At 42.5% G+C, this 72,089-nt stretch overlaps 1 protein-coding gene across 1 annotated transcript; it reads left to right on the top strand.

Moving 5' to 3' along the window:
* Positions 1-33,919: 33,919 nt before the first annotated feature.
* Positions 33,920-34,616, top strand: LOC111977534 (uncharacterized; the record flags this gene model as incomplete). Its single annotated transcript, XM_024006986.1, has 2 exons — positions 33,920-34,374; positions 34,448-34,616. Coding segments are annotated over exons 1-2 (624 nt in total), but the record flags the coding sequence as incomplete, so codon positions are not given.
* Between the last annotated feature and the right edge of the window lie 37,473 nt (positions 34,617-72,089).

Raw genomic sequence — 72,089 nt, 5'->3', positions numbered from 1 at the left:
GCGTCACTGCACAGCTATTTTATGGTCTCTCCAGAGATGTTCYATCCGGTTCAAGTCTGGGCTATGGCTGGGCCACTCAAGGACATTCAGAGACTAGTCCCGAAGCCACTCCTGCAGTGTCTTGGCTATGTAGCCAGCAGCATACCACCCTGCATACCACTGCTGGCTTGCTTCTGAAGCTAAGCAGGGTTGGTCCTGGTCAGTCCCTGGATGGGAGACCAGGTGCTGCTGGAAGTGGTGTTGGAGGGCCAGTAGGAGGCACTCTTTCCTCTGGTCTAAACAAAAGATCCCAATGCCCCAGGGCAGTGATTGGGGACACTGCTCTGTGTAGGGTGCTGTCTTTCGGATGGGACGATAAACGGGTGTCCTGACTCTCTGAAGTCATTAAAGATCCCATGGCACTTATCGTAAGAGTAGGGGTGTTAACCCCAGTGTCCTGGCTAAATTCCCAATCTGACCATCATGGTCACCTAATAATCCCCAGTTTACAATTGGCTCTTGGCTCATTCATCCCCCTCCTTTCCCCTGTAACTATTCCCCAGGTCGTTGCTGCAAATGAGAATGTGTTCTCAGTCAACTTACCTGGTAAAATAATGGTAAAATAAAAATAAATAAATAAAAATGTGCTTAGTGTCATTGTCCTGTTGGAAATTGAACCTCCACCCCAGTCTGTGCCTCTACACAATCCTGTCTTGGAGCTCTATGGACAATTCCTTTGACCTCATGGCTTGGCTTTTGCTCTGACATGCATTGTCAACTGTGGGACTTCATGTAGACTGGTGTGTGCCTTTCCAGATCATGTCCAATCKATTGAATTTACCACAGGTGGACACCAATCAAGTTGTAGAAGCATCTCCAGGATGATCAATGGAAACAGGATGCACCTGAGCTCAATTTTGAGTCTCACAGCAAAATGTCTGATTACGAAAGTTTTTTACATTTTTAATACATTTGCAAAAATTTCAAAGAAAACTGTTTTTGCTTTGTCATTATGGTGTATTGTGTGTAGATTGATGACAGGAAAAACATATTCTATCCATTTTAGAGTCAGGCTGTAAGGTAACAAAATGTGGAAAAAGTCAAAGGGTCTGAATACTTTCCGAATGCTCTGTATATTGTGAATAACATATACCATTAGACATTTCACCAAATAATAATTCAAGGAATATTACTCAGAAATGTGAGGGRTACGGTTCGTTTCCATTTAAAAGTAATCAGATTCATTACAGGTACGCAATAAGAAGACAATTCACAAATGGTGCATACCAGAAATCTTCACAATAAAAATAACACAAAATATCCTAAGTCTTAACAGCATAGAAAGCTCACCACTATAACATACTAATGTACATCAGGAGATCCCAGTATCTCCTATCATCTATTTAAAACAAATTTGCATGGCCTAAAACATTAAAACAAAAAGCATAAAACTTCATTTTGTAATCTAATATCCACACATCAACACTGTATGATAAGAGCACACCCCTGTGTTGCTCCTCTTTGAACTATCCGCCGTCCAATGAACAGAATAACACAGTTTCTCTGTAACAATAAACCCATAGCACTTACAGTACAATGAAACAAAAATGCACAGCTTTCATGAACCCTTGAAACAATCCAAACACGACAATTGAATGCACTCAGTAACATTAATTTTGTCAATTCAAGTTTCATCAGTCGTCACACCTCTCCTGGCGTCATTGACCCCAGGACTTCTGTTCACTCTTTCTATTCTTCCACTACAGTATTGCCATGCATGGGTTGCAACACACTATCACAGATTATCATGAAATAGAATTCCAATTTGTTGTGGCTAAAGTAAGCTAGGTTAGCTAGGTGGTTAACATTAGCTAAGGGTTAAGGTTAGGGTTAAAGGTTAGGGTTAGGGGTTCAGGTTTGGGGTAGAGGGTAAGGTAACGTTCAAAGTAGTTACAAAATAGTAAGTAGTTGCAAAGTTGCTAATTATGTAAAGTTATCCATCGTGTGATTCGAACTTGCAGCGTTTGGGTTGTTAGACCTTCGCGTTATACGCCAACCCATCCTCCCTCATATTGTTTCTGTCTCAGTAACCTACTGCCTTTATCTGTGATTGAAATGCACGGTATACAAAATTGTGTGGTGGACATAAAAATGATTTGTGATAGTGGGTTGTGCCATTTCAAATTAACATAATACAAATCTAATGGCCAGTAATGAGAAGCAGTTTCTCCATTATGGAGAGTGGCCCTGTGTGCGTGCAGTTGTATGTGTGTGATGTGATGCTAATAAAGCCTGCTTTCTGCTCCAGGGAGCAAGCACTGACCAGGATTCAGATTAGGCCTTAATGGCTCTTAGGCCTGGAGCCAAATTGAAACGTAAAACCCCAACCCAAACATAATTTAGCCCTATACGTCTGCCCTCTTGATGTGGCCCTGAATGTGGATATTGGAGATGTTAAGTTGTTGGACTGTAATTTACTTCTAAAGATCCACTCAACTCATTGGTCATCTCACCATGTGACATACTGCACTAGCTTTGAATAGTCCCTGCAATATGCAACTTTTCAGGGAAGCCAGGAACCAATACACACAGTCAGTTAGGAAAGCAAAGGCTAGCTTTTTCAAACAGAAATTTGCATCCTGCAGCACTAATTCCAAAAGGTTTTGGGACACTGCAAAGTCCATGGAGAATAAAAGTACCTCCTCCCAGCTGCCCATTGCACTGTGACTAGGAAACACTGTCACCACTGATAAATCCACAATAATTGAGAATTTCAATAAGCATTTCACTATGCCTGGTCATGCTTTCCACCTGGCTACCCCAACCCCGGCCAACAGCTCTGCACCCCCCGCAGAAACTGGCCCAAGCCCCCCCCCCCCCCCGCTTCTCCTTCAGCTGGGCAAGACAATCTGGACCCTCTCTTCCTAAAAATATCCACTGCCATTGTTGCAAACCATATTACTAGTCTGTTCAACCTCTCTGTCGTATTGTCTGAGATTTCAAAAAGATTGGCTGCGGTCATCCCCCTCTTCAAAGGGGCAGACACTCTAGAGCCAAACTGTTACAGACCTATATCCATCCTGCCCTGCCTTTCTAAAGTCTTCGAAAGCCAAGTGAACAAACAGATCACCAACCATTTCGAATCCCACCGTACCCTCTCCGCTATGCAATCTGGTTTCCGAGCTGGTCACGGGTGCACTTCAGCCACGATCAAGGTCCTAATTGATATCATAACCACAATCGATAAAAGACAGTACTGTGCAGCCATCTTCATCGACCTGGCCAAGGCTTTCGACTCTGTCAATCACTGTATTCTTATCGACAGACTCAAAAGCCTTGGTTTCTCTAATGACTGCCTCGCCTGCTTCACTAACTACTTTTCAGATAGAGTTTAGTGTGTCAAATCGGAGGGCCTGTTGTCTGGACCTCTGGCAGTTTCTTAGGGGGTGCCACAGGGTTCAATTCTTGGGCCGACTCTTTTCTCTGTATATATCCATGATGTCGCTCTTGCAGCGGGTGATTCTTTGATCCACCTCTACGCAGACAACACCATTCTATATTGAACTGGCCCTTCTTTGGACACTGTGTTAACAAACCTCCAAACGAGCTTCAACGCCGTACAACACTCCTTCCGTGGCCTCCAACTGCTCTTAAATGCTATTAAAACTAAATGCATGCTCTTCAACCGATCGCTGCCCGCACCTTCCCGCCCGACTAGCATCACTACTCTAAACGGTTCTGACTTGTGGACAAGAACATGTGGACAACTATAAATACCTAGGTGTCTGGCTAGACTGTAAACTCTCCTTCCAGACTGACATTAAGCATCTCCAATCCAAAGTTAAATCTAGAATTGGCGTCCTATTTCGCAACAAAGCCTCCTTCACTCGTACTGCCAAACTTACCCTCGTAAAACTGACTATCCTACCGATCCTTGACTTCGGCGATGTCATTTACAAAATAGCCTCCAATACTCTACTCAGCCAATTGGATGCGGTCTATCACAGTGCCATCCATTTTGTCACCAAAGCCCCATATACTACCCAGCACTGCGACCTGTATGCTCTCGTTGGCTGGTCCTCACTACATATTCGTCGCCAAACCCACTGGCTCCAGGTCATCTATAAGTCTTTGCTATGTAAAACTCTGCTTTATCTCAACGCACTGGTCACCATAGCAACACCCACCCATAGCACGTGCTCCAGCAGGTATATTTCACTGGTCATCCCCAAAGCCAACACCCCCTTTGGCCGCCTTTCCTTTCAGTTCTCTGCTGCCAATGACTGGAATGAATTGCAAAATTCACTGAAGTTGGAGAGTTATATCTCCCTCACTAACTTTAAGTATCAGCTTACTGATCGCTGCAGCTGTACACAGCCCATCTGTAAATAGCCCATCCAACCAACTACCTACCTCATCCCATATTTGTTTTTTGTTTTTCTGCTCTTTTGCACACCAGTATTTCTACCTGCACATCCTCATCTGTACATATATCAGTCCAGTGTAAATTGCTAAATTGTAATTACTTCGCCACTATTGGCCGATTCATTGCCTTACCTCCTTACTTCATTTCCACACACTGTATACAGATTTTTCTATTGTATTATTGACTGTACGATTGTTTATCCCATGTGTAACTCTGTGTTGTTGTTTTTGTCGCACTGCTTTGCTTTATCTTGGCCAGGTCGCAGTTGTAAATGAGAACTTGTTCTCAACTGGCCTACCTGGTTAAATAAAGGTGAAATAAAATGTTTTAAAAATGTAATCTCCAGGAGAATAATGAGACTGAAGTTAGTTAGCTAGGTCTATATGGGAAAGTATGTTCAGGTGATGCCATATCATTTGATAGGCATGATTGTGCAACTTTACTTAACATTGTTAATGATTGAAAGAGAGGACAAAAGGAGTGCTGCTACCTGTCAGACCGTGGTGTATAAAATCAAATAAAGTACTCATGTATTTTGTAATTATCATTAAATGTCAGTTTCCTTTGTCAAACACTGATCAATATAATACCATTGAAATCGTTTCAATTAAACATGGCACGAGCAAGTAAGAAATGCGTGATTGAGAAGTTGCGCGGAGACTAAGAAATTCATGTCTTTGAGAAGTTTGACAAAGGGAAAATCAACTGTCTAGTTGGCGATGCAGAGAAGGTCATGGGTTTAGTTTGTCTCTTTCCTTGAGTATCTCTGCCGCTCACACACACACACACACACACACACAACACACACACACACACACACACACACACACACACACACACACACACACACACACACACACACACAAAACACACACACACAACACACACACACACACACACCACACACCACACACACACACACACACACACACACACAAACCTTGGCCAATTCATGCTCTGGCCCTACGGAAGACAAGAGGAACAGAAGAGAGGAAGAGAACTTAAATGAAGTCCTAAAAGACCAAATGTCCTTGGTAGTTTGCAGTGGTCAGTCTCCTATCGATTTTCCACTCTATTTGTTTTTTTTCAATTCAATCCTCTTGCTGTTCACCATTGCATATTATATATGTTTATGTCTGTGGTTTTAATGTTCATGTCTGTCTTGATGTTGACATTGTTGATTCCAGGGTCAGTGCCGGGGGGGGGGGGGGGGGGCACTTGAACAGACCCATGCACTGAGGAGTCTGTGGAGATGTGCTCTATATCCTGACAAGCACAGACACAGCCACACAGCCTCAGTGTGATTGGTTCACTCTCCACACACACAAACATGCACACACTCACACATGCACACACACACCACAGACAGGGACACACACACAGTGGCACTTTACCTGGTCCCATAGGACAACCAATTAGAGACCAGCACAGCATGGGAGATGAGATACACCAGGACAAGTATTCCCAGTACTCCCAGTGCCATCCAGTACTCTCATAAAGACTCACCTGGACAGCCTGATCAGAGAGCACTACACACAAACAAGCCAGGCCAACCTTGGAGGTCTGACCCTGACTTTGACCTTTAAAAAAAAAAAAAAAAGTAATTTTATTTAACCAGGCCAGTTGAGAACAAGTTCTCATTTACAACTGCGACCTGGCCAAGATAAAGCAAAGCAGTGCAACACAAACAACAACACAGAGTTACASATGGAATAAACAAACGTACAGTCAATAACATGTTGTAGCATAACATGAGGAAAGTGAGTGGTCTGCCCTGTAACTGAAGGATGGACTACTTTCCCTATGATCTGCAAGGTATACAAGCGATACTTTGAGATTTTGGCAATGGAGCCCTTTATATACTTCCACAGAGTCAGATGAACTCATGGATACCATTTGTATGCCTCTGCATCCAGTATGAAGAAAGATAGAGGTAGTTTTGCGAACCAATATGCTAACTAGCGTTAGTGCAATGATTGGAAGTTCAGTCATTGTGCTAATGCTATTTAGCAAATGCGCTAACGCTAGTTAGCAACTTGCTTCAAACTGTACACAGAGACATAAAACTGGTATCCAAGAGTCCATCTGACTTTGGGGAAGTAGATAAAGGGCTTCATTGTCAAAATCCRGAAGTATCCCTTTAAGGGCTACAATGGCTGGGGGATGTACTTTTTGAAGGCATTCTGACAACTATGGAACAACTTGTAGTCTAACCTTGCAGAGGTCATGTACAGACTAGAGCAGAGGAGAGACGGGCGAGGGGAGAGAAATGGAGACAGAGAGAGGAGGAYGAGAGTGAAAGGCATAGAATAATTTATGGTCTGGCTGTCAGATTTGAGCAATGAAACAGTCCTAACACCTGGTGGATCTCACTGCTCTCCATGAGGCTCTGTTTGTTCCAACAGGCCACTACCTGAAGGGAGAGGACAGGAGAGAGGGTGGAGAGGGCCAGGAAATACGATAGGTAGTGTCAATAATTAGGAAATCGATGGAGGAAGAGTGCTCAGAGAATGAGAGTTAAAGTTAAAATGAGAGAGGTAGTGGACATAAGGGGAGAGTGGAGACATTAGATTAAACAGAGAGAGGAGAAGGAGGAGAGGAGGATGCTACTGCTGATGATAAAGAGTAGTAGTTTATTGGGTTAAAGTTGATTGACAAGGCTGTGTAGGTTAACGGTTGTGTTTGACGTCTAACAGAAACAAGCTGCAAACACAACTAAGCGCGATGCTTTTCGTTTCATCCCAAATCCTTTCCCAAATCACTCTGACCTCGATAAACAATGGAGACTTTTGAAAGACAAAAGCAATTCAGATGTTGATTTTGGAAGTTTCAATCTAATTTGTGTGTTTGTCTGTACTTGTGCTTGTTTAATGTGGCGTGAGGGGAGTCTGGGGGATGCAGGGGATCCAACCCCACTGTTCTCTTCTCTGGTCTCACCTGGGGCTTCTAACTAGCTCAGAGAATATCTCCACAATACTCCCAGGTATGGCAATTACAGGCCGATCATTTGCTAAAAATTTCCTTTTCCTTTCATGTTGTTCCTAAACAACAATAGATTAATATTCTTATCCCCGAGGTGCCCACTCTGGTATTGTTCATTACAGGGGGTATTATCATCTTCACCTACTGTAAATAATAACACAAATGGACATACAGGCACAGAGACCAGAACACACTTGCACAAATCAAAACGTCTAACACATCATCGTGATCTCTACAGCGCTGTTGGCTGGTCGTCATTGACCTTGCGTAGGCTTAAACATTGGTATACACTGATTTATAAGGCCATATTGGGTAAAATGCCATTTTATCTCTGTTCTTTTTTAGTCTGGTCGGTAAATAAATATAAATTACGGTCCCATTCTCATTTGCTTCTAACAGTACCAAAAATTAGAACAGGACATGGTAGAAATAGTTTTAGTTACTTAGGTCCGTGGTCCTGGAATTCTCTCCTGAACATTTTAAAATGTGATGATCTAGTTTCGTTGGTGGAGTTTAAACACTTGAACGATGTATATATCATAGAAGAGTGTAATTGTTTTTAGGCCAGCTAACCCTAACCCTAACCCTAACCCTAACCCTAACCCTAAGCCTTTAGGCTAGAAAAGCACACTCTCTTTCAGATGAGAATACAGTGCCTTGCAAAAGTAGTCATCCCTATCATCCCGTTTTTCCTATTTTGTTGCATTTCAACTTTAAATAGATTTTTATATGGACTTCATGTAATGGACATACACAAAATAGTCCAAATTGGTTGAGTGAAATGAAAAACACGTATTTCAAAATAAGAAAATGTGAAAAGTGCGTGCATATGTATTCACCCCCTTTGCTATGAAGCCCCTAAATAAGATCTGGTGCAACCAATTACCTTCAGAAGTCACATAATTAGTTAAATAAAGTCCACCTGTGTGCAATATAAGTGTCACATGATCCGTCACATGATCTCAGTATATATACACCTGTTCTGAAAGTCCCCAGAGTCTGCAACACCACTAAGCAAGGGGCACCACCAAGCAAACGGCACCATGAAGACCAAGGAGCTCTCCAAACAGGTCAGGGACAAAGTTGTGGAGAAGTACAGATCAGGGTTGGGTTATAAAAAATTATCTTTGAACATCCCACAGAGCACCATTAAATCCATTTTTTTTAAATGAAAAGATTATGGAACTGCAACAAACCTACCAGGAGAGGGCCACCCACCAAAACTCACGGACCAGGCAAGGGAGGCATTAATCAGAGAGGCAACAAAGAGACCAAAGATAACCCTGAAGGAGCTACAAAGCTCCACAGCATAGATTGGAGTATCTGTCCATGGGACAACTTTAAGACGTACCCTCCACAGAGCTGGGCTTTACAGAAAAGGGGTCAGACAAAAAATAAGCAAACACGTTTGGTGTTTGCCAAAATGCATGTGGGAGACTCCCCAAACATATGGAAGAAGGTACTCTGGTCAGAAGGTACTCTGGTCAACTAAAATTGAATTTTTAGGCCATAAAGGAAAAGGCTATGTCTGGCGCAAACCCAACACCTCTCATCACCCCGAGAACACCATCCCCATGGTGAAACATGGTGGTGGCAGCATCATGCTGTGGGGAAGTTTTTKATCTGCAGGGACTGGGAAACTGGTCATAATTGGAGGAATGATGGATGGCTCTAAATACAGGGAAATTGTTGAGTGGTGAATAGTTTTGCACCCTCAACTTTTCAAATGTTTTGTATTTTTTCTTGTTTGTTTCKCAATAAAAAAATATTTTGCATCTTCAAAATGGTAGGCATGTTGTGTAAATCAAATGATACAAACCCCCCAAAAATCTAATTTAATTCCAGGTTGTAAGGCAACAAAATAGGAAAAATGCCAAGGGGGTGAATACTTCGCAAACCACTGTATATTATGCATAACAATCTACAGTATTGTATTAGTGTATTATTCTTCTCAGATGATTGTGGCACAATCATCCATGAAATAAGTTAGATGTAAAAAATGTTGTATTTCTTCCAGGTCTTTCAGGTGCATCTTTGTATTCATGACGGTTTCCCTGCACCAAAAATCAATCTCAATCAAAGGTGCTGTGAGTTTATCATAAATTATCATGAAAAGGGTTCCCACTCAGTAGATCCTTAATTACAATCTCATTTGAATAAGTTTGCATATTAATGAGTTTGGAATGAAAATGGTTTGTGCAGATTCTGATGGGGGACGGGGTAACCAACAGCGATAATGGCAGCTCTTTAAAATGTATGTGATCTTACTACCAGCAGAGGCTCACCCATCACACTCACACACACACACAAAGACGCAACTGCAGCAAGCACACCACCACACACACACACACACACACACACACACACACACACACACACACACAGGGGTGTTATAACGTGATTAATCACAGAGTGTCTCTGACATTAATAATCTATAACCAAATTAAAGACTTCATTAGTTTCAACTTGGCGGCATGTTTGGTCGAATTGTGATTCAGCGCTGTGTGATATTAGCCTCGTGATATTTTTTTGTTTTACATTGCGATAAAAGTTTGCTTCAAAGTTTCACTTCAAGAACCTGGAACGAGTAGTTTCTTGTACTAGAGTGTGACTTTAATTCATATCTCTGAATAAAGAGAAAGGTATAATGCCCAAAAAATCCATATTGTTTTCACAAGTATGTCTAAGTTTGAGATCATTGACAATGAGACCTAGTAACCTCGTAATAGTCTCACACCTATAGGCTAGAAATAGCCTATGCCGTGCTGCTTGTGACACGTTGTGCCTTAGAACATCGTGAAACGCTTAGTCATTGATGAGCAAAGCCTTCTAATACAGCAAAGGTAGAGTGACTGTAGTTGAGTTTCAGTGACTACACAGAAGGGGAGACAAAAGTGATGCAACAGCAGAGACTTGTGGTCAGTGAGAGATGTGCGATGAGCTTTATGTTACCGCTATCTCTCTCTCTCTCTCTCACTCTCTCTATGTCTGTCTTACCTCCCTCCATCTTTCCCCCAAAGCCCTGACCTTTTTCTCTGTTTGCAGGTTTATTACGGCTACAATTATTACAGATTACACTGAGAAGGAGCTTCTCAGCATTGAGAAACCTCTTTATTAAAGCGTTCTAATAGATCTTATTGACTTGATGTCATATAAAGGGCAATCACACGCACTGTAATAAAGTGGCAGTAAATATCACTGTTATTTTGTTCATGAATATGTAGCTGCATATTTCTATTTTATATTCATATCAATATTATATATGCGCATGGGGTAATACTGTAAGTTTAAGTGGGTTAACACCTCCCAGAGGTTTGTGGGGGTCTTGAAAGTATCTCATAGCTACTTCTCCTCCTTCCTGGCTTTCTTGTGTTTCCTAGACCTATAGTTGTACTGGTTTTCCTGGTTGTGTGGTTGTTCCTGGTGGGTATGACTAGGCTGGGAAGGCCTGGAGAAGACTGGTGGAGAGATCCGAGTTTAATCAGAGCTGAGGGGCAGCTTATTAATTATAGCGGGAGTCATAGTCACTGTACCTAAGGAATACACACACACACACACACACACACACACACACACACACCACACACACACACCACAACACACCACACACACACACACACACACACACACACACACACACACACACACACACACACACACACACACACACAACACAGGAAAACACAAAAAATATACTATGCACACACTAAACACACTGGCTATCGTCTAACAATCACATACCTGCACACATATTCTCCAGCACATTAAAACACACACACACACACACACACACACGCACACACAGGATGGTCCAACGACACCGGCGGCTCCAGCTAATAAAGGCAGCATGCTAATGAGTTAGCAGAGGCTGTACAAATAGACGGAGGCCAGATAATTCATAAAGTATATTGATCTCCCAGTAAAGACGATAAGCCCCGATTAAGGGCAACAAGGAAAGGCATCGCACTTCATCAAGTGTGGAGCTGAAGGGAGAAATGTGAGAGCGCAGACAGATTGTCATTAACAAAGTCACGTGCCACACATTCACACAGACACCACAAAACTGCCACATGTGTTCGTCACACCGCAAAAGAAGAGGGAGGAATAATAAAGAGAGGAGGAGGAGGGGGAGAGAGGAGGAGGAGGAGGAGAGAGAGGAGGTAGAGGAGGAGGGGGAGAGAGGAGGAGGAGGGGGAGAGGAGGAGGAGGGGGAGAGAGAAGGAGAGAGGAGGGGGAGAAGAGGAGGAGAGGGAGGAGGGGGGGGGAGAGGGGAGAGAGGAGGAGGGGGGGAGAGAGGAGAGAGAGGAGGAGGAGGGGTAGGAGAGGAGGAGGAGAGAGGAGGAGGAGGGGTAGGAGAGGAGGAGGAGAGAGGAGGGGGAGAGAGGGAGAGGAGTGGGAAAAAAGGTAGGGTTGTTTTGTTTGTTCGGTGACAAATAATGTGGCATGTAGATCATTTAATTACTTCAGGGTACGAAATAATACGGTATAATCCTAGCTAAAGAACTTTGATATTTACCAGGGTTGGCTTCAATTCCAGTCATGGCAATGAACTAAATTCAACACAGGAGAAGTGCCCTTTGTTTCCTATGATGACTTTTGACTTTACATTAACTACTGCATTGATTAAGTTAAATGGATTTGAATGCAATATTTACAATGCAGGTCCTCGCATGTTCATGTCTTTCATCGAAAGCTAGTATCTTTACAGCACGTTTGCTATAGATGAGTGCTGTTGAATGGCTTCAGCGACGGATTTCAAGCACTGCTGTTGTGTGCTGTCTCTACCAGGTCAGAGACCAGATACACTCAAGGGCCTTGCATAGAAAACTTGAGGGTCATTGCTGTAGGTTCACAAAAGACATAAGAAAAGCTATGCACTGTATGTGTTTGACTGTGCATGTTTATCTGTGTGTGTGTGTGAGAGTGTGTGTGAGAGTGAGTGTGTGTGTGTGTGTGTGTGTGTGTGTGTGTGTGTGTGTGTGTGTGTGTGTGTGTGTGTGGTGTGTTGGTGTGTGTGTGTGTGTGTGTGGTGTGTGTGTGTGTGTGTGGTGTGTGTGTGTTGTGTTGTGTGTATGTCTATATGTGTGTGTGGTGTGTGTGTGTGTGTGTGTGTGTGTTGTGTGTGTGGTGTGTGTGTGTGTGTGTGTGTGTGTGTGTGTGTGTTGTGTGTGTGTGTGGTGTGTGTGTGTGTGTGTGTGTATGTCTATATGGGTGGTGTGTGTGTGTGTGTGGTGTTGTGTGTGTGTGTGTGTGGTGTGTGTGTGTGTGTGTGTGTGTGTGTGTGTGTGTGTGTGTGGTGTGTGTGTGTGTGTGTTGTGTGTGTGTGTGTGTGTGTGTGTGTGTGTGTGTGTGTGTGTTGTGTAACCGCATTGGTTCATATCGATGTGTGTGTGTGTGTGCTCATCAGTGTATATACTGTAAGAGTGATTGAGCTGGCAGTAGTCCAAATGAAGGCTGTGTTTTGTGTTTTGCCCACACTGGGGAGAGTGCTGGCGAGATGCTTCATCTCGACTCTAGTCTGGTAGCATGGCAGCACACTTAGAACTGCAATTTGTTTCCCTTGCATCCAATAAGCTGCTCATTCCCTACCCAATCAGTCACCCCGAATACAGAGATTAAAAGCAGGATGGAGAATGGAGAGAGGAGCCGTTTGCTGGGAAAAAATATAGTTGATTTGACAGAGAGAGAGAGGGGAGAGAGGGACGGACGGAGAGATTTGTATTGTATTGTATTTCAGAAAGAGAGKGAGAGAAAAGGCGAGGGAGAGCTTCCGGTCTCATACTTTAGTTCAGTATCAAACACTATACAATGTGTGTCAGTACTCTCTGGAACTTTCAAGGAATAGTAATGTGTACTCAAAAACACAAGATGTTATGTTTTTTTCACCAAATCAATAAACATTTGATCACGAAAAACAAGACACACAATTCAATGTCCACTGGAACACTGGGTGAAATCAAATAGAGCAAGTTATATTGTGCAGTTTGGTGCCTTTGCTTAAGGGTGCTGTATCTTGTTAATAGTGTTAAAGTGTGATATCTGAGTCTGTGATCTGGTGTGAGGTCACATTCGATGTTAAAATGTGTGACTTGTGTTTTTTAGGGATATTTGTCTGACCCTGTGTGTGATAGAACCAGGTGATGATACTATCCCTGCGGATGGGAGGGGAGACATTATCAGGCATGTAGGTTGGGGATATGTAATATGTTTACAATAAAACTGTAACTGTAATTAGTTACATTACCAGCATAAATATTGAAATCAGATTACAGATACTTCAGAAAAACGACATGATTACTTCTAGGATTACTTTTAAGTTAATGTTTTGTGAGAACAAAAAAATACAGTACAAGTTTAAGTTTGTTCAACCTGAGCGAGTCTTTTCACAAGTTGGAGACCACTATGATGACACACCAAATGCATTTGATGGAACCTTTTTATATTTTTCTAATCGCTCTTAAGGGTAAAGTAATCAGATTACATTACTGAGTATGGGTAAAGTTGCATAACAGATTGGACAGGTAACTAGTAACTGTAATAGATTACATTTTGAAAGTAACCTACCCAACCCTGCAGACATGTTGTGTGTGTGTGTGTGTGTGTGTGTGTGTGTGTGTGTGTGTGTGCGTGTTGTCTGTGTGGGGTGTGTGTCTGGCATGCTTGTGTGAAGGCTGTTGTCCTTGTCAGAACACCTGCTATCTTCTCCCCTAACCTCTTCTCCTCTCATCCTCCTCCTTTCCTCCCTCCCTCCAACACTTCATCAATCCCTTCCTATCAGAGCTGGCATGAAGGGGACCACCAGAGCAGAGCACAGGACAGAGAAAAGGTTATTAAACACACACACACACGTACACACACACACACACACACACACACTCACCCACACACACACACACACAATGATATTTCCTCACAACTTCACCCCGTTGTTTTAGTATCTTATCTCTCATCACCACAATATTTCAATTTTTTAACACTCTTCCTCTCAACCAAGTCATCCTCCTCCTCTCTCTACCCCCTTCTTCCTCTTGTCTCTTCATCCCTCGCTCCCTCCCTCCCTCTCTCATTATCTTAATTAGATCCAGCAGATGAACATCCTCTTGTCTGTAGAGGAGGAAAGAGGGCTTCATGATGCAATACACCTAATTTGCATATCCAAAGTTAATTGCAGGAGCGGAGCAGGTGTAAAGTAATAATAATAATCACACATGACACTCACCTGTGACCACAGCGTCGCGTGCGCACACACACCCACACACACATGCTCACACACATGACCTGRCACCAGGTTACAACTGACACACTCTCCACACCACCAGAGCCTCTAATAAAATCCACCAATCTCTTTCAAGTGTTGCCGCTGTTAAAAATATACATTTCGGGTTGACGACATCTCCCTTCTGACACTAAACCCAGTGAGACCTGAGACCTTCATCGGTTCCTGTTAAACACAGTATCTGTTTTAACCTGCGGGCTAAAACACCTCCGCCTTACCGAGCAGCATCCCTGTGTGTTGCGGTGGCACTAATTGCTGTAGCTAATTCCGTGCTGTCCTCTCACCTCTCTACGGTTCGTGTTGCTGAGGTGAGGATCACACCTCCGCATGGCACGGCCTGGTGGCGGTGATGAGTCACCTGCTTGTGAGGTGAGTTTTCAAACTTGTATCACTGCTGGAATCAGCAAGCCTTTAAAGCCACACACACACACATGCTGCTTACACACACAGATACACGCACATGTGGTCATACAGACCATGGGGTCACTATCACGGTTTCTGTATTTGCTTCATTCTTTATTTGTGCAATGCAGGCCCAGTAGTTTTTTTTGGGATTGGCTAATAACAGGTCTTCCATTGATCACAGTGCAGAGAGCTTTCTTACTGCTTACAGACTGACGTGTGACGTGACATTCAGGCAAGTCAGCTGGTCTGGGATCAAACTGTTCATGACTCTCCTACAATCAAGTGAGGTTTCACATCAGGAGAAGTCACACATCCAAACAGTATTGTAGGATGTTGATATATTGTAGGATGTTGATATATTGTAGGATGTTGATATATTGTAGGATGTTGATATATTGTAGGATGTTGATATGGTCATAATCTAGCAGACATGCAGCATCTAGAAATCTGCGTGGGTCCTGGTATCTACCAAGAGGTAGTTGGTTTCATCTAATCAGACTCACACCCATTCAAAATCCTTTTGACACTACAGCCAGTACTGCAATTAAGCTTCAAGCACGGTGAGAAAAATGAACTATACCTCCGGTGGTTTCCGTCGCTTATGTTGAACTATCAGTCAATCCCGAGGAATAATTTGCCCGTGAAGAAGCTCACAAGCCACAGATAAATAAGCTCTTCCGTATTTTCAATGCATTATTTATCTCCCGAAGGAGGAGGGAAGCCGCTCTCTCTCCTGCTTTGCTTGTGATGTCCTTTGTGTATTATGTATGATTTATGCCGTGTGACTCACTGGCGTAGTTTACATATTTCGATGTATTTACAGGACCGAGGATCTCTTTCATGTTCGCTGGCAGGTCGAGAGGTCGCGGGAGGCAGGGTCATTGGAGTAGATGCAGGTGGAGAGGACTCTGGCGCAGGTGGAGAGGGGCGGTTTGGACTAGATGTCTTAAGGTAGTAACTCCTAGAGAGGGAAGTAGTGGTGGGCCTTATCAGCTCATAGTCATGATATTAAAACGCATCACAACTATTGTGTGTTTGTAACTTTCCTAACTCTTCTCCCCTGTGCGCGGATCTTCATCAGCCGATTATGCTAATTCGAGACTAATTTGAAGCCATCATTTGTGGCGTGCTGTATCTCTGTTTAACTCGGGGCCTTGGGAGAAGCAGAGGGAGGTTTGGTATTATTAGCTGTGTATGGACTCGCATGGCCCAGCAGAAGCTGGCATTAGTGCTGTTTGCACAGCTGTTAACTAAAGTAATGCTAGCTCATACCCTGCTTCCTGCTACAGACCTGTTTCTCTCTCTCTCTCTCTCTCTCTCGCTCTCTCTCTTTCTCATCTGTGGTGTGTCTGCCACTTTACTCTCCCTTTCTCACTTTTCCCCTCACCTTTTCACTATCGCTTCTCTTTCTTTCACTTTCTCTGCCACCTACTTTACATCTACTTTCTGTTTTCTATTTTTATCCTTTTCACCACTCTTCTCTCTTTCATTCTCTCTCCATATCTCTCTTCCTGGCTTTACAGTAGTACCAACGTGTGTTGACCTCCTATCCAAACCAGATTATTCTAGTCTGGCACAGCACATAATCTGATTGTGTCTCTTGTATGGCACCTGGCATGTTCCAGGCATATTAATGGGGAATGGAGACATGGACACTGATTTCTGAGTGTTCAATGGTTCAGAGAGATAAATAGCCCATCCCGAGTGGTGTTATGGGTATCATTCCACCTGGAGCCAGAGACATTGCGAGGGTTTGAGATACCCCTCCTCTGCTGTATTCCATTGTACTGCATGTCTGTATTTCCCATAGCTACAGAACTGAATGGCGTCGTTAAATTCAGTTTTAACTGCAACCATTGGAGGACAGCCAGGGAGGAAGCTATTGACACGAGCGAACAAGTGCAAAAACAAAAACGACAACAACAGACCCAGGAGCTAATTCTGCCCGCTCCGGGATAAACAGGAAGCGTCTCGTAAATTCCTCCTGAAAAGTCTGATTGCTGACAGGTCTGACCTCGGCAGTCCTGCCATGTTTACCCATAACTCACAATTAACGCCGACATTAGAGCGTCCCCACGAGGATCCACGGCTTTATTTACCTCTAACTGGGCAGCGCCGGGCCTGGACCGAAGCCCAGTTCTGTGATTTAGCGAAGATAGAGAAGGGGGGGGGGTTGGGGTGGAGGAATGGAGGAGGGGTGCAAGGGGTACAGAGCACACTTTGGGGGTTTAGGGCTGTTATGGATATAGCTGTGGTAATTACTCAGAGCTTGTTATTGCCCACATCACCACACCTGCGCCCAAAATGCGCCGGCGGATATTAGAATATCTGAAGAGCGTTGTGAACGGGATAACAGCAAACTAGCACGGCATAAAGAACGAAGCTAGGGAGACGGATAAACCTCCAGAAAGCATGTTTTCTTCATTAGCTCAATTTAAATCATATTTTTATTTTTGGGACATTGTTGTGTTTTTGCACTGGCTTGGCACTGGGCAGTACGTTGCCGGGTCCTTTTATTCATGAAACAAACAAGCACCTGTTCTCCGACGTGTCAAACTCAATCTCACGGCTCGTTAGTGGGGCCCATGCCCATAACCAGCTTTAGAGCTGCTTTGGACCTAATTCCCATCTCAACGCTGTCACTGGGTGTCATCGCCACAGTCATTCATGTTTTTATTCATTTCACATTTCATCATTTATTTATTGACTAACCAGACTGGCACAGCAAGAGACATTCAGGGCAGAGGCATGTGGATGCRGGGCAGACGTTACTTGCTTTTGAGGAACTGCTAGCCAGTAAATATGCTTGAGGTTTACTTACTGAAATGTAGTCAAGCCTTATCTGAGTCTTGTTTAAAATCAAATAATCTGTGTGATCCATGTTAACTTTACATGTGCGTGTATCGTAACAAACATTTCATCGTGCGAATGTTTTCGGTCTCACAGTTGACACATCAACTATTAAATGTACCAGCTAAAATGGACGGTTAGTTTTGTGGTCCCAGTGGAGACTGTAAACGGTAACTGGACTGTGATTGGCAAAAATGAAACCATCAGATGCCTCATGTAGGTCACAGGAAATGAGGCGGGAAGCGTTGAATTTGGACTTCATCCCAGGGTCCTTTTCTTCCTCCTCTGTCTCTGTGTCTCTCTCTTTTCACTCTCTCAGAGCAACCGGGGTGGATAATTGTCTGTGTTTCAAGAATTTCCACGAGCACATTCCTTCACTCAGGTCTTCAAATCTTCTCATAGCAGAGTTGTGTTGGACTGTCAGTGCATCTTGTATTGGCTGTTGTTGCTGAGCTGTTGATGTGCAATCCTTTGAGATTTTCCATACGTTTTTGTGCTCACATAGGCTTGTGTACACGTGTCCGCAAAGCCCATACCTGCATATGTGTTAGCACTGCCCTAGCCTCCTCCCCCTTCTCTATCCCTTTGTCTCTCCTCCTCCTCTTCCTCCTTCCCCCCATCGGTAATAGAGCTGTCACTGTGCTCTTAACCAGATCTGAAGGCATTAACACCCTGGCCCCGGTCACTCCCGCTGGGGACCCTGTGTGACAGCAGCGGTGCCCTCCACTACATAGCAACCACAGTAGCCAGAGCAGCCAGCCTGCCAGGCAGCAAGGCCAGGGGGAGAGAGAGGGCTGCTGGGGGACTGGCACAAGGGCTGGCACGGGTACCATGCGTTGGCAGCTAGGCCCAAAGTCACTCTCCAGGACCTGGCCCTCGCCCAGTCAGCTGAGCCCGGGCCAAAAAACAGCCAGAGAGAAGAAGAGAGGAGCGAGGGATGGGAGCGAGGGAAAGGAGGATGGGAGCGAGGGATGGGAGTGAGSGAAAGGAGGATGGGAGGAGAGCTGCTCTCTCATTTAGCCCTCCAACTGTTTCCCTCCTCGCATTTTAATTGACAGAATAAATGCACCTGCCATTGTGTAGTATCAGAGAGATTAGTTCTGGTGGAGGAGGAGGTGACAGAGGGGAAACGGTTTGAGGGATGGACCGAGGGGATGGTGGCATGCTAAAGTCACTCACTTGTTTTAATGGCATTTTGAGGAGTTGAGAGAAGAACATGCCAATGCTACTATGCCATTTTTTCAAAATGAAAGATAATTAGCCCATTGCAGAGATATGAATGTGCAGCACTGTTACCTTTCCCTTCATCAAATGGCAGAATGGCTTCACAGATAGATGCTTTCGCTTTTCAGAATAAGACTTGTCCACGCAAACAAAGATACTGTCATGAACATGGCTAAACCTAGGTTTCCCTCTTTCCCTTTCCCTTTCCTCCATAAAAATACTATCTATGAGAGACAGACAAATACTGTCTATGAGAGACACTTGAATGCAGCGTATGGTGTTGTTAGAATTAATTAATTTCCAATAATAACATTTATTTGTTTGTGTGTTTGTGTGTAAATAATTTAGTGCAAAATGTATATCAAAAACCTCTTTCTCCCACATTATTTTCATCCTAAAACAATTAAATTTCAGCATGTGACGTGATTTTGAGATGAGGGTTGGATAGAGGGGAGATGGTGTGGTGGGGGGAACTGGACAGATTTCTACCGCATAATTTAAATTTAATTGGACCAGGCCCGACTGTCTGGGGTCAATATGAAGAGAAAATCAGTCACATTAATCAAGATAAAATTATCAGCTGATTAATCAGTGTTCTAATTATGGTGCTGCGCTTCTCTCTTTGTTCTGTTTTAATTACTCTATTTCATTGTCTTTTCCATATGGCCAGCATGTACCCGCATAACGCCCAACACACGTGCACATACATGCGTGCACGCGTACACTCACTCACACACACAGACATGTACCCGCATAACGCCCAACACACACATGCACACACGCGCGCGCACAAGCACAGTCACACACACACACACACACACACACACACACACACACTCACACNACACACACACACACACACACACACACACACACACACACACACACACACACACACATATAAACACACACATGCACGCACACACACCATAAAATATTAGCACACAGCCCTCTGTTGCCGCAAATCTACCTTACTTGCAGTCATATCTTCTTACCTCTGCTCCTTCTGAGCTCCATTCAGTTAACGTTCTCCTCCATCTACGTTTTTCCTCCTCCCCTCTTGTAGTGCTTGTGCTGCCATAGGGAGTAGAACGATCTGTCTGTCTGATGCTGGTGTAGGCCTACTAAGGTCTAAATGAAATGTTCCTTTATTATGTTTTATTAAGACCAGAACGGTTAGCATGCTACAATGTTAACTGACTATCGGTGGGCTAATTCTAGTAGCGCTAACTGCTAAGCACGGTTGGGTATGATGCTTTCTACATGTAATCCATTACAGTTACTTGTTACACTGTCCAAAATGTTTATCAGTAACGTAACTTTTGGATTACCCAAACTCAGTAACGTAATTTGATTACTTTTGGATTACTTTCCCCTTCAGAGGCATTAGAAGAAGACAAAAAGGATCCAACAAATGCATTTGGTGTGTCATCATGGTGGTCTCTAACTTGTATTCGGAGTCATTCAGGTAGAACAAACTTAAACTTGTGGAAGTTGTCATAATGTTATTTTTTTCGCAAACATCCTTTCTGAATTTAAAAGTAATCCAATAAGTAATCATCTAGTTTTAAAAAAATATCTGTAATCTGATTACAATATATTTGCTGGTAACGAAACTGATTGCAGTTACAGTTTTTATGTAATCAGATTATATGTAACTAATTACATGTAATCAGTTACTCCCCAACCCTGCTGCTAAATATCAGTCTGGACTGGAATGTAATAAGTCTCTGAATAAAACATGTTCTGTTGCCACAGGGGCTCCACATTAGCAGGGCAAAGTGGTGATTAGCCAGTCTATCATATTTGCCACCATATAACTCCCCTTTTCCCTTCCTTTCTTCCCCTCTCTCTCCATCTTCCTCTAATTCCATCTTCCTCTCTTTCTTTCTCCTTCTTCTTAGAATTTCTCCGAATYTTGGGTCCCAATTTACATTACATATTAGTGATAATACTAGATGAGTAACATCAAGTAGAATAGCCTATGTAATTAATACTCTTTTACAAAGTGTAGTATAGTATACGCAGTTATAACACTTTTCTCTTAGTTTATGTATTTTCTTCGATAACTTGATCAGACATAAGCATGGCTACATTTAGCCATACATCTGGGCTGCTATATAGTTCACAATTTTCCTCTTTTAAAGTTTGTCAATGTTTCACCGTGTGGACCGGGAATGTCCTAAGGTACAGCCTCTGTAGCCTTGTAGAACCTGCTTCCTGCTACCGTGGTGTTATGGTTTTATTGAGATGTCCTGACTCCCCGCGTCTCTCTGTCAGCACGCAGGGCTAAGTTAGACATCAGCGAGCACCACTCACGCCACCGCCTCGACTCGCGCTGCCTCCGACAAACATCCCTGAATATGTAATTAGTGCGAGCAGTACAAGTGTGTCATGCATATTCATGTGCTTTTTAATTAGGCGACTCTCTTCACGACTAGCACCTAGCGCCTAGCCCTCCTGTAAAAAAAGTTCCCGTACCTTCACTGGGTGCAGGTTTCACACATCCTTATGGAGAGAGAGGGGGATGTGAAGAGAAAGGCAAAAAGGAGACAGAGTGAGAGAGAGAGAGAGAGAGAGTATTTTAAAATGGTGATAACAGATTGAGGCCATTCCAAGTGTATACTTGTTATGATATCAAGTACATATCTCAATACATTCAACATGAAATTGTATACACTGAAGGTGTTTAAATGGCCTACGGTGATGTAACAACTGTGAGTCATGGATCCAGTGGCTATCCAGTCTGTTAAAAGGTTTGGTTGGATGAGCATTGTGTGAGTCTTGAGTCTTGTGAATTAGTGATACTGATCATGATGTAGTTGATAATCACAGACAGGTCAACGTGATGTGATGATAATATGTTGCATGATATTTGATCCCTAACTCTTTCAAAGTGAACGTTTTAAAACCGGGATGAAGGGTTTTTGTCAGATAAGGATGTAGGCAGAGTGCAGTCCTTTGTAATGCCCTGTCAATATCCAGCGTGGACGTTTGACAGATTATGAGAGTAGCAGTAGCGGATGGTTAGCAACTATAAACCTTTAAGGACCGACCGGTCTTTATTTTATGATTATATAAAAGGGATGACATGACAGTGATCCATTTACAACATTGGATTTGTTATGGAAATCTAATGGTGAATAACACAGTATGATGACAGTAAAAAGTCAGTCACTGGTCTCTTTTACGTTTTAACTACATCTGAGACCATACAGTAAGAGCAGAATTCAATCTCATAAGTGATCCATACGGTTAGTACTTTGGCAGATAATAAATACATGTATTACTTGGGAAAGTGTTATTTTGAATGAGGACCCAATGATTCATTTGCCATTCTTAGGGTTACATTTTTTATCTGCCAAAACAGCACTCGATCCAAATAAAACACCTGAATTGCTCAAGATACTTGCAGTGAAATTCATCTAAAAAATGAATTAGCTTAATTCAAGCCCAAGACGAGAGAAGACAACCGCACATTTTATGGAGACGAATTTAAGATATATCCTTCCCTCTGTATCTTTCTCTGACTCTATAACAACATGTAAGTACTACCGCTCGCAGTACTCCTCACTGATCTTTGAACACATCCACTTCAGCCAGACCTCAAGAGCAGGCTAACAGTGCTCTCTACTGACAATTACAGGCAACTACAAAACCAAATATTTTTATTTGGGCATATAACGGGAAGGGAGGGTTGAGAGAGAGCATATGAGAGGGGCACTTGGACCAGTACCAGCTCAGTAGGACCTCTCCAATCATAATCAGCTTCTCTGGGCTTGTGAAACTGGTTCATTAGTTGGGGCCTTTTCAACTAGAGATGCAGGGAGCGATTAGGACCCAGCGCTGGCACACATGGACACAAAATGGCCGCCCTCCGGACACCCGTGGCTCGGAGCTCTCTGGCGACAGGCTGAAGCGTGCGGTGTGATGTCTTCACCGGGCCGGCAGCAGATCCATCAGCTGCCTGTTTATCTCCCCTCCGCTGGCACAGCCATCCATCAGGCCTAAACTGTCACGCCGCCGCATTCCTCTGGTAAATAAGGGGAAATGCTGGGGGATGGGCCGGTAGGGGGGAAGGGATTGGGTGGTATGGTTGGGGGAAGTGGGTGGGTTGTCGAACCAGGGGTGGAGTTCACAGCCCACTGGACTGAGCGGGGCAGGTACTTGAAGGTGCATAAAGATGGTGGAACCCATGCACTTACCACAAATTCCTCCGTATTGTACATTGCTCTCCATTACAATTTTTTGGGTCACAGAATATACATGATCCCACTTTTAGCTTGAAGACGCCAACCATTTGAAGTAGATTGTGTTGATTTATTGGCACATTGAACCATATCGCAAGGCAGAGTTTAAGAACTCTGTGGGTAGTGCTAAAACAATGACGTCATATCTGAATTCCGCCATCTTTATTCACTTTCGCCATTAGTGGGCAGCAATGCAGACTTTTGGTCAAATTGTTGTATTCCTCAACCCTATTTAAAAAGACTGTAACACCATGTTAGACAGGCAAATGTGCATGTCTGTTTCAATGGTGTTACTTCATAGATAATGATAGTATAGGATTATAATAGTATCAGCAGACGTGATGAATTCAGCCATAGCCAACACATCATACAATGTGACTGATAGTGTGACCAGTTGTGGGGTGACAGGGGAAAATGACTGCAATCATCATGCACTGCCTTAGGGGGGGTCAGATTGCATTGTTGAGGGGTAAAGTTGTGTGTGTGCTGGCTGCAGGTGTGTGAGTGTGCGTGTGCGTGTGTGTGTTGGCAGTCGGTCAGCTACATGTGTGTGTCACTTGGCAGAAGGTTGCTCTCTAGCCCCGCTGGCCCACTGGCGGTTCAGACAGTGTGTGTGTGTGTTTGTATGTGTGTATACGTCGTTCCTTGACATTTTTACCATCAGTCAGTGTGGATATTAATCTGCCCTTCCAGAGGTCCTGGAGGCTTTTGGCAGCCTCTCACTATCTACTCACATTCGTGTGTGTGTGTGTTAGTGTGTGTGTGTGTGTGTGTGTGTGTGTGTGTGTGTGTGTGTGTGTGTGTGTGTGTGTGTGTGTGGTGTGTGTGTGTGTGTGTGTGTGTGTGTGTGTGTGTACAGGGTCTAGTCAAACAGGGCCGGGTTGGGAGGACAGCCTGGCCAGGTAATCCATTACAGTTGAGAGCACACAGCTTTTATCATTACGTTCAGACAGCTGATGGGTCTAAAGTCACCAGATACACACTGACTTATAGACACAGGCAGCTGCTCCTCAGGGACCAAGGCTGCTTTTCTTTCCGGCCATGATCTTGACTTCCTAACATCCTACTCTCCTTTACCCCTTTGACCGTCTATCTTCCATCCACCTTTTTTTTCTCCTCTCTCTCCTCCTCTCCTCTCCTCTCCTCTCCTCTCCTCTCTCTCCTCTCCTCTCCTCTCCTCTCCTCTCCTCTCCTCTCCTCTCCTCTCCTCTTCCTCTCCTCTCCTCTTCCTCTCCTCTCCTCTCCTCTCTCTCCTCTCCTCTCCTCCTCTCCTCTCTCTCTCTGGTTTCCTCTGCAGTTGAGGAGGTTGGATGGTATTCCAGTGGCACAGATGGGAAGAGAGGTATTCTGATCCTGACCCACTTCTACCAGAACACCAAGGTGACCTGACTGTAATACACACACACACACATCGTTCGACATTGCTGCCACACACACTTCCGTTCTAGATCACTTATGCCCTCAGGGTCAAGGTTCACGACCCTGCCTTCAGTGACAGGATAGGACGTCACCTTTCCTGACGGTGGACATTTATAGATTCCTCCCAAATGTCAGCGTAAATGTCAGGGTCTCGACACCAACCATGGGCCAGTCAACGCATCCACACAGTGTCCTCGCTAAGTAAAGGTAATTACACTTAGATTTAAAGGTGCATTCTGTCAGTTTCTTTCCCATGTGGTTGCAAGACAAATTACAGTTTTTTACAATTACTTTGGCACTAATTTCCGAACCTTGATGTCATTTTTCAAAACTTGAGACACAAAACTCACAACCAATGATCAAAATGCACATTTTTCAAAACTCTAACACTTTTTCCAATTGCTTGGATACAATACACAAAGATAAGATCATTTGTTCATTGAACTAAAATCACCTGTTCAAAATGACCCAACTTAACATCAAAGTATTACCATTTGAAAATGAAATTCACACATTTACATCTGAAATGACTGTCTATTCATTCCATTACAATGATCTAACTATCAATTGATACAACGGCTCAAAATGATTCGTAACTGTTGCATTACTCTTAATGCATAGTTTTATGGAAACTGACAAACAATATTCCATGTTTAGATCATGAAAGTTTCAGGATAACGAGATCCATTGACACCGATTACCGTAGAACATGAACCAATTGGACTACATTATCTATGGCTGTAATATTTCATCATCATTCTTTATTAGACACTGTTTCTATGATCCCATGTACCGAACCAATTGGACTACATTATCTATGGCTGTAATATTTCATCATCATTCTTTATTAGACACTGTTTCTATGGTCCCATGTACCACTTTTCCAGACCATGTTTTCAAATCTGACATTACTGTACACTCACCGGCCATTTTATTAGGTACACCTATCTAGTACTGAGTAGGACCCCCTTTTGCCTCCACAACAGCCTGAATTATTCATGGTGTTGTACGTTAAGAGATGCCCTTCTGCACACCACTGTTTTAAACGGCTGTTATTTGAGCATTTGTGGCCTTTCTGTTAGCTTGAATGAGTCTGGACATTCTCCTCTGACCTCTCTAATCAACAAGGTGTTTTTGCCCACAGAACTGCCGCTCACTGAATGTGTTTTGTTTATCGCACCATTCTCTGTAAACTCTAGAGACTGTAGTGCGGAAAAATCCCAGGAGGGCAGCTGTTTCTGAGATGCTGGAATCACCATGTGTGGCATCACCAATCATACCGCGATCAAAGTTGCTTAGATTACTCATCTTGCCTGTTCTAATGTTTGGTCGAACAACATCTATATACTCTATATATTGAGTTGCAGGCAGCCACATCATTCGCTGTCCGAATGTAACCTTCCTTGATGAGCTAAATCAGGTCTGTAGAGCTGATGGCATGACCTATGTCATTGTGTGGGATAATGTCAGGTTCCACCATGCTCAAATGGTGCAAGCATGGTTTCAGGCCCAACCACAATTTACCACCCTGTACTTACCCCCATACTCTCCTTTTCTTAACCCGATTGAGGAATTTTTCTCCACATGGAGGTGGAAGGTATATGATTGGCGCCCTCACGAACAAGCCACCCTTCTCCAGGCCATGGATGACGCGTGCAATGACATCACGGCAGACCAGTGTCAGGCCTGGATTCGCCATGCCCGAAGATTCTTCCCAAGATGTTTGGCTAATGAAAACATCCATTGTGATGTGGATGAGAACCTATGGCCAAATTCACAAGACAGGGTTGAGGGAAATATAGAAGTACAGTAACCAAACCTTTGTTTTGCTTTTTACAGTAAGCCAGGTGAGGAACACTGCAGTTGACGTTTTACTGTAGTTTTTGTAGTTTTTTGTAGCTAATTATTTTGCTTTGATTCAAAGAAACCTATGTTGTGATTTTATTGTATTTCATCAATAAATGATTCCACTGCTTCTATAGTATTCTCTCTACTCGTCCTTTTACAGTGATGTATTTACGTGTAGTAGCGTAATGAAACATGTGTCACATATTCTGTACTACAATATTTAATGATTGTACGAACAACTACACAGTGAATCTATCGGTATCTTGTGTGTGGGTGATCTAAATTAATGTTCCTTTGGTATTTCATGATAAACTAGTTATTTGAAACAATGATTCTGCAAGGGCAAGGTTTCTTTAAAGATATGAATGCACAATGCAATGTTTTGAACATTGGACAGCCTGTGTTACAAGTGATGACTGTTTTGAGTTTTGTGTCTAGAGTTTTGAAAAATGACGACAAGGTTCTGAAATTAGTGCCAAAGTGATTGTAAAAAACTGTAAATACACTATCACCACTGAAACTAAACACACAGTACACAAACAACAAAGGTCAATTGTGAGGACATCTTCTACTACCCTGAACATTTCGGCTGGTGGGGGAACTGGCAGTCCGTGTCATGTTATGGCAGACATGACTACATTTACATTTACATTTAAGTCATTTAGCAGACGCTCTTTCCAGAGCGACTTACAAGTTGGACTAGATGTCTCCTAACATGTGTATTGACATTTGTAATCCTTTTTGAAATTCTTGCGCAATCAAACTTTTACTCTCCTCTCAAGGTTGCCACCTCTCTCCTTCTCTCCCTCTCTGTCTTCTTTCACCTCTGTAACGCTCTCCTGGATAAAGGGAAAGAAAATATGGAAACTCATGAGTAAGCACTGCCTGCTGGGAGAAGTTGCTCCCCTCCATCAATCCTTTGCTCGTGTCTGGCTCCTTGCGCTCCGTTTAGCTAATTGGGGAGAGAGAGAGAGAGAGGAGAGAGGAGAGAGAGAGAAGAGAGAGAAGAGAGAGAGAGAGAGAGAAGAGAGAGAGAGAGAGAGAAGAGAGAGAGAGGAGAGGAGAGAGAGGAGAGAGAGGAGAGAGAGAGGAGGGGAAGAGGGAGAAGAGAGAGAGAAGAGAGAGAGAGAGGAGAGAGAGAGAGAGAGAAGGAGAGACGAGAGAGAGGAGAGGGAGAGCGAGAGGAGAGAGAGAGAGAGGAGACGAAGAGGAGAGAGAGCAGAGAGAGAGAGAGAGAGAGAGAGAGAGAGAGAGAGAGAGAGAGAGAGGAGAGAGAGAGAGAGAGAGAGAGAGAGAGATCTTTGTCACCTGTCCTGATGTGAGGGCTGACAGGGCAGGATGACACATCCAGATGTGAACTGTGATGGAGAGAGAGAAAGAAAGGAACCCTCCCTCGTTTCAAGCCCTGAGGGATCCGTAGCTAGAGGGTAGTGTCTGCTACACTGGCCGTGCTAGCGAAGCTTTGTGTGTGTGTGTGTGTGTGTTAATTATGGATAGGAGCAGTGCTTTCACCCAGGGTTGTGACTGTCGTTAAACGTTGACATGTCGCCAGAGAGGGCTGTTAAAGCGCCTGCCTCACTTCCCGAAACACTATTTATGACCAGAATCTACAGTATAATGCACCTCGGCTATTAATGACGATCAGGAGCCACTCCAACACCTCAGCTCTCATACAACTCTCTCTCTCTTCTTTTAACATCTCCCCTCTCTCAATCTTTCTCTCCTCCTACTGTATGAATAAGTCTGGAGTATTCACTTATTTGACTTTATCATTATTAACTGTTTCCTTAACTGTTAACTAGAGACCCCCTAGTTTAAACAGCCCCTGTATAACAACCATCAAATATGCATTGCACTGAATATACCACTATGGGCAGTGTAGTTAGGATTATGTGGGAACATAGGAAATAAGGAAATAAGAGAACCCAACAAGGAATAGACTGATTGAGAGGCAGAATGGGAGAGAGGGGCCTCCRGAGTGGTGCAGCGGTCTAAGGCACAGTGCTAGAGGCGTCACTACAGATRCGGGTTCGATCCCTGGCTTTGTCACAGTCGGCAGTTACAGGGAGACCCATGAGGTMGTACACAATTGGCCCAGCATCGTCCGGGTWAGGGGAGMGTTTGTCRCATCGCACTCTAGCGACTCCTGTGGCGGGCCGGGCGCATGCACGCTGACACGGTCACCAGTTGGATGGTGTTTCCTCTGACACATTGGTGCGGCTAGCTTCCGGGTTAAGCGAGCAGTGTGTCAAGAAGCAGTGTGGCTTGGCAGGGTCGTGTTTCAGAGGACGCATGGCTCTCGACCTTCGCCTCCCCGAGTCCGTATGGGAGTTGCAGAGATGGGACAAGACTGTAACTACCAATTGGGGAGAAAAAGGGGTAAAAAGTAAAACAAATAAAAGACAGAGATGATATTGGAGAGGTGTGAGAGAATTAAAGGGAGAAATGTTGTAGAGAAAAAGTGATGGGTAGCCAGAGAGGAGGAGAGAGTGAGGAAGTGAGGTGAGGGGAAGGKTATTATGGTGCCCTTGTCTGCAGGGAGGGAGACCCCTCTCCAGGTGAGTGAGGGGTCAGTGGTTAAAGGAGTGACTCGGCAGTGAACAGTTTATAGAAGATTTACGAGTCTCTGAATATGAAGATCCTCTCCCCATGATTAAACCCACACTCCTCTCTGCCACTGTGTCAACGAGAGGGAGGGAGAGAGGATGGTGAAAGATGGTGATAGATAGAGAGATGGAAGTGGAGGGGGTGAGTTTCTGTCTTTCTCTCTCTCTCTCTCTCATTGATGTTGATGAATTCACACACAGACACATTTTCACACATACAAACAAAGGCATGCACACATACACACACATATACACACACATATACACACACACACACACACAGTCACTCAAAGGGACGAGATGGAGAAATTAAAGCGCGCCGCCTCTCCCGCCCAATGAATAGTCATGCTGACAAGTTGAATTGAGCTCCTTCACCAGGCCTCGTTTTGATGTCCCTAGTCCTTTTAGCCCATTACCAGAGACACTCTGAAGCCATCGCCTGCTCACAGTCCCCTCTCACACTGACAGATCCTTTATACTAGCACCCTTACCCGTCCTTGTGTGTGAGTGTCTGTCTGTCTGTCTGTGTCTGTGTGCATGTTTCTGTGTGTGTGTGGACACTTGTGATTGATTTTATATGACAGGGAAGTAGTTCATTGTAGTTCTTCTCTCTGATGTTTAAATTGGACACAACAGAGCAATGTGTCACATACACACACACCGTCTTGTACAACTAACCTTGTGGGGACACACAATTCAGTCCCATTCAAAATCCTGTTTTCCCTAACCCTTAAACTTAACCCATACCCTTACCCTAACCCAAAAACWTTACCTTAACCCTAACCCTAGCTCACTACCCTAGCTGCTAACCCTAAACCTAATTCTAACCCTAACACTAATTCTAACCTTAACCCTAAACCCCCTATAAAAAGCATTTGACCTTGTGGGGACCAACAAAATGTCCCCAGTTGGTCAAATTTCTGTTAGTTTACTATTCTTGTGGGAATTTTTGGTCCCCATAAGTATAGTTAAAGACGTCCACACACACGTCCACACACACACACACACATGTCCACACACACACACACATACCCACACACACACACACACACACACACACACACACACACACACACACACACACACACACACACACACACACACACACACACACACACACACACACACACACACACACACACACACACACACACACACACACACACACACTGGGCAATTCAGGATCTGGCCCTATGGAAGATAGGATTAACAGAAAGAGAGGAAGAGAACTTGGATGAAGAACTAAAAGACCAAATGTCCTTGGTAGTTGCATATATGATGCCACTAAAGAGTCTGTACTTACCTGCCCATAGAGAGGTATGGTGTTTTGGTGCCCCCTATTGGAAAGGGAAATGTACTTCTTCAATGAACTGTAAACCAACGCTTGTCCTGGGTCTCAGTAGTAAACTACCTCGCTTTCCTTGTCTCCTGTCCTTGATGGCCATTGGTAGCACAGGACAAGTGAAAGCCTCTTTATTATCCTGATGCATGTAGAGTTTCCATTAAAGGGGAATGGAAACACAAGCAACGACATGAATTCAATCCACTAATACTAAACATGTGCATGTAACATAGAAACATCTCTATTTTGAATATTTTGATCTTGAATAACGTTTATTTTGGGCACTTTTGATGTCGCAAGCGGGAGTTTCTGAATGGAAGGAAGTCAAACATTGAAGCCCTCCGCTTGCCCCTCCATCTTCAACTTCGAGGGTTACCGTGTGGGGGTTACTGACCGACCATCACCGACAACTTCAGTGTCAAGGAATGAACGCGAGTCAGTGAAGGTAAGCTTAGCTAGTTACGTTGACAGAGATTTGTTTTGGCCTGCAGCAGCTAATGTTTGCCAGTAATGTTAGCTGTCAACAAGTGTTAGCTAGCTAATTACCTGATTTTGTTAGCGCCACCTTAGATAAATACATGTGTTATGAATCTCAATGACCCACAAACATAAAAGTGGAAGTGTTACAAAGTAGACAATCTCCACAATGTCATTAAACAGCTATCGCATATATCACATAGCCCAGTGTTCAAAAGTATGGATGGGGGAGGTTGGTTAGACGGGAGCTTATCTGCTGGCTGAGAAGAAATTATCCAAAATTATTTGTGTAACTCCTATTTGGCTCTAGGACCCTCCTGAGTGGGTGGGTTCAGAAAATGGAGAAGAAGCCTGAATCAAGTCTGAATCCAAAGATACTTTGATTCCCTCTATGGACCAGTGTTTCATAGATCAAAGTCTCGTAGATTGATCYCTATGAAATGTTAGTATATTTGAATGTTTGAATATTATGTCATGTGGTTCTTTTACATAATTACATGTGTGTGTATTAGCCAGTTTTGTGTGATGTGTGTGGCCCAGTTTAGGTGGAAATTCAGTTCTGTTTTGAAAAATCAACTGGGGAGGCACCTAGGTAGTGCAGGGTAAAGCTGCTTGAGGCCCAAGTTTTTATTTAAATTTTATCACCAGTAAGTCAATTCGTCCAGTTTGGCTTTGTAAATATCTTTACCGGATACCACTACTTGAACACTGTAAATACCCTTAGCGTATAACCACAGAGTGCAGTACACTGCAGTTATTATGCAATTATTGCGTCCAAAATACCACATTCGACGGCAGTTCCTGCACTTTTACTGCAGTTTCAAAACGGCAATCTTTTTTTAGAAGCGTAAATATCAACATTTATGCACACGAACCTTCTGCCMCCTTCTGAATATCTGACCGTACCTATTTTACCTATTTTACATMGTTTGTTTGTTTTTATTTACGACACATTTGTAATGTGTGCTTTTTGTCAAACAATAAAAATGGAATGACTAAAAAGCACCCTTAGGAAAAGCAAAGCTAAAACGTTGTGTTTTAAGATCTCTTTTAAATATGTCCAGTTTGACAGGCTATTCCAGAGGCTGGGGGCATAATAACTAAAGGCTGCCTCTCCATGCCTCTTGGTCCTAGGCATTGGGATAGTTAAAAGGCCAGTGCCAGAGGACCTGAGGGACCTACTGGGTACATAACTTATAAGCATATCTGACATGTATTGGGGTGCATAATTAAAAAACCAATAGAAGAATCTTACAAGTAATTCTAAAACTCACAGGCAGCCAGTGTAGAGACCTTAAAACCGTTGTAATCTGTGTTCTCCTTCTGGTTTTGGTCAGCACCCGTGCTGCAACATMCTGTATGTTTTGCAGTTGACCAATGGCTTTCTTGGGTAGACCAAACAGGAGATCATTACAGTAGGCAAACGTGCTTGTAATAAAAGCATGGATGAGTCTCTCTGTATCAGCCTGAGAGAGAAACTACTGCACCGTGGCAATGTTCCTCAGGTGGTAAAAAGCTATTTTGGTTACATTCCTAATGTGTGATTCGAAATTGAGTTTATAATCAAAAATAACAGGTAGYTTTCATAGCCACGGGAAGTCATTTTTTTTGCTCGCGTTGCAGAGGTCTACATCGGTCCGCTAATACAGCACTATTAAAGGCCCAGTGCACTACTTTTGTTAAAACAATATAAACTCAGCAAAAAAAGAAACGTCCTCTCACTGTCAACTGCGTTTATTTTCAGCAAACTTAACATGTGTAAATATTTGTATGAACATAYCAAGATTCAACAACTGAGACATAAACTGAACAAGTTCCACAGACATGTGACTAACAGAAATGGAATAATGTGTCCCTGTACAAAGGGGCGGGTCAAAATCAAAGTAACAGTCAGTATCTAGTGTGGCCACTAGCTGCATTAAACAGCAAAATATTTTTTTTAAGTGCCAACTGTATTTATGAAAAATTCCAATCTGGTTTTCGTGCCCACCATAGCACAGAGACAGCCTTAGTTAAACTGGTAAATGGTTTTAGAACCAACACAGATGCCAAACAGCTCTATGTCCTTGGAGAGGTGGGTTGGCRTCTCCGGTCCAGTTCTAAATTGGTTTAGGACCTATTTATCCAGTCAAGAGTTTTGTCACCCTTGGTGAACATAACTCAGAGGAAATACATATCACATGTGGCACAAGTTTCGATTTTGGGTATGCTATTGTTCAGTTTATATATTTTAGCCCTTGGCAGCATTCTCAGAAAGCACAGAATAGATTTTCACTGCTATCCAGACGATACACAACTTTACATTTCTGTGTCACCAGAGGATATTAGCTACACTCATAAATTAATAGACTGTATTACTGATTTAAATACTTGGATGGTTCACAACTTCCTCCAGATAAAGATCGAGGTATTTATTGTTGGAGCCAAAGCACAGAGAGAATCTGGCCGCACATTTTAATTCACGGGCAATTAAGATAAAACACCAGGTAAAAATCCTAGCCGCAGGAAGTAGAGGTCCTAGCACCCCCTGAAAAATCGGAATAAAATAAATAAATATATAAACTCAACAACAAAAGAAACGTACCTTTTTCAGGACCCAGTCTTTCAAAGATAATTCGTAAAAATCCAAATAACTTCACAGATCTTCATTGTAAAGGGTGTAAACCCTGTTTCCCATGCTTGTTGAATGAACCATAAACAATTAATGAACATGCACCTGTGGAACGGTCGTTAAGACACTAACAGCTTACAGACGGTAGGCAATTAAGGTCACAGTTATAAAAACTCAGGACACTAAAGAGGCCTTTCTACTGACTGAAAAACACCAAAAGAAAGATGCCCAGGGTCCCTGCTCATCTGCGTGAACATGCCTTAGACATGCTGCAAGGAGGCATGAGGACTGCAGATGTAGCCAGGGCAATACATTGCAATGTCCATACTGTGAGATGCCTAAGACAGCGCTACAGGGAGACAGGACCGACAGCTGATCGTCCTCGCAGTGGCAGACCATGTGTAACAACACCTGCACAGGATCGGTACATCCGAACATCACACCTGCGGGACAGGCACAGGATGGCAACAACAACTGCCCGAGTTACACCAGGAACGCACAATCCCTCCATCAGTGCTCAGACTGTCCGCAATAGACTGAGAGAGGCTGGACTGAGGGCTTGTAGGCCTGTTGTAAGGCAGGTCCTCACCAGACATCACCGGCAACAACGACGCCTATGGGCTCAAACCCACCGGCGCTGGACCAGACAYGACTGGCAAAAAGTGCTCTTCACTGGCGAGTCGCGGTTTTGTCTCACCAGGGGTGATGGTCGGATTCGCGTTTATCATCGAAGGAATGAGCATTACACCGAGGCCTGTACTCTGGAGTGGGATCGATTTGGAGGTGGACGGTCCGTCATGGTCTGGGGCGGTGTATCACAGCATCCTCGGACTGAGCTTGTTGTCATTGCAGACAATCTCAACGCTGTGCGTTACAGGGAAGACATCCTCCTCCCTTATGTGGTACCCTTCCTGCAGGCTCATCCTGACATGACCCTCCAGCATGACAATGCCACCAACCATACTGCTCGTTCTGTGCATGATTTCCTGCAAGACAGGAATGTCAGTGTTCTGCCATGGCCAGCGAAGATCCTGGATCTCAATCCCATTGAGCATGTCTGGGACCTGTTGGATGAGGGCTAGGGCCATTCCCCCCAGAAATGTCCGGGAACTTGCAGGTGCCTTGGTGGAAGAATGGGGTAACATCTCACAGCAAGAACTGGCAAATCTGGTGCAGTCCATGAGGAGGCGATGCACTGCAGTATTTAATAATCTCTTGAAGCTAGGGGGCAGAAATCTTATGTTTGGAAAAATAACGTTCCCAATGTAAGCTGCCTATTTCTCAGGTCCAGATGCTAGAATATGCATAGAATTGACAGAGTAGGATAGAAAACACACTAAAGTTTCCAAAACTGTCAAAATATTGTCTGTGAGTATAACAGAACTGATTTTGCAGGTGAAAACCTGAGGAAATCCAACCCGGAAGTGACTCTTATTTTGAAAAATCACTGTTRCATTGCCTGCCTTTCGTCCATTTAAAGGGATATCAACCAGATTCCTTTTCCAATGGCTTCCTCAGGGTGTGAACAGTCTTTAGACATAGTTTCAAGCTTTTATTCTGAAAAATGAGCGAGATTTATCAAAACGCGTCAGTGGATAGACGCGTCAGTGGATAGACGGATGTCCTTCCATTAGTTCATGCGCAACCCACTGGTTGCTCAACATTTTATTTCTCTCCTGTATTGAATAGTTTACAGTCCGTTTGAAATATTGTCGATTATTGATGTTAAAAACAACCTGAGGATTGATTATTAAAAACGTTTGACATGTTTCTACGAACTTTACGGATACTATTTAGAATTTTCGTCAAGCCTTGATGACCTGCCTAAGGCTGTGGAATACTGAACATAACGCGCCYAACAAATTGAGTTTTTTTTATATGAAAATCATCTTTATCGAACAAAAGGAACATTTATTGTGTAACTAGGAGTCTCGTGAGTGCAAACATCCGAAGATCATCAAAGGTAAGCGATTAATTTTATTGCTTTTCTGGCTATCGTGACCAATCTACATTGCTGCTAGGTGTTCTTAATGTTTTGTCTAGTGATCGATAAACTCACACAAACGCTTGGATTGCTTTCGCTGTAAAGCATATTTTCAAAATCTGACACGACAGGTGTTTTGCTATATTGCACTTGGGATTTCATGAATTTAAATATTTTTTGCAATTTTCTTTGAATTTGGCGCTCTGCAATTCAGCGYTTGTTGATGAAAATGATCCCGCTAAAGGGATCCGTGCATCAAACCAATTTCTCCATTATTTTGTTTAAGAATGTAAGGTTGGACATTGTCAGAAAATTGCTTAGAGCTAGATGACTTTTCTTCAGAAGGGGTTTCACCGTAGCAGTTTTTAGTGCAGTGGGGAAAGTGAGTGATTAACAATAGCTTGCATTTCTTCAGATATGCAATTAAAAACAGTTTTGAAGAAGGTGGTGGGGATAGGATCGAGAAGGCAGGTAGGACGTTTAAGTTGTGATATCCCTTTCCTGAGCATATCCGTGTCAACAAGAGAAAATATATCCATAGTGCCTGTGGGTGGTAGGCTAGGGCACATATCATCTAACTTCTCATTAGCTCTCGCTTGACTGATACCCAGCTTAATGTTTGTTATCCTATGTCTGAAATATGCTGCAAACTCATCACATTAAGATGTGGAGGAAAGTTCACATAGGTTTGCTGGGATAGGATTTATCAGGCCATCAATGGTCGAGAAGAGCACTCTCAAATTATTCAGATTATTAGTGATCAGGTTAGGAAAAGGAGCCCGTCTGGCATTTCTTATTGCTCTCTTATATATGCCAAGTTSCTCTCTCAGAATATCATAATGGACCTGCAACTTTGACTTTCTCGACTTCCACTCTGCCTTTCTGCAATTTCTCTTTAATTAATTAGTTTCCTCACTCATCAATCACTTTGTTTGGATGTGGCCTTTTTCAACCTTACTTGCATCAATGGTTGCCCTTAATTTGCTATTAAAGTTATTAACTAAATCATCACAAGAGGAAGGCAGAATATGTGATGGAGTATTGTTCATACACTCAATAAAATCTCTAGCAACTTCAGAGGTAAGGTAGCGTTTCTTAATAATGCATTCAGTATTATCCTGTGCTATGGGCATCAAGGTAGTAAAAAATACACATTGGTGATCAGGTAAAGCAACATCCGCAATAGAGGATATGTCAATAGACCACCCCTTGGTAATAACCAGGTCAAGAGTATGGCCGTGGTTATGGGTGGGCCCATAACTATGTGTGAGGTGTATACTTTTCTTACAAAGTATATTTGTTTGACTACCTAAGAATACTACGTGACCCTGATTTAGAGATAAAGTAGTCTGTGTGTGTCTGAAAGAGGGTTGCTAAGTGATTTGTGCATTTGAGGCCCATTTGAGACAATGTTTCTCTCCTCTACTCTAGGATAAAGTTAGTGTTTCCTATAGGCAGTGCCAGCTTCAGGGGAGTGGATGTGACCGTGCTCTGATAGCATGTCAAAGTGAATTAGCCTCCGAGTGGCATCCACTTGGCACACACAGCCGCCTGCCCTCTGCCCACCACCCCACATATGTGCCCAAGATTAGAATTAATAACRAGTGCTGTCAATCACACTCTAATCGCAATAATTCTGTGTTTAGGGGGCAGAGGGAGAATACAGGCATCTGGGCCGACGATGGGCAATCTGGGGCGAGTAATAAGGAGATTGTGTGTGTACGTGTGTGTGTGTCTAGGAAGGTGGGGGTGGTCCCCACTGGACTCATTTTCAAGCCTGCCTGCAGCAGCTGGTCAGGTGAGCCAGGAGAGAAGATTGGAAGAGGACACACCTGGAGAGAGGGCAAACGTCTCCTGTAAGGGACATGCTGTGGAGCTGAGAGTATGTGTGAGTGAATAGGTGGTGTGTAGTTATGGACCAGGTAGTGTGAATGAGAGAGTTAACATGGCAGTTTGTGAGTGTGAAGGAATATGTTGTGGAAGCAGGTAGAGTTTTGGTCCTCCGTTGTCTAGATGTTTTGCTCTCGTTTCCCCTTCACTCTCAGTGTCTCTGCCTGTGTCTCTCTCTGTTTCTACATCTCTGAATCTCTCTCTCTGTCTGTCTTTCTCCATCTCTTCTTTCTGTCACCCTCCAGTCTCTCGGTTAGATGGCCGAATTGCCATGGCCCAGTTCCATCATTTGTTATTAAGCCGACACATCCGCTAATTGCAATCAAAATAACAAAACAACATATGTCAAGGCCCCAGAGACCTAAGTGTGTTTGTCCTGCAGGCGTCAAAATGAAGAGTGATGGTTGACAAATGAACGCTAGATTGGCTACATAAATTACCTTCCATAGTCAGAGACACACAACAGGCCAGGTAATCAAAGTCCCATGAGGAAACAGAGGAAGGGGAGAGCCCAGCTAACATCAAACATTCCCACAACTTTAGAGAACATTCCCTTAAGAGTCTCATTAGGTCATTAGCATTCTTCATAGGAATGTTTCACTGATGTGCAAGAACTGTTTCCAAAAAACATTCTCTTAAAACCTTTTAGATGTTAAGTCCACTATTTGGGGGACATTGAGCGGTTCTGGACCGGTTCCGACTAACATTTTGGTCAAAGCGCTCTGTGAACGTTGTAGGTTCCCTTATCTAATAGTGCAAGAAAGACCCATCTCTCTGCTCTCTGCTCCCACTCTCCCAGCTAAGCTGACTTGAAGTGTCAGGTTTCAGACCCCACTTTTGAATAGACTTCAGTACAGCTTTTGAAATTATTGATCATAGTCTACTGCTGGAAAAACGTATATGTGTTATGGTTTTACACCCCCTGCTATAATGTGGATAAAGAGTTACTTGTCTAACAGAACACAGAGGGTGTTCTTTAATGGAAGCCTATCAAATATAATCCAGTTAGAATCAGGAATTCCKCAGGGCAGCTGTTTAGGCCCATTGCTTTTTAAATTWTTTACTAACGACATGCCACTGACTTTGAGTAAAGCCAGAGTTTCTAAGTATGCGGATGACTCAACACTATACACGTCAGCTACTACGGCGACTGAAATGACTGCAACACTCAACAAAGAGCTGCAGTTAGTTTCAGAGTGGGTGGCAAGGAATAAGTTAGCCATAAATATTTCTAAAACTAAAAGCATTGTATTTGTAATTAAACACTCCCTAAACTCTAAACTTCAACTAAATCTTGTAATAAATAATGTGGAAATTGAGCACGTTGAGATGACTAAACTGCTTGGAGTAACACTAGATTGTAAACTGTCATGGTCAAAACATATTGTTGCAGTAGTAGCTAAGGCGATGCTCTGCCTTCTTAACAACACTATCGACAGGGCAGGTCCTACAGGCCCTGGTTTTGTCATACCTTGACTACCGTTCAGTCTTGTGGTCAGGTGCCACAAAAAAGGACAGGAAAATTGCCATTGGCTCAAAACAGGGCAGCACGGCTGGCCCTTGGATGTACACGGAGAGCTAATATTAATAATATGCATGTCAATCTCTCCTGGCTGAAAGTGGAGGAGAGATTGACTRCATCACTACTTTTATTTGTGAGAGGTATTGACATGTTGAATGCCCCGAGTTGTCTGTCTGTCTAGTCCCCAAGTCCAGAACATACTATGGGAGGCACACAGTACTACATAAAGCCATGACTACAAGGGAACTCTATTCCACATCAAGTAAGTGACGCAAGCAGTAAAATTAGATTTAAAAAACAGAAACATCTTATGAAACAGCAGGGACTGTATACATGTCAATACATGTCAATACATGTATACACAAACACACACACATACAATAACATACGCATGGATTTAGTCATGTAGATACTGTATGTGGTAGTGGTGGAGTAGGGACCTGAGGGCACACAGTGTGTTGTGAAATCTGTGAATGTATTTTAAATCTTCTTAGGGATAGGGTCCCGCTAGCGGGACACCAGCCAACAACATCCGGTGAAATTGGAGGGCGTGCAAATCAAATAAATAAATAATCGTAATATTAAACATTCATAAACATAGAAGTATCTTATATCATTTAAATGCTTAAATTATTGTTAATCTAACTGCGTTGTCCAATTTACAATAGGCTTTACGGAGAAAGCATACCATGCGATTGTCTGAGGACGGTGCCCCACATCAACATATTGTTCAACCAGCACAGGCTACATAAAATCACAAATAGCGATTAAATAAATCACTTACTTTTGAAGATCTTCCTCTGTTTGCAATCCCAAGGGTTCCAGCTACAACATGAATGGCTGTTTTGTTAGATAAAATCCTTCTTTAAATCCCAAAAAGTCAGTTTAGTTGGCGCCATCGATTTCAGTAATCCACTCGTTCAACGCGCAGACAAAGGAATCCAAAAAGCTATCGCTGAACTTCGTCCAAACAAGTCAAACAACGTTTCTATTAAATCCTCAGGTACTCTAAAATYTAAATAAACTATAATATTTCATACGYAAAGWYGTATGTTCAATAGAAAAGCAAAATTAGTAAGAGCACGCCCTCTCCCGAAAGACTGATATTGTTTTGGTGCTCTCCTAGCCAAATTCTTGCTGGTTTTTCAAAAAACAAGCCTTAAACCTTAAATAAATACTGCTGACATCTAGAGGAATCCATAGGAATTGCAATCTGGGAAACYYAATTACATAGYAACAATAGMTTTCCATTATAATATATATTKTGGTTGGTTTTTCTTCGGATGTTCGCCTGCCATATCAATTATATTTTAATCTCAGACATTATTTTAACAGTTTTAGAAACTTCAAAGTGTTTTCTATCCAATGCTACCAATTATATGCATATCCTGGCTTCTGGGCCTGAGTAACAGGCAGTTTACTTTGGGCACGTCAGTCAGGCGGAAATTCAGGAAACTATCCCTAAGAAGTTTTTTAAGTGGAATATATTATATTACAGTGTAATGTAGATTTATGTGCCCATACTAAAATATCATCATTATGATGTTATTACATCTATGCTTCTAAAGCATCATTCAATATTTCCTTGTTACTGTTTTTAACACACACACACACACACACACACACACACACACACACACACACACACACACACACACACACACACACACACACACACACACACACACACACACACACACACACACACACACACATATATATGTGGTAGTGGTGGAGTAGGGGCCTGAGGGCACACAGTGTGTTGTGAAATTTGTGAATGTATTAAAATGTTTTGAAATTGTATAAACTGCCTTAATTTTGCTGGACCCCAGGAAGAGTAGCTGCTGCTTTGGCAGCAGCTAATGGGGATGCATAATAAATACAAATACAAATACAAATACAAATGTGTCACATTTTCTGGCCTATCCAGACAAAGGAATGATTTCCTGCGTTTGTGAAATTCACAGCTGCTCTTGCAATAGTGCACTTGAAACTGGATAATCTAGCGGATGCAACAATACTAGTTTCTTCTCGCTGTGATATTCTGAGCCGGATTTAGAGCTCTCAACATGAAAATATACTAAATAATTTCATAGAATTTAACTAAGACCACTTTCTCTTGGTCACAGATGTACAAAATCATATTGTGCTTAAAGTTGAAGTTGTAACGAGTGAGTACACCTCAGTAATCTATTTTAAAAAATCCAGAAAGGGGAGTTCCAGATCATTCCAAAACTATACAACCTTACCAGTTATTGTTTATGGCATCACATGAAAAATAATTACGTGTGGGATATCTCTATTTAAGCGGAAATCTAGATTGCACTATCATTCAACTGGTTTTTAATTAATATCAAACAGAATTTACCCAAACGTGGTTACCATGTTCTCAGAATATTCAATATTAATGTTCTAGACATGTTTCATTGGAACCAGTGGTGGAAAAAGTATCAAAGTATTTTATTTATTATAGTGCTTAAGGAGTAACGTTAAAACAGATTAATATGCCCCACCACCATGAGACAACTATACAGAAAAACCTCAAATAAGTAAATAAGTCAATCAAATTAATGATGAAATAATAGTCAGATTAACTAATGACTGACACAGACATTGTGGTGTAGCAGGAAGATCGAAATGCCGTCAACCAATTGTGAGTTCAAATCCCAGGTAAGAACATGTTGATTAATAATTACTGAATAAATGAACATGCACAATGTCATCATGTATGTCAAAGTGTGTCAAATATGTACAGTGCCTTCGGAAAGTATTCAGACCCCTTGACTTTTTCTACATTTTGTTACGTAAAATGGATTAAATAAAAACATTTCCTCAGCAATCTACACACAATACCCCATAAAGACAAAGTGAAAATAGTTTTTAGAAGTGTTTGAAAATGTATTCAAAAAGTAAAACTGAAATACCTTATTTATAAGTATTCAGACCCTTTGCTATGAGACTCGAAATTGAGCTCAGGTGCATCCTGTTTCCATTGATCATCATTGAGATGTTTCTACAACTCGATTGGAGTCCACCTGTGGTAAATTCAATTGATTGGACATGATTTGGAAAGGCACACACCTGTCTATAAGGTCCCACAGTTGACAGTGCATGTCAGAGCAAAAACCCAAGCCATGAGGTCGAAGGAATTGTTCGTAGAGCTCCGAGACAGGATTGTGTCGAGGCACAGATCTGGGGAAGGGTACCAAAACATTTCTGCAGCATTTAAGGTCCCTAAGAACACAGTGGCCTCCATCATTCTTAAATGGAAGAAGTTTGGAACCACCAAGGCTCTTCCGAGAGCTTGCCGCCCAGCCAAACTGAGCAATTGAGAGAGATGGGCCTTGGTCAGGGAGGTGACCAAGAACTCGATGGTCACTCTGACAGAGCTTTAGAGTTCCTCTGTGAAGATGGGAGAAACTTCCAGAAGGACAACCATCTCTGCAGCACTCAACCAATCAGGCCTTTATGGTAGAGTGGCCAGATGGAAGCCACTCCTCAGTAAAAGGCACATGACAGCCCACTTGGAGTTTGCCAAAAGGCACCTAAATACTCTCAGACCATGAGAAACAAGATTCTCTGGTCTGAMGAAACCAAGATTSAACMCTTTGGCCTGAATGCCAAGCATCACGTCTGGAGGAAACCTGGCACCATCCCTACGGTAAAGCACGGTGGTGGCAGCATCATGCTATGGGAATGTTTTTCAGTGGCAGGCACTGGGAGACTAGTCAGGATTGAGGCAAAGATGAATGGAGCACAGATAGATCCTTGATGAAAACCTGCTCCAGAGTGCTCAGGATCTCAGACTGGGGTAAAGGTTCACCTTCCAACAGCAAAACGCCCCCAAGCACACAGCCAAGACAATGCAGGAGTGGCTTTGGGACAAGTCTCTGAATGTCCTTGAGTGGCCTATCCAGAGCCCGGACTTGAACTTTGTCGAACATCTCTGGAGAGACCGGAAAATAGCTGTGCAGCAATGCTCCCCATCCAACCTGACAGCGCTTGAGAGGATCTGCAGAGAAGAATGGGAGAAACTCCCCAAATACAGGTGTGCTGAGCTTGTAGCGTCATACCCAAGAAGACTCGATGCTGTAATTGCTGCCAAAGGTGCTTCAACAAAGTACTGAGTAAAGAGTCTAAATACTTATGTAAATGTGATATTTCAGTTTTTTATTTTTAATACATTAGCAAAAATGTTTCAAAACCTGTTTTAGCTTTATTATTATGGGGTATTGTGTGTAGATTGATGAGGTAAAAAAAAGATTTAATACATTTTAGAATAAGGCTGTAATGTAACAAAATGTGGAAAAAGTCAAAGGGTCTGAATACCTTCCGAAGGCACTGTATGTTGAAAAGCATTGTGTGTGTGGATGTCCCTAACTTCATTTTTGCCTAAGTAGGAGCTAAATTTGGGTCAACACAACATCTTAACCCTTGTGTAGTCTTAACATTATGTATACTCCCCTTGTCCTAAGGGTAAAAAATGACCCACCTTCACTAAAACCCTAAAATAAAGCAGCTTAATTTAATTTTAAACCCCAAATCTATTTTGCATGAAGAAACAACCTGTCAGTTCATCACAAACTTTGGGAGTATCTGGGTTTTCCCTCTTCACAATGRATGTATAGCCTTAGAAATTAGCAGAAATGTGCAGAAAGTAGTTTTGAAAGCATTTTATTGAAGGGAAACAATAACAGTCTTGAACTTTTTGGGCAAAGTAGTGATATATTCTTATATACTGTACAATGAGGAATTCAACTACAAAATACTAGTCTTCTCCCATTTTTTGAAACATTGCCCCCACCCACAAGGTGTATAAACAACAACAATTAACAAGATTTAAATAAAATAGATACAAAACAAAAACGTGGAGAACATAAATCAATCAACTCTAATTAGCACATGTTGGACAGTATGCAAGTGTGTGTGCATGGACTTTGCAGATGCATTTCTCACTTGTGAAGCACATAGTATTTGTTTTACAGTCCTTCTTTGGGGGGCAGAATTGGCATCTCCTCCTCTTACCTGCCCCAGCTTCAGCCTCAGGTGGATAAGGACAAGATTSAGCCCCCTGAACAGCTTTCACAAGCGCTGCAGAGGCTGCTGTGTGGGGGGGCTCCCTTCTTTGAATGTGTGGGGTTACAAGTGCCTTTCTCAGCTGCTCCAGGAACACCCTCCTCTTGTTCCGCTTATCAGGCATCCAGGTAGGGTTGATCTTGTTTCATATCATYAAGGCCTTGTGTGAGGACACACAAATTATGTTATGGAAGATGACCAGGGGCCAGCTGTCAGTCATCCTCCTGAGGCTGTAAGTTCCAATCACCTTGTCCAGGTTSTCCATGCCTTCTTTGTTGTGGTTGTAGTCCATGGTGATGGCTGGCTTCATGTCCTCACGATCACTGTTCTCAGCCATTTTGTGCAGTGTGCTCAGGAGGACCACATTCTTGTTAATCTTTGYGAGGTAAGAAACTAGAGTGGTGGTGGGGGTGAATGCAAACGTTGATGASAAGGCCTCTCTCCCCCTTGTTGCGAGGAGTGCAGGGGGCAGCTCAGGCTTGTTCTTTCTAACTGTGCCAACCATGGTGATCTTCCTCTTCAGTAGCTGCTGGCTGAGTTCAATTAGTAGCACACAATCTCGATTTCTCATTGTGTGTGTGTGTGTGTCTTTGTGGTTTTTGTGGTGATTAAATGATTTTATAACTGCCGGGRGATAAATGACCCTAAGACAATATTTGTACCATGGTGGAGTACAGCTTTCATTGAAATATGAGCAAAGGCGATGTTTCACTTTTTCTAATGTTGGGGTCACTCTTGGAAAAGTCATCAAATTCCAAGTTGAAAAAATATCATTTAGGTGGTTTTCTCTGCTGTTAAACATAGTGGCGGGTCATTTTTGACCCTTAAGACAACACAAGGGTTAAGTTCAGGTAACACGTACCAATTGATTTTCAGGACAAACTCTTAAAATGAATGATCAAGGAAAACAAAACCTTTTATGTAAAGTTATTTTCTTGAATCACTCAAAAAATCTATGGGGAAAAAACAAAATGGCTGGTGGAAATATAATTAGCTAATGTTTTTTCTTTTTTACCACCCTTCTTTTTCTTCCTTCTTTTTTTTCTCTCCAATTTCCAACTGGCTCTGGAGAGGCAAAGGTGGAGTCATGGATCCTCTGAAAAATGACCCCCCCTAACCTTGCTCCTTAACACCCGCCAGCTTAACCCGGAAGCCAGCCGCACAAATGTGTCAGCGCAAACACTGTTCAACCTACAGGCACCCGACACGCCACAAGGAGTCGCTAGAGCATGATGCGCCAAGTAAAGCCCCCCTGGCCAAAACCCTCCCCTAACCCGGACGACGCTGGGKCAATTGTGCACCGTCCTATGGGACTCCCGGCACAGCCCGGGAATGAACCTGGGTCTGTAGTAACGCCTTTAGTGTTTTAAACCGCTGCGCCACTCGGGGGGCCCATTATTGGTAATTCTAAGCAARAATGTTAAAAGAGTATATGAATATTTTTTCCTGAGGAAAATGATTTATTCTTTGGTTTCGGGAAGTGTGACCTGTCAGAGTCAATGAAACTCTCATGTTCTATGACTGAGTGAAATGCCTTTGAATTTGGCTGAATTAAATTCTACTTCCTGTCACTCAAACTCAATTTGGCTAATTCAATTTGAATTTCAACTCATGAGTTGAATGGAAGACAATAAAAACAATCTGAATTGTGTAGAACCCTGGTCTGTGTGTTTTTGGTGTGACATTGGTGGAATATTCTTCAAACCTTTAGAAAACTGGACACATGAATGTTCTTGTAACGTTCACATGATAAGTGTGTAGAACATTAATATCTTATATCCGAGAACCATGTTCTGGGTAAGCTTTGTTTGACATTTAGGTAATATTCWCCTAACTKTAATGCCAAAACATGATAAATAGGGTCTCAGGAGGTTTTTGCTAATATACATAGAATGTTCCCATAATTAAAATTAAACTGGACCTTCAAACATCAGGGGAACATAACGGGTAACATTAGTGGGCTAGCAAACAATTCCTAGGGAATACTTCTCTTTCCAAGCTTCACGGCTTCAAACTTCCCATGTATCTTCAACCAGGGATTCTACCAGGGAGATGTGATGTCACTGCACCAGTGAGATGATSGCTGTCCATGCTCATGGGGTGCTGAACTTCGGTATTCCGATTCCGGAGCTGTCCACTTGAGTGGTGCTAAATCACGACTATTAGCTTTTTTGTATTCCTTAGCATTAGAACTTTTACAGACACATTTTCAATGACACAGCGATTGAATACTATAGTATCTAACTGAGCTAAGGAAATRCATATGTGAGAGACAGGGATCAGTCAGACCTGTATAGCATGCCAGTCTACTCTTTCACCACCAGGGGGCTCTGTGTGAGAYGTGACAGGGTGCATCTAAATTGGATGAAGTGGCTTCCTTCCCTCATTTCCTCTCTTTCTCCTCCGTACAAATAAGTCATTACATTGTATCACTTCTATTTTAGATGATGTGTCTTATTTGTTTATCTGTTATATTCTGCTAATCTGATTTTCTTTCAACTATCTTTAGATATGGACACTTTTCTGCCATCAAAATGTGCCAAAACTCGTTCACTATGATGGCCAAGGAATATGAACACATTGTGAGGTTTGTGGAAATCAAGAGAAAGATGTACAGAACCGGTCCACTGGTCTTATACGTCTACATGGTGTTATCACTCTGTGATCAGAAGATGGCAGTAGGGCCCTTTATGAAAAGCTCATCTCCCTTCCTCCTCTGTCTCTCACACCTCTCTCACATATCTCGTCTCAGTTGTGTGATTCCCTGGTTTCCAATCCATGACGTCATCTTTAATACCCAATTTTAAAAGTTGTAGCTTTCTCCATGATCAAGCTCTCTCTCTCTCTTTCCATCACTCTCTATCACAGTCCCATGTTGCATGTCCGTCCACCCAATGATTGGTGAGTCAGTCTCATGAGGCACTCTGAGAGACACATGGAGATGGATGGACATCACTTTGTTCTGACAGCTCTCCGGAAGAGAAGGGAGAGGGGTTTGTAGAGCAATGYAATCTTTAACAGACAGCTCTGTACCTACACAAACATACTGCACACTAATACGGATTCATATTGGCCTACACAGATGCCCACAGATGCCCATAACGAGACTGTTGTATGACAGTTCAGAGGCATTGCTAAGTGTCCCCTTGTCTCCTGAATGTTCTTAAGTTCACAGTATCTTTGAGCCTAAATGGAGTCGTAATTTTTATGTTCGTATTGAAGTGATTTCTTAACCTCATCTTGGGGGAGAGGAAAATCAATGTTGTTTGTCATTGCATTCAGTTCTTGGCACAAACAGCACTGTGTTTGTAAATACGTAACAGTGTGTGTGTGTACACACTAAGCTTAGTATAAAGGGTAAAATACCACACCTTTACACTGAGCTAATCCCTCTTTCTCTCTCTCTCTCTCAATTCCTTTCTTTACTCTGCCTCCCTGGCTCTCCCCCTAATGGTACCATGTCCCACGGTAGATGGCTAGATGTGATGCAATCACATCATGACTATGACCAGGTCACTATGGAAACGCCCACTCTGGGACAACAGAAGGCCTTCCATAGAGCAGCAGGGGCAGTGGACAGATCTGATCCACTGTGTGTGGATGGGGAGATTCCCCACAGCTTTGTTACTTCCCCTGACTACGGATGTAGTGGAGGTGTGATTGTTCTCAAGGGCCAGTGGTTGAGTCTGTAACCCTGTTTATTTTAATAAACCTACAGTGGGGAGAACAAGTATTTGATACACTGNTACAGTGGGGAGAACAAGTATTTGATACACTGCCGATTTTGCAGGTTTTCCTACTTACAAAGCATGTAGAGGTCTGTAATTTTTATCATAGGTACACTTRAACTGTGAGAGARGGAATCTAAAACAAAAATCCAGAAAATCACATTGTATGATTTTTAAGTAATTAATTTGCATTTTATTGTATGACATAAGTGTGCAATAATAGTGTTTAACARYATTTTTGAATGACTACCTCATCTCTGTACCCCACACATACAATTATCTGTAAGGTTCCTCAGTCAAGCAGTAAATTTCAAACACAAATTCAACCACAAAGACCAAGGAGGTTTTCCAATCCRTCACAAAGAAGGGCACCTATTGGTAGATAGGCCATTTATTTTATAAAAAAGCAGACATTGAATATCCTTTTGCGCATGGTGAAGTTATAATGACACTTTGGATGGTGTGTCAGTACACTCAGTCACTACAAAGATACAGGCGTCCTACCTAACTCAGTTGCCGGACAGGAAGGACAGGGATTTCGCCATGAGGCAAATGGGGAATTTAAAACAGTTACAAAGTTTAATGGCTGGGAGAAAACTGAGGATGGATCAACAACATTGTAGTTACTCCACAATAATAACTTAATTGACAGAGTGAAAAGAAGGAAGTCTGTACCGAATAAAACTATTCCAAAACATGCATCCTGTTTGCAACAAGGCACTAAAGAAATAGTGCAAAAAATGTGGCAAAGCAATTCACTTTTTGTCCTGAATACAAAGTGCTGTGTTTGGGGCAAATCCAATACAACACATTACTGAGTACATCATGTTATGGGTATGATTGTAATCATTAAGAACTGGGGAGTTTTTCAGGATAAAAAAAAMAAATGTAATGGGGCTAAGCACAGGCAAAATCCTAGAGGACAACCTGGTTGGGTCTGCTTTCCACCAGTCACTGGGAAATTAATTCACCTTTCAGCAGGACAATAGCCTAAAACACAATGCCAAATCTACACTGGAGTTGCTTACCAAGAAGACAGTGAATGTTCCTGAGTGGCCAAGTCTGTGCCTCAGTGGCACAGTCTTGACTTCAAGCTACTTGAAAATCAATTGCAAGACCTGAAAATGGTTGACTAGCAATGATCAAGAACCAATTTGAAAGAGCTTGAAGAATTTTTWAAATAATAATAGGCAWATGTTGCACAATCCAGGTGCGGAAAGCTCTTAGAGACTCACAGCTGTAATATTACTGCCAAAGGTGCTTCTGCAAAGTATTGACCCATGTTTTCACTTTGTCATTATGGGGTATTGTGTGTAGATGGGTGAGGGAAAAGATCTATTGAATACATTTTGAATTCAGGCTATAACACAACAAAATGTGGAATAAGTCATGGGGTATGAATGCTTTCTGAAGGCACTGTATGTACAGTGAGTATCAGTACCAGATTAATGTGCAGAGGTACAAGGTATTTGAGGTAGATATGTACATAAAGGCAGGTTAAAGTGACTAGACCAGAATAATAAGGGTAAAATAAAGAACATATGATGAGTACAAAAGTGTGTGCATGTGTGTGTGCGTGTGTGTGTTCTTGTGTCGTGTCACATGTTTCATAAACAACAGTGAAATGCTTACTTCCCAAAAATGCAGAGAAAGAAATAGAAACAAAATGTTTTGGGCCTTCTCCTGACACCTCCTGGTATATAGGTCCTGGATGGCAGGGAGCTCTGCCCCAGTGATGTACTGGGCCGTACTCACTACCATCTGTAGTGCCTGGCAGTTGCTGTACCAAATGGTGATGCAGCCAGTCAAGATTCTCTCAATGGTGTAGCTGTAATACTTTTCAAGGATCTGAGGGCCCATTCCATATCTTTTCAGCCTCCTGAGTGGATAGAGGTGCTGTCGTGTGTGTGGACCATGTTAATTCCTTGGTGATGTGGACAACAAAGGAACTTTAAGCTCTTGACCCYCTCCTCTACAGCCCTATCATTGTGGATGGGGGTGTGCTCATCCCTCCATTTCCTGTAGTCCACGATCCGCTCCTTTATCTTGCTGACATTGAGGGAGAGGTTGTCGTCCTGTCCTGGATAGTCATTTAGGCAGGTTACCTTGGCGTTATTGGGCAAGGGAACAGTGGTGGTCTGCTGTTTAAAGGTCTAATGTACTGCCCATCGGTTACAGAGAGCGAGGTCACAATAAAGCCCGGGGGATGTGGTAAATGACCAATATGCCACGGCTAAGGGCTGGTCTARGCACGACGCAWTGCGGAGTGCCTGGATACAGCCCTGGTTACCAATATAATTAGAGCAGTTACGGTCTGATATACCACGGCTGTCAGTGAATCATCATTCGAACCATCCAGTTTGTAATTACATTTTAGTCATTTAGCAGATGCTCTTATACAGAGCAACTTACAGGAGCAATTAGGGTTAAGTGCCTTGCTCAAGGGCACATCAACATATGTTTCCCCTAGTTGGGCCGGGGATTCAACCCACATTGCCCTGTGTAGGGTGCCAGGCAAGGCACGCCTGTTATTTGAAATGCATTCCAGGTGGCTACCTTATAAAGCTGGTTGAGAGAATGCCAAGAGTGTGCAAAGTTGTCACCAAGCCAAAGGGTGGCTACTTTGAAGAATCTCAAATATAAAACATATTTTGATATGTTTAAAACTTTTTTGGTTGCTACATGATGCCATATGTGCTATTTCATAATTTTGATGTCTTCACTATTATTCTACAATGTACTGTACATACCCATCAAATAACGCAAAATGCAATATCTATAGCAATTACACCCACATAAGCAAGCAATGCCATCAAGATTCACAGATAAATCTAAAATATGTATTTAAATTAAAAGCAAAAGCCTAAACTAAAGTAAGCCTAGCCTACATAAAAAAATCTGCCAAACAAGCAGTAGGCCTACATGAGGCAAAACAAACAAATTAATAATTCTGGCATTGCAGCAAGTGCCATAAAGGTTGTAAACTGGTGCTTACCGGGATTAAAGAGGATGAGGGTGAAGATGCAGAGAGCGTGGTGAAGAATTCATTGTTAAAGTGCTGCAGATCCCAGGTGATACTGTCGACTAAATTAAACTTGAACGTGTACATCGTTTTGGACAGAGAGGCCAGCGATACGAGTGCCCAATCGTTGCCAAATGTGCATCCTTTAAAGATAAAATAATGGTTGAAAGCCTGGGCAAAAGACTCGCCAGCATTAAAATAGGCATGAACGATCAGTTCCCAAAGGAAATCGCAGAACGGTGCAAAGTACTGTACCCACTTTTCAAAGAGAATAGACTTAAAGGGAGACGTAGCTCTCGTAGTCGTCAAGTTATACATTGATAACCGAGACACCAAGACCTAGCTATTCTAAATAAAATAGGATGTCCTCCGGAAGTTGTCATAATTACTGTGTAAGTCTATAGAAGCGGGTGAGAACCATGAGCCTCCTAGGTTTTGTCAATGGAGGACGGAAACTAGCTGTCCTCCGGCTACACCATGGTGCTACCCCAGAGTGTACTGTTGAGGCTACTGTAGACCTTCATTGCAAAACAGTGTGTTTTAATCAATTATTTGGTGACATGTGAATATATTTAGTTTAGTTTTATCTAAAAAGGATAACTTTAAAGTTTCACTATTTAAAAAAAATAAAAAATTCGTTGAGGAGGATCGTCATCCCCTTCCTCCTATGAGGAGCATTCCACTGCAATGATCAAACAATGCTCAAAGTTGCGTAGATCACTCGTTTTGCACATTCTAATGTTTAATCAAACATTAACTGAATGCCTTGATGCATGTCTGCCTGTGTTATATAGCAAGTCACGGTCAAGTGAGTCACTGTCTGTAGGAGCGATCCATTTTCGTGAATGGGGTGGTGTACCTAATAAACTGTACATATGAAGTGGGTAAAACAGTATGGAAACATTATTAAAATGAGCAGTGTTAAATTACTATGTACATAGGGCAGCTGTCTCTAAGTACAGGGTGTTAGCCTGCTAGTAACTGAATAAGTTCAGGGCAGGGTACTGGGTGGAGGCTGGCTAGTGGTGACTATTTAACAGGTCTAATGGCCTGGAGATAGAAGCAGTTTTTCAGTCTCTCTGTCTCAGCTTTGATGCACCTGTACTGTCTCTGCCTTCTAGATGGTAACGGGGTAAACAGGCAGTGGCTTGGGTGGCTGAGGTCCTTGATGATCTTCTTGGCCTTCCTGTGACACCGGGTGCTGTAGATGCACCCGGTAATGCGTTGAAGAGCCCTGTGCTTGCGGATGGTGCAATTGCTTACCAGGCGGTGATACAGCTCAACAGGATGCTCTCAATGGTGGTGTGTGTGTGTGTGTGTGTGTGTGTGTGTGGTGTGTGTGTGGGTGTGTGTGTGTGTGTGTGTGTGTGTGTTGTGTGGTGTGTGTGTGTGTGTGTGTGTGTGTGTGTGTGTGTGTGTGTGTGTGTGTGTGGTGTGTGTGTGTGTTGTGTGTGGGTGTGTGTGTGTGTGTGTGTGGTGTGTGTGTGTGTGTGTGTGTGTGTGTGTGTGTGTGTGTGTGTGCATGAGTGAGTGTGTGTGTGTGAATGAGTGCCATGAGTGGAGTGCTTGTGTGCTAATGTGCGGAGAGTCAGTGCAGGTGGTAAGTCCAGTTCAAGTGTAAGGTGGTTGGGTAGAGAATAACATTTGGGAGAGTTAACAATGTGCTCACACCTGGAAATAAGCTTATGAAATCCTGGCATTTACATTTAAACTGTGTCTTATTAAAAAATTCTACAGGTCAACACTATTTTGTCCACCAAATATGGCATATCAAAATAATATACAATTTCTCAGAATACATCAGAAAGGCACATTTATTCTGCAAGATGGTGTGATTAGCATCAATTAAAAGAACATTCCTACTGGCACACTCAGTACCACAACCAGTGTGCCGTTCCACTAATTAATCAGTAATGCTACTGTTGAATCAAATAGAAATCAGACATTCCCTTTGTGAGCAAGTTATTCTTTATTCAAGAGGTCTCTTTACATTAGATGTGAAGGCAAAATGTAGATTTCCGCCTAAATAGACATACCCAAAAGTAACTGCTATTCATGTGTAATTACAGGATTCTGACATGCAAAAACTTGGTATATTTGGAAAGAAGACATCTGGGATATTATGAGGAAATTATCAGAAGATAGAAGATAATCTTTCATTGACAAGCTATAAGTGAATTCTTGATGCCCAGAGCTGGAAACACATCAGATTGCTTCCACAATATGTGAACAATATCAGAAAAACAAATGGTATTGATAGATCTAACAGCTAGAAATGGGCAGATGTTTTAGTAAGTGGTGCCAGGTGTGGCCAAGGGATGTTTCCGAGTGTCCCTAAATCTCTCCAAAGAGGCATATGTCTGTAGATTAGATCATTCCAGTGCTATTACATATTTGCAATCCCTAAATGCTATTTGTTCAGTATAAAAACACAATTTCTACCATATCAACCTCACTCAAACATTGTGGAAGTGTTATGGGGTATCCAGGGTACATTCAAGTGTCCTTTCAACCTCTCCAAAGTGTCAGAATGTGGTAATTGCACTGTGTTTGCACACTGGATGTACCTAAAAGTTATTGTTCACTATTGTGGCGGATGAATCAGAATTAGTTGGGTAACATAGATAAATAAGATGTTTTATTTACATAATATGCTTATGTGAGATACTTGTCATTGGAATGTATCCTTTTGGACTATAGTGTTGCCACTATCATTTGGGGCCCATAGAGGGGTGAGGTCAGGCTTATCTTTTACATGTCTCTGGTGCTATGCAGAATATCAGAAAGGGAAGAGGACAGGATGGAACATTGTCTTCATATGTGAATGTATCTGTTAAACCATGTGAAGGGATGGCGTGATTAAGGGGGAACCAATTACTTGTCTCTACAATGTCTGTGCGCAAGTCACTCCTCTCAGTGAGCTTGTCCAGGAGTGGGGTCAAAAGGGGGTTTACTTGAGATGGGGGTATCTAGAGTTGACAATTGATATATGCCATTGGATGAGTTGGTGTTTTTGTACTATGAAGTACCAGGAACGAGATTAGAACCTCGTCTTAGAGACCAAACTGAACGATAATTTATAGGGAATGCTATCTGGCTATGGGATACTCCTCTCTCAAGTAAAAGTCTTTCTTTGTGAACTGTTCCTAAGATCTGTGGTTCGTCATGTAAGTTGAGAGGGGTGTATCTTGGCTATAAAAGATCTTTGTATTCTTCTGTAAGCACTCTCAGAATTCATTATAGACACTGAATTGATCTGAGAGTCAAAGGGCTATTGTAAAGCTCATATTATTAAAGATGAAGTTTAAGTATAACTCTGACTGGTGTGTGGTTTGTAACTCTCCTCATTTGGTAATACAGAAAATTGCAACGACACTATAAAACAAAATGTATACAAAACCAACCTCTCTCAAACATTGTGGTGGTGACAGGGGACATACAGGGGGAAGTGTTTTCATCATATTTTTAATGCGCAAAGATATAGTCACTTGGTGGACATTCGACGTTGCCATTAAGTCATACATCATCAAATAACATTGGCAGTAGAATAGATTTGTTCCTACCAACCTACTATTAGGATAGAAAACACTCCAAAGTTTCCAAAATTGTCAAAGTATTGTCTGTGAGTATAACAAAACTGATTCTGCAGGCGAAAACCTGAGAAAATCTAACCCGGAAGTGATTTTTTATTTTAAATCTGTGTTTCCTGGCCCGTCTTCCATTTAACGGGGTATCAACCAGATTCCTTTTCCAATGGCTTCCTCAGGCTGTGACCAGGCTTTAGACATAGTTTCAGACTTTTATTTTGAAGAATGAGCGAGATTTTTCAAAAGTAGTCAGGTGTCCTCTGAATAGTTCCTGCGCACGAGTGGGCTTTTTCTCTCTTATTGAATAGGTGACGGTCAGGTTGAAATATTATCGATTATGTTTGTTAAAAACAACCTGAGGATTGATTATAAAAAACATTTGACATGTTTCTACGACCATTATGMATACTTTTTGGAATTTTGTCGAACGGAACGAGGCTTTGGTTTTCTGAACATAACGCGCAACCCAAATGGCGTTTTTTTGTTACAAAAGTAATATTTATCGAACATAAAGAACATTTGTTGTGTAACTGGGAGTCTCGTGAGTGCAAACATCCGAAGATTATCAAAGGTAAGTGATTAATTGTATTGCTTTTCTGACTTTCGTGACCATGCTAATTTGGGTCTAGCTGTTCTAGCATTGATTGATACACTCACAAAAGCTTGGATTTCTTTCTCTGTAAAGCATATTTTCAAAATCTGACACGATAGGTGGATTAACAACAAGCTAAGCTGTGTTTTAGTATATTTCACTTGTGATTACATGATTATAAATATTTGTTGTAATATTTTGCGCCCTGCAATTCAGCGGTTGTTTAGGAAAATGATCCTGTAAAAGGGATCCGTAGCGCAGAGAAGTTAAAAAGGTTATTAAAATTTCTTAAGGCTAGGGGGCAGTATTCGGATGTTCGGATGACTGACGTGCCCAAAATAAACTGCCTGTTACTCAGGCCCAGAAGCTAGGGTATGCATATAATTGGTAGCATTGGATAGAAAACACTTTCTAAAAAAAGTTTCTAAAACTGTTAAAATAATGTCTGTGGGTATAACAGAACTGATATGGCAGGCAAAAACCCGAGGAGAATCCATCCYGAATAATTTTGTTGAGGTCACCACCCATTCAAATGCTTGTCTATGGGATTTTCAAAGGAAGTCCTCCCAGATTGCAGTTCTTATGGCTTCCAGTAGATGTCAACAGTCTTTAGAAAGGGTTTCAGGCTTGTTTTTTGAAAAATGAGTCAGTAGTTTTAGTTTTTCAAGGTGGCTCTCATTTTGGACTGTAGTCTTGTGGCGCGCGTGGATGGGGGCGCGCACTTCGTTATTTATCTCTGGTATTGAACATACTACATTTCGTCTTAAATTGTATAATTTATTTACATATTAGGGTACCTGAGGTTACATTAGAAAGGATGTTTGACTTGTTTGGATGAAGTTTACAGATTTTTAGGTTAATTTGTCTGCATGTTGAACGAGTGGATTACTGAATCAAATGTGCCAACTAAACTGACTTCTTTGGGATATAAAGAAGGACTTTATCGAACAAAACGACCATTTGTTGTGTAGCTGGGACCCTTGGGACTGCAACCAGAGGAAGATCTTCAAAGGTAAGTGATTTATTTTATCGCTATTTCTGATTTCTGTGACGCCTCTGCTGGTTTGGATATTGTTTTTAATGCTGGTGTATGCGGAGCGCTGTCCTCAGATAATTGCATGGTATGCTTTCGCCGTAAAGCCTTTTCTAAATCTGACAAAGCGGCTGGATTAACAAGAAGTTAAGCTTTTAAACGATGTAAGACACTTGAATTTTCATGAATGTTTAATATTACGATTTCTGTATTTTGAATTTCGCACTCTGCAATTTCACCAGATGTTGTCGAGGTGGGGCACTAGATTAACATGCCTTTGGTTCTCTGTGGACTCCATTCAGTGTGGTTAACAGAAGAAAAAAAACATAATGACAATGAGTGAGCTGATCTCCTGAAGGAGGTAGTGCTTCAACCATGTGAGTCGAGATGTAGCTGAAGGTCGAAATTCAGTTGATATAGTCAACAATGATCGGACAGAAAAAGTAAAGCACACAGCTAAAATGTGAAGCACTGAGCGAGAATACTCAAACACTGCCTTTCAGTAATGCTATAAACACAGCCTCTCATTTTGCGTTTAGAAAGGGGTACATTCTACTCTAAGTACTGACAACAAGGTCCCCCTCTTCTCCAGAGGCATCCAGGGCTCTCGCCACATCATCTCCCCCAGCACGTCTCACCAGTCTGGGCCATCCACTGGGGGAGAGGGGTGCGGGGGTTGGATAAAGAGATGTGACATTTGCCAGGCTGTGTTCTCCCAGAACAGGTCAGGAAGTCTGAGAGGAGAGGAGACAGGTGCTGTCATGTTCTCCCCCTCTGGCTGTAGCTAGTGGAAATAGACTTTCACCTCTCCTCTTCTCGGGGCTACACTGTCTTGTCTGAGCATGACTCTAAAGGACATATGTTATATTTCTCCTTCATTCTATTTTTCTACATTTAAATTGGCTGATGAGCTCCTCAAAGCCCAATCAAAGTGACAAGAACGACCTTATAGGATATAATGCACACAGAACAAAAATATAAACGCAACATGTAAAGTGTTGGTCCAATGTTTCATTAGCAAAAAAAATCCCAGAAATTATCCATAGGCACAAAAAGCTTATATCTTTCAAATGTTGTGCTCACAGTTTACATCCCTGTTAGTGAGCATTTCTGCTTTCCCAAATAATCCATCCACCTGACAGGTGTGGCATATCAAGAAGCTGATTAATGAGCATAATCATTACACAGGTACACCTTGTGCTGGGGACAATAAAAGGCTACTTTAAAATGTGCCGTTTTGTCACACAACACAATGTCAAAGATGTCTTAAGTATTTAGTAAGTATTTAGGGAGTGTACAAATGGCATGCTGATTACAGGAATGTCCACCCGGGCTGAGTAGTATTTTTGTCTCTAATAAATTCCTTTTGTGGGGAAAGCTCCTTCTAATTGGCTGGACCTGGCTCCCCAGTGGGTGGGCCTATGGCCCCCCAGGCCCACACATGGCTGCACCACTGCCCAGTCATGTGAAATCCATAGATTAGAGCCTAATACATTTCTTTCAATTGACTTATTTCCTAATATGGACTGTAACCAGGTGAAAGCTTTGAAATTGTTGCATGTTTTTGTTCAGTATAGTTTACGAAAGTTCAATCAGTACGGCTGGTCTGAATGGATCATTACTTTCCATGCATCTAGATAAGTCATATAATACACATCGTTTCCCATCTCATAATACGCATAGCAGGTATTTATATATATATTTTACTTTTATTGAACTTTAATTTTAACAGGGAAAACATTTTGAGATATAGGTCTCGTTTTCAAATGCGTCCTGTAATATAACTTAAAAATACACATTCTACACTATATATGCAGTTGAAGTCGGAAGTTTACATACACCTTAGCCAAATACATCTAAACTCAGTTTTTCACAATTCCTGACATTTAATGCTAGTAAAAATTCCCTGTCTTCGGTCAGTTATAGGATCACCATTTTATTTCAAGAATGTGAAATGTCAGAATCATAGCAGAGAGAATGATTTATTTCAGCTTTTATTTCTTTCATCACATTCCCAGTGGGTCAGAAGTTTACATACACTCAATTAGTATTGGGTAGCATTGCATTTAAATTGTTTAACTTGGGTCAAACATTTCGGGTAGCCTTCCACAAGCTTCCCACAATAAGTTGGGTGAATTTTGGCCCATTCCTCCTGACAGAGCTGGTGTAACTGAGTCAGGTTTGTAGGCCTCCTTGCTCGCACATGCTTTTTCAGTTCTGCCCACAAATGTTCTATAGGATTGAGGTCAGGGCTTTGTGATGGCCACTCCAATACCTTGACTTTGTTGTCCTTAAGCCATTTTGCCACAACTTTGGAAGTATGGTTGGGGTCATTGTCCATTTGGAAGACCCATTTGCGACCAAGCTTTAACTTCCTGACTGATGTCTTGAGATGTTGCTTCAATATATCCACATAATTGTCCTACATTATGATGCCATCTATTTTGTGAAATGCACCAGTCCCTCCTGCAGCAAAGCACCCCCACGACATGATTCTGCCACCCCCGTGCCTCATGGTTGCGATGGTGTTCTTGCAAGCCTCCCCCTTTTTCCTCCAAACATAACGATGGTCATTATGGTCAAACAGTTCTATTTTTGTTTGATCAGACCAGAGGACATTTCTGCAAAAAGTATTATCTTTGTCCCCATGTGTAGCTGCAAATCATAGTCTGGCATTTTTATGGCAGTTTAGAAGCAGTGGCTTCTTCCTTGCTGAGCGACCTTTCAGGTTATGTTGATATAGGACTCGTTTTACTGAAGATATAGATACTTTTATACCTGTTTCCTCCAGCATCTTCACAAGGTCCTTTGCTGTTGTTCTGGGATTGATTTGCACTTTTCGCACCAAAGTACGTTCATCTCTAGGAGAGAGAACGCGTCTCCATCCTGAGCGATATGACAGCTGCGTGGTCCCATGGTGTTTATACTTGCGTACTATTGTTTGTACAGATGAACGTGGTGACTTCAGGCGTTTGGAAATTGCTCCCAAGGATGAACCAGACTTGTGGAGGTCTACAATAATTCTTTCTGAGGTCTTGTCTAATTTCTTTTGATTTTCCCATGATGTCAAGCAGAGGCACTGAGTTTGAAGGTAGGCCTTGAAATACTTTCTTCGTAGCTGTCTATTTACCACAACAAACCGATGCTGGCGCTAAGACCGCACTCAATGAGCTCTATAAAGCCATAAGCAAACAAGAAAATGCTCATCCAGAGTGGTGCTCCTAGTGGCTAGGGAGTTTAATGCACGGAGGCTTAAATCCGTTTTACCTCATTTCTACCAGCATGTTACATGTTCAAAAAGAGGGGAAAAAACTGTAGACCATCTTTACTCCACACACAGAGATGCCTACAAAGCTCTCCCTCACCCTCCATTTGGCAAATCTGACCATAATTATATCCTCCTGATTCCTGCTTGCAAGCAAAAACTAAAGCATGAAGTACCAGTGACTCGCTCAATACGGAAGTGGTCAGATGGCGCAGATGCTAAGCTACAGGAATGTTTTGCTATCACAGACTGGAGTTTGTTCCGGGACTCATCCGATGGCGTTGAGGAGTATACCACATCAGTCACTGGCTTCATCAATAAGTGCATTGATGACGTTGTCCCAACAGTGACCTTACGTACATAAACCAACCAGAAGCCATGGATTACAGGCAGCATCCCCACTGAGCTAAAGGTAGAGCTGCCGCTTTCAAGGAGCGAGACTCTAACCCGTAAGCTTATAAGAAATCCCGCTATGCCCTCCGACGAACCATCAAACAGGCAAAGCGTCAATACAGGACTAAGATCAAGTTGTACTACACCGGCTCTGACGCTCGTCGGATGTGGCAAGGCTTGCAAATCATTACAGACTACAAAGGGAAGCACAGCCGAGAGCTGCCCAGTGACACGAGTCTACCAGACGAGCTAAACTACTTCTATGCTTGCTTAGAGGCAAATAACACTGAACCATGCATGAGAACACCAGCTGTTCCAGACGACTGTGTGATCACGCTCCCCGTAACTGATGTGAGTAAGACCTTTAAACAGGTAAACTTTCGCAAGCCCGCAGGCCAGACGGATAACCAGGACGTGTACTCCGAGCATGCGCTGAACAACTGGCAAGTGTCTTCACTTACATTCTCAACCTGTCCCTAGCTGAGTCTGTAAAACCTACATGTTTCAAGCATACCACCTTAGTCCCTGTGCCCAACAACACCAAGGATACCTGCCCAAATGATTACCGACCCGTAGCACTCATGTCTGTAGCCATGAAGTGCTTTGAAAGACTGGTCATGGCTCACATCAACACCATCATCCCAGAAACCCTAGACCCACTCCAATTTGCATTACACCCCAACATATCCACAAATGACTCAATCTCTATTGCACTCAACACTGCCCTTTCCCACCTAGACTAAAGGAACACCTATGTGAGAATGCTGTTCGTTGACTACAGCTCAGCGTTCAACACCATAGTGTCCTTAAAGCTCATCACTAAGCTAAAGACCCTGGGACTAAACACCTCCCTCTGCATCTGGATCCTGGTCTTCCTGACAGGCCGTAGTGTAGCAGGTTGAGAGCTTTAATTTCCTTGGTGTCCACATCACTGTCGTGTCTGTGAGCAGACTGTTATTTTATCAAATCAATTCTCTATGTGTAATTATTATTACGTGATTAAACTAATCATGTAAACTTTAATTAACTAGGAAGTCGGGGCACCACGGGAAAATGTTTATAGAGTTTCTATTTTAAAATTGACTCTTCAGATATTTTCATATCTTATCGAGTACAGTCTTGTATTAATGTATTATTATTACCTCATCAGTTCCCATTACTGAACGTCGCAAACCCTTGGATATCTGCACGAACCCTAGAATAAATCATGAATCAACTGGTGCAACCAGTTCGATGCCAGTCTGTCATCAGCATCTGGCTCTGAGGAGCATTCCTCGGTGATGAGGATATGTATTCTGTCTCTGTTGTCATTCTGTACTCGACTGAACGGTAGCTAGCAGATAATACACTGTATAAGAATACAAATGCAACGTGCATCAATTTCAAAGATTTTACTGAGTTACAATTCACATAAGGAAATCAGTAGGCCCTAAACTATGGATTTTACATGACGGGGAATACAGATATGCATCTGTTTGGTCACAGATACCTTAAAAAAAAAGCAGGGGCGTGGGTCAGAATACCAGTCAGTATCTGGTGTGACCACCGTTTGCCAAATGCAGCGTGACACATCTCCTTCGCTTACGGTTGATCAGGCTGTTAATTGTGGCCTGTGGAATGTTGTCCCACTCCTCTTCAATGGATGTGCGAAGTTGCTGGATATTGGCGGGAATTGGAACACGCTGTCGTACTTGTTTATCCAGAGCATCCCAAACTTGCTCAATAGGTGACATGTCTGGTGAGTAGAAGAACTGGAACCATAGAAGAACTGGGACATTTTCAGCTTCCATGAATTGTGTACAGATCCTTGCGACATGGGGCCGTGCGCTATCATACTGAAACATGAGGTGATGGCAACTGATGAATGGCACGTCAAAGGGCCACAGGATCTCTGTGCATTCATATTGACATCGATAAAATCGAATTGTGTTCGTTGTCCATAGCTTATGCCTGCCCATACCATAACCCCAACACCACCATGATGAACTCTGTTCACAACCTTGACATCAGCAAACCTCCCGCCCACACAACGCTACAGTACACACACGTTCTGCCATCTGCCTGGTAGGGTTGAAACTGGAATTCATCCATGAAGAGGACACTTCTCCAGCGTGCAAGTGGCCATCAAAGGTGAGCATTTGCCCACTGAAGTTGGTTATGATGCCGAACTGCAGTCAGATCAAGACCCTGGTGAGGACGATGAGCATGCAGATTCTCTGAGACGTGTCTGACAGTTTCTGATGGTTGTGCAAAACCACAGTTTCATCAGATTTGCTGGTGGCTGGTCGCAGATGATCCCACAGGTGAAGAAGCCAGATGTCGTCCTAGACTGGTGTGGTTCCACGTGGTCTGCGATTGTGAGGCCAGTTAGACGTACTGCCAAATTCTCTAAAATGATGTTGGAGGCAGCTTATGGTAGAGAAATTAACATTTGATTAACTGGACACAGCTCTGGTGGACATTCATACAGTCAGCATGCCGATTGCACGCTCCTTCAAAATTTGAGACATCTGTGGCATTGTGTTGTGTGACAAAACTGCACATTTTAGAGTGGCCTTTTATTGTCCCCAGGTACACCTGTGTAATGATCATGCTGTTTAATCAGCATCTTGATATGTCACACCTGTCAGGTGGATGGATTATCTTGGCAAAGGAGAAATGCTAACTAACAGGGATGTAAACAAATTTGTGCACAACGTTTGAGAGAAATCAGCTTTTTGTGCATATGGAACATTTCTCMGATCTTTTATTACAGCTCATGAAACATGTGATGGAAATGTTATACTTGTGCTTTTCTATTTACCAATTTCTATGTTCGTGCTTTTCAATAAACCAATTTCTGTGTTCATGCGAGATACTGACTGAACGAATCYTCACAATCAGTAGCTGCAATTTGGCAGTACACCCAGACGTTGTTTTTTAGAACGGAAGATATCTCAGTTTCAAGGTCACAGCTTAGAGAGAAGAAGCCTTGTGAGGTATTGGTCTGTCACATATTATGAACCAGTATTGGTCGGTCACATGAACGAAACAAAATGGTCATGATTAATGTATTATGCTAAATCATTCAAATATAACCTGTCTGTGTATAGCCATATATAAGACAACTTCTGGGACTGCCCCAGCAGAGCTCCTGATTGACATGTGTACTATGGTACATTGAGTTGGTTGGAAGCTCTCCAGCGCGCTGATAATAAACAAAGATTAATTAAAGATTTTCACAACACATGGGCCCACACTTTACATGTTGCATTTCTATTTTTGTTCAGTGTACATATACAGGCAGTGGGGTTATAGGAGAATGGTATGCATTTTGGATATGGACATGTACCAGTAAAACCTCCAATATAAAGCTAATCAGAGAGAGGAACTGAAAACTGAAATGTCAGAAATGACAAAGATATTGTGTGAAAACCAACAAGCCTCAACATTCGTTAATAAAGTAGAAGCTGCATAATGGACTCATATAAAATCTTAATTAGGGGTGTTGAGTCATTGCATGAGTAAATAAAGCTCTCCTGAGTCTGCTCTCTTTACTGTAGTACTGTTCTCTCTCTATCTCTCTCTCTCTCTCTCTCTCTCCACATCCCATTTGAAATCTCTTCACATTACCATTTGACCTCCCTCTTCAGTACCTGAGCCAGGACAAAACAAATGACAGTAAATAGCACTCCGTTACATTCCCTTATGAGAAGAGCTCTCCCTTTGTATCTAAGTGCCTTCCCTCCTCTTATTCTTTTCAGTGGAATGTCCATTTCCACCTAACATGCCCCACCACCATGAGATCACACACATGGTTGAATAAAGGACTACTTCACACATTTACACCGCCCAATGACACATGATGTCTTTTTATCTCCCTCTGCCTCTCCATTAAACAGGTGGGTAAATGCTGGACTCTTTCACACACACCATATCAGATCAGTTCATTAAGCAGGTGAGTAGACGTGAGCCTCCTCTATATGACTCCATTACATCTTCACAGCTGAATAGATCAGTGGGGATTGGGTGAGATGTCCTTGAAGGTCACAAGTGTTATGAAGATATCATATAAGGAGGGATGGAAATGTCAGTGGTCTCTCATTGCCCCAGGGAGACATACACTACCGGTCCAAAGTTTTAGAACACCTACTCATTCAATGGTTTTTCTTTATTTTTACTATTTTCTACATTGTAGAATAAAAGTAAAGACATCAAACCTATGAAATAACAAATGGAATCATGTAGTAACCAAAAAAGTGTTTAACAAATCAAATATATTTTATATTTGAGGTTATTCAAATATCCACCCTTTGCCTTGATGACAGCTTTGCACACTCTTGGCATTCTCTCAACCAACTTCACCTGGAATTATTTTCCAACGGTCTTGAAGGAGTTCCCACATATGCTGAGCACTTGTTGGCTGCTTTTCCTTCACTCTGCGGTCAGACTCATCCCAAACCATCTCAATTGGGTTGAGGTCGAGGGATTGTGGAAGCCAGGTCCTCTGATTCAGCTCTCCTTCTTGGTAAAATAGCCCTTACACAGCCTGGAGGTGTGTTGGGTCATTGTCCTGTTGAAAAACAAATGATAGTCCCACTGAAACCAAACCAGATGGGATGGCGTACTATATCACTGCAGAACGCTGTGGTAGCCATACTGGTTAATTGTGCTTTGAATTCTAAATAAATCACAGACAGTGTCACCTGCAAAGCACCCCCACACCATAACACCTCCTCCTCCATGCTTTACAGTGGGAAATAAACATGCAGAGATCATCCGTTCACCCACACTGCATAACACAAAGACACGGCGGTTGGAACCAAAAATCTCAAATTTGGACTCCAGACCAAAGGACACATGTCCACTGGTCTAATGTCCATTGCTGGTGTTTCTTGGCTCAAGCAAGACTCTTTTTCTTATTGGTGTCCTTTAGTAGTGGTTTCTTTGCAGCAATTCGACCATGAAGGCCTGATTCACACAGTCTCCCTGAACAGTTGATGTTGAGATGTGTCTCTTACTTGAACTCTGTGAAGCATTTATTTGGGCTGCAATTTCTGAGGCTGGTAACTCTAATGAACTTATCATCTTCAGCAGAGGTAACTCTGGATCTTCCTTTCCTGTATTGACGGACCTTCATGTCTTAAAGTAATGATGGACTGTTGTTTCTCTTTGCTTATTTCAGCTGTTCTTGCCATAATATGGACTTGGTCTTTTACCAAATAGGGCTATCTTCTGTATACCACCCCTAACTTGTCACAACACAACTGATTGGTTCAAATGCATTAAGAAGGAAAGAAATTCAACAAATTCACTTTTAAGAAGGCACACCTGTTAATTGAAATGCATTGCAGGTGACTACCTCATGAAGCTGGTTGAGAGAATGCTAAGAGTGTGCAAAGCTGTCATCAAGGCAAATGGTGGCTATTTGAAGAATCTCAAAAATAAAATATATATAAAATACTTTTTTGGTTACTACATGATTCCATATGTGTTATTGCAATTATTGATGTCTTCACTATTATTCTACAATGTAAAAAATAGTAAAAATAAAGAAAAACCCTTGAATGAGTAGGTGTTCTAAAACTTTTGACCGGTGGTGTACATACATTGAGTTGTCCACTGAATTTAGCCAGTAGATGGTTGGTTGGATGGATGGATGGATGGGGGACGTTTACCACCGAAATCAAATCAGTCAGTGGCAATTGCATTTGCGAAGGCCCAACTCATATTCTACTGTATCTTTCTGCTTCTGAGTTTGGGTGGGTCCACAGCTCATTTGCGTATAGAAGACAACACTTAATCTAAAGTGAGGAGAATTATGAAATATGTCAGCTCCCCACAGCTCATCTCAATATCCAACCCCTCTCTCCACATTACCTCCTTGTCTACAGTGGCAGGGATCTAGTGACATCATTTCTCACAACTACTCCCTTCTCAAGTCCCAGCCGCTTCGCTCCACACTCAAGGTCTTGCCTGCCTAAGATACACAGCAGCACAACACAACTAAACTACACTACATAACATCCCCATACACTGGCTCTATACCACTATAGTGTGTGCATAACGCAAGGTGGTGGTCCTCTCAAGATAGCATACTGTGCCTGACTGCTGCATTAATCACATACCAGAACACAGATAGCATGAAACAGTGATTACTGTACAGGCAACACACAGCCAGAGATGGGAGTCTCACTTTATCATATGGCCTTGTCTCTCGACTGGGCCAAAGTCTCATACCAACCGCCTATTGTATACTATAAGAACATGCATCAGCAGACCAAGTGCCATTCTTCCTCCAACTGTCGGCATATCGGGCGCTGACATACTTCTCTCTTCCCATCTGCCCCTCTGCCTGGGGGTGTGACCCTCTGATGGGCATCATGGGTAATTCATGCTGAAGTGGAGATGCAGGGATAATTTAATTGGGACTGTTTTAGCCTTAGTCAGCATCAGACAACATGTCCTATTACATTTCTCTAATGACTGAGGGGAGACTGAGGTATGTCTCCCATGTGCCAAATTCTAATTGTTATGAGTATTCATATTACAGGAGTTTAGTTTCTGAACAAAATGATCCACATCATATTAATTTGTGGTCTACTCTATCATTGGTGAGTTTAGTAGTTAAAAAATTAAATGCCATAATGCCAATCAGAAATGTTCCATAAAAAACATCTTATAGAAGTTATTTCCATTGATGATTGAAAAGGCTCACCAGGCTTTGCTTATCTTTAATGAAGAGCAAGCTGACTGGATAACTTAGCAGAACTTGTAAGGGAGAAATCCATTATTTATCCATTATTTATCATTCCATTTCATGATGGGCCAGAGGATTAGTTACAAAGGCACATACTGGTGTATGGCTTTTATTGGTTAAATACTACAGTATACTGCTGTATGATGCTATCCTGGTTTGGAGTGACTAGGGTAGCTCGTGGATTTCACACTCTGATTGGCCCTGCTTCTAACCTGTCCTTTTCTGTTCAGCAGTCCAGTTAGTTTAATCCGGTGGGTGGGTGGGTGTAGGGGTAGTTGCTCCAAAAGCGGACGCACACAGTAGGGAGGTCAAAGTGCACCACTAGGCCTTGGATCCAGGTTAAACCTATTGGAGCATTTGGTGGAGCATTGTGACACCATATGTCTCTCCCAGACTGTGTGTGGGCATGTGTGTGTAGTGGATGGGTGAGGCAGGGTAGAGCCTAATGACAATCTGGCGCCAGAATAGTGAAAGCATGATTTATACACTGAGGACAGTTACACAGCCAAACACCCACAGTAAACAGGAAATCACCATCAATATGAAATAAATAAAAAATACAAAAAGTAATGCACACACATCCTGAGTGTGATGGATAGAGTGGATTAAAGTCATGTGTGTGGTTGACACTGTCAAGGATCCCCCCGGTACTGCTGCTCATTCCGTTCACCAGCTCCGGAGGTCTACGTCACCGGCCTTCTAGGTGTCACTGAACTGGATTCATTACCACCAACCCCGGACTGTCTGGTCTCGTTACGCACACCTGGTTCCCATTCCCCCTGATTAGTATGTATATATACAGTTGAAGTCGTAAGTTTACATACACCTTAGCCAAATACATTTAACTCAGTTTGTCACAGTTCCTGTCATTTAATCCTTATTTTAAGAATGTGAAATGTCAGAATAATAGTAGAGAGAATGATTTATTTCAGCTTTTATTTATTTCATCACATTCCCAGTGGATCAGAAGTTTACATACACTCAATTAGTATTTGGTAGCATTGCCTTTAAATGGTTTAACTTGGGTCAAAGGTTTCTGGTAGCCTTCCACAAGCTTCCCACAATAAGTTGGGTGAACGTTGGCCCATTCCTCCAAACAGAGCTTGTGTAACTGAGTCAGGTTTGTAGGCCTCCTTCCTCGCATACGCTTTTTCAGTTCTACACACTCCACCTTTTTCCTCCAAACATAATGATGGTCATTATGGCCAAACAGTTCTATTTTTGTTTCATCAGACCAGAGGACATTTCTCCAAAAAGTACGATCTTTGTCCCCATGTGCAGTTGAAAACTGTAGACTGGCTTTTTTATGGCAGTTTTGGAGCAGTGGCTTCTTCCTTGCTGAGCACCCTTTCAGGTTATGTCGATCTAGGACTCATTTTTACTGTGGATGTAGATACTTTTGTACCTGTTTCCTCCAGCATATTCACAAGGGCCTTTGCTGTTCTTCTGGGATTGATTTGCACTTTTCGCACCAAAGTACGTTCATATCTAGGAGACAGAACGCGTCTCCATCCTGAGTGGTTTGACAGCTGCGTGGTCCCATGTTGTTTATACTTGCGTACTATTGTTTGTACAGATGAACGTGGTACCTTCAGGCGTTTGGAAATTGCTCCCAAGGATGAACCAGACTTGTGGAGGTCTACAATTTATTTTCTGAGGTCTTGGCTGAGTTCTTTTGATTTTCCCATGATATCAAGCAAAGAGGCACTGAGCTTGAAGGTAGGCCTTGAAATACATCCACAGGTACACCTCCAATTGACTCAAATGATGTCAATTAGCCTATCAGAAGCTTCTAAAATCATGACATAATTTTCTGGAATTTTCCAAGCTTTTTAAAGGCACAGTCAAATTAGTGTATGTAAACTTCTGACCCACTGGAATTGTGATACAGTGAATTATAAGTGAAATAATCCTTCTGTAAACAACTGTTGGAAAAATTACTTGTGTCATGCACAAAGTAGCCAAAACTATAGTTTGTTAGCAATACATTTGTGGAGTGGTTGAAAAACAAGTTTTAGTGTTTCCAACCTAAGTGTATGTAAACTTCCGACTTGAACTGTATGTTACTTTTCATATGGTATCTATTAATTTGTGGATGTCCATCATCCATTTCGTATGATATGTTACGAATTGCAATTTGTACAATATGTTTCCAATTGCAATTCATACAATATGTTACAAATTTGCGAAGTATGATATGTTACGAATTCCAATTTGTTGTGGCTAACATTAGCTAGGTGGCTACTGCTAACATTAGCTTGGTGGCTAAAATTAGCTAGACTAATGGTTTGGAGTTAAGTTTAGGGTTAAGGTTGGGGTTAAGGTTAGGGTTAGGGGAAGGGTTAGCTAACATGCTAAGTACCAACCAATCAACCACCTTACTAAGTAACCTTCTGTCTTATGTAAGCATACCGAACATAACACATCATACTCATTTCAGTTTACCGGATTTCTGTTTACTATGTTACATCTAGGTCCTCCCGAGTGGCGCAGTGGTCTAAGGCACTGCATCTCAGTGCTGTGGCAGGCCGGGCGCCTGCAAACTAGTTGGACGGTGTTTCCTCCGACATATTGGTGCGGCTGGCTTCCAGGTTAAGCAAGCAGTGTGTCAAGAAGCAGTGCGGCTTGGCTGGGTTGTGTTTCGAAGAACGCATGGATCTCGACCTTCGGCCTCTCCCGAGTCCGTAGGGGAGTTGCAGCGATGAAACAAGACTAACTACCAATTGAATACCACAAAAACGGTAAAACGTACCTTTTTTTAAATACTATGAGACCAGGCTGTCTGTTCAGAGGCATTTCATCTCAATTTACATGGATGACAATGGGGAGATAAGGGCATTAGGTAACTCTGTTCTTTTTCCTCCTCTCTTCCTCTTTCTCCCCCCACCAGACACTCTTCTCTCTACCCCTTCTTTGACTCTTTCTTTCTTTTTGCCACTCGTTTTGCCTCGTCTCCCTTTTCCTCTCCCTTCCTCTCTCTCCACACTATTTTTATCATCTCTCTCTCCCTATCTCTTTCTATCCTCTACAAGCCAGCAGTCATACTAGAATGATTATTCATGTATTAACCTAAAATGATTCTTAAAAAGGAATGGAACAATCCTTTGTCATCAGATAGATGCACAGGTCCATTAAGCTTAAAGGCGTTTAATGCCAACAGACATAATAAAACATAGATCGTTTGTCTAAAGTTGTGAGTTACAAGCTCTTTTGTGCCCTGACTGTCGCAGTGTGACAGACTCAGTTCTTTATTTGGCTCTGACTGCGTTTACTGTCCAGCGCAGTCACATGAGACTTCAACCGCCTTAATTACCAACCTAAACTTAATAACCCCGATATCTCACACCCGGCCAATGAAAACACAGCCCACTGAATGAATACATTAGCATCATAAAAGTATCCTGAAGATGAGCCAGGATAATAAAGCTTTTATGTGTACCTCTATGAATACTGCATGGGAACATTCACTGAGTTTCTATTGGAAAATGTGCAGTTTAGCATCCTATTGGGAGAAAGCTATATCTCTCTGTGAAGTATCCTGTGTGTCTGTTGTAGAGGACCAATTCATTGTTTTCTGTGAACCCAGAGGTTTATAAAGTACCAATTCCTTAAACTACAATGGAATAAAGAAGTGACAGGCGTCTCGTGTGCATCTATCTATCCATCTAAGTGGATCAATGCCATGCTGGTTTAGCCAGTTAGCTACTGGGCTAGCTGGCTAAATTGGACCAACCAATAACCAAATAAATTTTCTCAAGGGTAGGATTGCTAACACAAACCTTCAGACCACTTCCACCTGATCCCAGAGTGATTCCCTCTCTCCTAAGTGACTATCACTTTGTCCACACTACACTACACTAAACACACACACACACACACAACAACACCACACCACACACACACACACACACACACACACACACACACACACACACACACACACACAACACACACACACACACACACACACACACAACACACACACACAACACACCACACACCACACACACACACACACACACACAACACACGATAGTTTAGTAACCTTCAGATGTGCTGCATAAGCAGTATCCCTTTGTTACCATGTCACTTAAACTTTTCACAGGTATCCACGCACCTCATCTATCCCAGAATGCCTTGCAGCTGTGTGCTTTCAGCTCAGAACCATTAACAGCCCAGGCGGTCGTGCCGGCTCTTCTATTATTTAACATAATGATGCAGCTTTGAGATGGGTCCCCCATACATTGCAAGATAATAGTGACAATATGTGCATACAGTATGTGAAGCAAGTGATTGATGTACAGTGGATGTTCAGATACAGTACCAGTCAAAAGTTTGGACACACCTACTCATTCTGTCACGCCCTGACCTTAGAGAGCCTTTCTATTTCTCTATTTGGTTAGGTCAGGGTGTGATTTGGGTGGGCAATCTAGTTTTTCTATGTTTTTGTTTGGCCTGGTATGATTCCCAATCAGAGGCAGCTGTCTATCGTTGTCTCTGATTGGGGATCATACTTAGGCAGCCTTTTTCCCCACCTTAGGTTGTGAGATCTTGATTTTGTTAGTTGCTGTATAGCCTGCAGAACTTTACGTTTGTTTTGTATTTTGTTGGGTTTTGGTGTCCATTTTAAATAAAAGTAAGATGTTCGCCTACCACGCTGCACCTTGTTCTCATTCCAACAACGGACGTCACAGAAGATCCCACCACCAAAGGACCAAGCAGCGCGGCCAGGAGGAGCAGGGATCCTGGGCCCGGGAGAAAAGTGAGTGGAGGACATCATGGACATGGGAGGAGGTTATGGCAGACCCTGCCATGGAAGCAGGCGGAGGCAGCGAATTACGACCAACGGCGACTCCGAAGTTCACGACCACGACAGAAGCCCGAGAGGCAGCCCCCAAAAATATTTTTTTGGGGGGGAACACGGGTTGGTCGGCGAATCCGAGGGGCGAGTTTGAGAGCGAAGAGGAGTTTTGGGATAGACTGAGCGAGGAGTATTATTGCAACATCGAATGTCCACCGAGTGACTATATCTTTGTGCATCCATATGTCCCCCGACACCACCACAATGTTTGAGAGAGGTTGGTGTTGTAGAAATGTTGTTTTCTATAGTGAACAATTACTTTTAGGCACATCCAGCGTGCAAAAACAGTGCAATTACCACATTCGAAAAATATGGAGAGGTTGAAAGGACACGTGAATGTAACCTGAATACCCTATAACACTTCCACAATGTTTGAGTGAGGTTGATATGCATAGTACCATCTGTAAAGTTTTGTGGAGGAGGAATAATGGTCTAGGGCTGTTTTTCATGGTTCCGGCTAGGCCGCTTAGTTCCAGTGAAGGAAAATCTTAATGTTACATTGTAGATGGTTAAATGGCTGTCTCTTATACACATCTAGATGTGTATAAGAGACAGCTACAGCATACAATGACATTCTAGACGATTCTGTACTTTGTGGCAACATTTTGGGAAAGGCCCTTTCTTGTTTCAGCATGACAATAAACTGTTACTCAGGTCTATTATACACATCTAGATGTGTATAAGAGACAGGTATAAGATTAT

This window comes from Salvelinus sp. IW2-2015, linkage group LG18, assembly GCF_002910315.2.
Source record: "Salvelinus sp. IW2-2015 linkage group LG18, ASM291031v2, whole genome shotgun sequence".
NCBI classification, from domain to species: Eukaryota; Metazoa; Chordata; class Actinopteri; order Salmoniformes; family Salmonidae; genus Salvelinus; species Salvelinus sp. IW2-2015.
Note: the sequence above shows the minus strand (reverse complement) of the source record. Positions and strands in the feature narration are given on the sequence as shown.